The sequence below is a fragment of the Dreissena polymorpha genome, chromosome 3 (assembly GCF_020536995.1).
Source record: "Dreissena polymorpha isolate Duluth1 chromosome 3, UMN_Dpol_1.0, whole genome shotgun sequence".
NCBI classification, from domain to species: domain Eukaryota; kingdom Metazoa; phylum Mollusca; class Bivalvia; order Myida; family Dreissenidae; genus Dreissena; species Dreissena polymorpha.
In genome coordinates, this window is record NC_068357.1 from 111,814,976 (window position 1) to 111,887,064 (window position 72,089).

General features: G+C 35.0%; 2 long non-coding RNA genes across 10 annotated transcripts; both read left to right on the forward strand.

Annotated features, from left to right (window-relative positions):
- Positions 1-44,601: 44,601 nt before the first annotated feature.
- Positions 44,602-49,511, forward strand: LOC127871039 (uncharacterized). Of its 9 annotated transcripts, none has more exons than XR_008045058.1 (5): positions 44,608-46,119; positions 46,330-47,018; positions 47,193-47,259; positions 47,414-48,283; positions 48,491-49,511. It is a non-coding gene; the product is annotated as an uncharacterized LOC127871039 (long non-coding RNA). The 9 variants fall into 9 exon arrangements; XR_008045062.1 differs by having other exon boundaries at positions 46,330-46,666; positions 46,942-47,018; positions 47,193-48,283; XR_008045063.1 differs by having other exon boundaries at positions 44,602-46,119; positions 46,330-46,413; positions 46,579-48,283.
- A 29-nt stretch (positions 49,512-49,540) lies between these two features.
- LOC127871038 (uncharacterized) lies at positions 49,541-52,238 on the forward strand. Its single transcript, XR_008045054.1, has 3 exons — positions 49,541-50,654; positions 50,775-50,834; positions 50,999-52,238. It is a non-coding gene; the product is annotated as an uncharacterized LOC127871038 (long non-coding RNA).
- Positions 52,239-72,089: the final 19,851 nt, after the last annotated feature.

The window sequence follows — 72,089 nt, forward strand, 5'->3', positions numbered from 1 at the left end:
AAAATAATAATAATAATAATTATAATAATAATAATAATAATAATAATAATAATAATAATATTAACGAAAATAAGGTTCTTAATTTCGAATATAATGTCCTTTACGCTTGCCAGCCTTTTAGTAAAATGATTATGGAATGTCCTAACAAACGGAAAGTTCATCATCTCAATCTCGGACCAATCTCTGCGAGCACAAGCGTGTATGATTTCATGAGGAAACAATTGCGATAGAGCCAACAAATCGACACTCTTGCATGAATTGATTTAGCGGCATCAAGAGCGATTAAAGAGTAAGACGATGGCGTCTTCGGTAACCATACCAGACGCGTGGTTCACGGCTAAAGTTTATTTCATGCAAATATTGTTTTACTGACGATATACTTGTAAGAGTACATATGTCTTTTTTTACAGGCATAATATACAGGTCCACAGTCATTAATATTATGAATATATCCTCCTGTATAAATAATACGAATAATTTGGTTTTAAATTTTGCTGTAAGTATTTTCCTTTCGATCGATGATAAGCATTTTTTTCGTACGTTGTGTGCCTTTACTGAAACATTCCTCTTTGACTACACATACACAATTCAAAGAGATCATATATTTATGTTGTCATAGACTGTCATCATGGTCGATGTCCGCAACTTTTTGTAGCTTTTATTGGCTAGAATATTAAGTATGTCATAGAAAAGAGTCAATCCTGATATTGGATTAAAGGTCAGAGATCTTGACCTCATCCTTATGAATCTTTTCGCGTTCAAGGGCTCGTATGGTTAAATAAAGAAACACATCAGAATCAATCCCAAAAATTCTCAGTGGGGTGAATAAATTGAGTGCCATTCGAAGCGGAATACTGATAAGACTTTTTTTCTTCACTTACCATAACACATTCACCCGGTACTCATCATGGATAAATCTGGTAAAGATGTATTTTCCTAAAACTGTGATACATTTACTATAAGCGTGTATAGCATTATGCCCCACATAAAACGAGACTGAATATAATGTGTTTTTCTGTAATTTGATCAATTTATCATTCATGTACGATTCATCTTTGGTGATGAAACCGTTTCCTTTCGATATTTACCTAACTTTATGAAAACGTGTGTATGGCTCATTTTGAAACCAAAGCAAGACACAACACGACTTGTTGATATTATCTTAAGATTTTTAAATCAAATACGAGCTAGTAATTACAGAGTTATTGTCTTTGATATTTTATAAATAGGTCCTCGCCGTCTAAGTGATAAATAAATGAAGACATCTCATCTTTTGGTTTGGAAGTTACTTACCTTTATGTTAGCCCTGCCATTTTCGTTTAATGGTTCGCTCTCTTCGATGCAAGCCGTCCTGAAAATATAAACCGACAATCATGTACGTTTTGTTGCTTTACATTTTTTCAGTACGTAGTTTTGCAACGGAATCAACGGCTTATAAGTATTGATGTTGTTAAGTAAAACCGACAAAATATAAGATAACAAAATATTTTACGTTGCGTAAAAAACTTAGAAAAACGAATGCCAGCCAGCCGGACAGTGCGACATCTATATGCCATCCCTACCGGGAGCATAAAGATAATTAAACCAAAATACATGACATATTTAAGCAAACGCGCACTTCGAACAAGATCAACATTTAAATCCCAGAAACCTCTCAAAAGGCAGAAAATGTCGTGTCATAAATATTAATTTGCATGCTCAGGGAAATAAAGGTTCCTCCAATAGCGGAAACTAACTGATTACCTGGGATGCTCGAGCGGAAATAATTCTAGATTAAGGTTCCTAAGAAACTTCTGTTTTTGTCAGAATCGCAAATTAGAGGAATTAATGGAGAGATAGCCGTCTAACTAAATCTCGCGAGACGCGTTCGGTCAATTCGTTCCGAATATACACATGATAACTGGTGAAACATAGATGAGAAGCATGGTTAATGACCAAGTTTCGCTATTTGTCATACCTAAGTGGGTTGGTGTTATAAACGTATACTAAAGAACTACTTTAACGAAGACTTTACACATTTAAAAAGATCTTTCACAATTTCATAAACATGTGAATTCATGATGTATATACTTAAATGGTCTTTGTAATTTGCAAAAACTATTTCACAATCCATTAAAAATGATTTGTAGATCCCCTCTCGCTCTTTCTCTACCTAACTGTATCATTAGTCGCAAAACGCTGAAAAAATGACAAGAACATATTTAACAATATTCCACACGAATACAAAGAAATAGCTAACAAAATTAATTTCAATAAGTCATCCGTTTGAACATGTAACATGAAAAAGTTGTCAACAGCGGAAATGCAGGAACATGATTTATCGCCCAATCATTTCAAGAGGAAATGTCTTTTCATCAGGACATCACACTGAATGTGTTCAGCATAGTGCAATATTCTAGTAGTCCTTGTAAAGGTGATCGGAAACGGATTAAATATATATACTGGGTTTACTCCAAAAGCACTCAATAAGAACGTGATCTGTATATTTTATAAATGGGGAACAATAAGAACTGCATTGTGGCAATGCGCTTGTTGGTGTCAACATGTTTTGGTGTTCATCACTGTTGACAATTCCAGTTCAAAAGCGAGAATACAACTAGAACATAAATTGCATCACCAGATACCTATAACCATGGTCATCATCAAGCAAATAAGTCAGTTCAGAAATTTGGATCGGTAGAAAAAAGGATAAATAACATTCATATGTAATGTAAAAAAACAGAACCGACCGAAAAATAACAAGCAGATGGATTCAAAACCAAACGCGAATAACTTGTCTAAAATTTCTTGTATAGGTTCAAATATCACAGTTGAAGATGAGCATGTGGACGTATTCCGAAACAAATAATTGTGTATTACCATAGGTTTATATTAAGAATAGCACAATGTTATGTTGCATAAATCCATTATCAATGTTCAGTGGTTGCTATCGAGGCATTTATGCAATTCTACAAAATGCGAAACGAAGTCCTTCCACATACAAACAGTCGTTTATCCATTTTCCATTATTTTGATTCACGTGTCATAACAATATATTAAAAATGTTTAATGTGGCACAATATATAATCACTAGGCAGACGATGGCTTCTCCATTTCAGTTAACAAAATTTCCCTTCAGCTGACTCATATTCAGATGCAAACTGTTTTAAAAACTAAATCGGTGAACAATTAAGGAACACTACTAATTTGGCTAAGTGACTGAATTTGCATGACCGAACTGGTAAAATACATTTAATTCTCTTTTGAGGAACGCTTTCAATAATGGGAAACGTGGTTGAAAGATGCATTAGCAATCATCGATAAGAGCTTAAATATATTCCATTGTCACGCGAAATACCTAAAGGGACGAATGCGTCTGGAGTTCGGAAGAAACATTTCGGCAACTATATAATTGTTTGTTTTTAAAGTTTATAGAAGCATGTACTTTTCTCTAAATTGTTGTTAAAATAAAATTTATGTGAAAAAGCAATGGTGTGCCGTAGCTACAATTATTCACAATGTATCCTATATATTAATTTGTTTGTTCTTAAAGCAAATAATTTTGGATAAGAAACATTATTACCCAATTGGTGTAGTACTTACTTAAGCGAAGTCCGCTATGCACTACACAATATAACTGAATTTATATGAATATGAGTATAATAGTGTATTAAAATGACTGACAATAATAAGTATTGCGTAAATAATGACACGATGATTTTTGAAACAAGCCAACACATTTAAGGGTGATATTTTAAAAATATCATTAAATATAAACGATTAATATTAAACCAACGTATTTTGCTTAAATTTCTTCATATGACGCAGAAAAAATGACACCAGATAAAAACGCGACAGAAGCAAACATAATATTATACGCAACAAATGATTTAAAGGAAAAATTCAAATATGTGTACGATTCTCTGTGGTATTGTTGCTAACGAGATCGCTAATGGCTTCCGTTTCTTACTATCATTTGTCAGAACATAAGTGTTGTGATCAGTGTTGATAAAACGTGACTCTTGCATCACTTTAAGTGACACGTTGAACTGATCTATGGAATAATGGCACTTTCTGTGAGAATTCGACTTTTATGCACACGAAATAAAAACGACATTGCAAGTTTGGACAACCTTTCGGTTCTAAAATATTATTTCCTATTAATGGCAATAAATCCAACGACATCATAAGGAGAGACGTTCGTGTAACTGTTACTTAAGTCAAGTTTGTACCAGTTACCTGAAATAAGTTGGGGTCAACGCAGTTGAATATATAATTCAAGGAATGAAATCTTTTGATCAAGCATGATACACTTCGGACGTCATCTACAGTGAATATCAGACAACGCGATTGAAATTTGAAATAGTGCGCTAAAAATAAGAAACTCAGACGTCTTATCAATCAGAAAGTGAGTCAAAGAGAAAAAACGTTCGATGCTTAAATTAAAACTACATTTCTTTTATAAAACAAAAGTGCACCAAATATAAAACATAACGAACAACATTTTTGTGACTTAATTATATTTCGTGAAATGCTGTGTAATTAACTGATTGAAATCTTGCTACTGAAAGATTCTTTAATAGCCATACATATAATTATTCAGGTTTATTGCCAATTGAATCAAACATTTCTCAAAACATCAAACACATATCCTCAGATAGCATAACCATTATGAGAGGAAATTAAGGCACTGATATTTAATCAATGGCATGAAGAACGACCATGAAAAATGAACCATGGAATAGTTCCATACGTTCTGAAATCACAACTTAAAACTAGATACGACAATTTCATTACTGAAATAACCATCGATGTATTTTTTTAAAGAAAACATTTTAATGTCAGTTTTATTAACTCGTTTCCCCAAAATGCAGCTTTCTGTCTTCTTCACTGACCAAATATAATAGTCAAGTTATGTAATGGGCAACATATGAGAATAACAAATCATTTGGTTATGACTGTGAAATTTTGAAAGAAGATTGATTATTCTTATGCACTGCACTCCTCCTCATTTAGACATATCTACTACTTAAGTTTGAAGTTGATACCTCAAACGATTTGCCAATTAAGCTTCAAACAAAATAAAATTATAAAAACTTCATGCAGAAAATATCTTAGAAAGTAAGAAAGCTGTAAGAACTTACGGTAGCGAAGACAACGCGTTAGTAGCATTAGTATATAGAGTTACTTCTTATCGTGTTATCAAACCTGTTTTAAATATACATGTTTTACATGTTTACATTAATTTCGGGTGCTAGAAGAAATGCTAAATATTTAGAATTTTTTATTGACAAGATGCATAACTTAGCAAACATATTTTATGGCGATGTGTATAAATGTAACACCAATATTAAACTATGTGGCCTCCCCAGACTGTTTGGTAATCAGTCACTAGCAATTAATAAAATACCTCGTTCTATAATGAGGTTCTAGCTGATGCAACTGTCTTTTCTTTTGCATAATATTTGTAATTACATGTTGTTCCCTATCAAATAACGACAAATGGACACAAATATTATAGAACAGATGCATAGATGGTACGTCCAGATATACTTTTTTTGTCATACCACATTAAGAACATGAAGTTTCGTGATTGTGTCGCAGAACTACACACACGAAAATCATTTGCCTTTTCTTTGTATGGGCATACCGGGAAACACGATGCAATTATTGTTATTGTCTCTATATTAACGCCTTTTTGACGATTAATTAGATACTTACGTTTAACAAGTAAATGAATATGTCATTGGCAAATCCTTTCGCTCAGAAATATTGGCCGAACATTATAATATAAACTCCAAAGTATACCAGACGAGCAGAGGTGACCCTTAATCTTGTAAATCAGTATTTTCGTTCAATACATGTTTGGATGTTTTAGACGTCTTGGATGATAAAATAACAACACACCTGCTAGTATTGTTGCATAAACAAAGCCAGATATAACGCATGATTAGGTTTTCAAGACATCATACAAAAAGCAATTAATCAATCTGATTTTGCCATATCTTGTATTATGTCTTTATCACATTAATTTGTCCTTCATAAACATTGTTATAAACGGTAGCGACAACGAAATCGGGTTGATGGTCACATATGCAAGGGATTGCACGGGTGATCAATCCAGTGTTCAACAAATGTCTATACGAGTGGTTCGAAAATTTGTCATCAAGACACTTATTAAAATTGGATCACATAAGTCGACATTGCTGATGAAATGAATGACAAACGCAATCAGATGGCATGCTCTCCAAACGGTACATAAGTACTATCAAAAGGTCTTCAAATGGTAAATGGGTGTTTGTCATTTTGTATTGCCACAACGTTTGAAAATTTGCAAAAGTCCATTAAGTTTCCAAATTGCCACTACGTTTGAAAACTGGTACAAGTCCATTACGTTTTCACATTGCCATTACGTTTGAAAACTGGTATAAGTCCATTACGTTTCCACATTGCCACTACGTTTGATAACTGGTACGTTTGATAACTGGTCCATTACGTTTCCACATTGTCATGGCGTTTAAAAACTGGTATAAGTCCATTACGTTTCCACATTGCCACTACGTTTGCAAACTGGTATAAGTCCATTACGTTTCCACATTGCCATTACGTTTGCAAACTGGTATATGTCCATTACGTTTGCAAACTGGTATAAGTCCATTACGTTTCCTCATTGCCACTACGTTTGATAACTGGTATAAGTCCATTACGTTTTCGCGTGTTCGACCAAAACTCAAGCATTATGGTTCACAGCAAATTTTGAAATCATTTCAGTTGAATGTGTATTTATTTGGCTTTATACAAAAACAATAAAACCAGAAATAAGTCTTCACCAATCAAACTATTTTAATTGATATGCTCTCTGTATGTTGCGATATTATATAATGATTATTATAAAACTAAAATTTGGAAATCGATCAAATATATTTTACCCAGCGAACAACTTTTTATTCTAAACATATGGAATTGTTAAAATATGAAAACATGGAATAAACATCTATAACGAAGGCTCAATAAATATCGCCTTAAACAAAGCCCGTCACTTGCAACGCTCTGAGGATGTGTTTGTATGATTAGCCATTTGTTATATGTTAAGAGCTTTTAAGAAATAGTAACAAAATACCATTATATCAACAAATAACCCTTAAGGAACATATACATTTGCAGATTTATATTTGATGTATAACGGCTAAATACATTACGGTTGGCTAAATATATATTTACATTAAATAAAACATTTGTTATTTGACGATTAAAAAACGTACACACTATACTCAGTCAATCACCGATTAAACTCACAAAAAATACGTATTAATCGTTATTCCAGTTTATGAAAGATGAACCATTGATACGGTACGTGGTTCTCAAACAATACAAGAGTCAATGGTCACTTCGAAAACCTGACGTTTTACTGTTTGACATAAATCTTGGAGATAATCCTTAAATAGAGAACTTGTCCTAAGTTCGTTCATCTGTCTTTATTTGAATTAAACACTCATTTGGAATGCTGTTATAATTACGGTTCACTATACATACTTGTAATTGATTATTCTTTAGTAGAATCAAATATACTTGTTTTCAAATGTGTAATAATTATCATTTAAGTTTGAACTTATTGGCACAAAAAACATGGTAATAAATAGGTGCATAACATAAATACTCTTTATTCATTCGCATGAGTCGCGTTTGCTAAAGCATACTACTTCGGCTAGCACACTTAAGACTTTTCTACTGCTAGCCACACAGAGAATAAGGCCGTTGCCATACAAATTACTCGTGTATCTATCTTTTCAGAGCTGAAACCTAATTTATCGCACAATTGACAACACAATACGCTGGACAGTGCCTTCGGGATGAGACAGGGACATGATGGATTGCGGATCCAATTCCGATGTAAATCAGGATTCTGTTTACAAGATAATAGATGTGTCGATTAGATATCGGCGGGGGGGGGAATGAAGTCAATACCAACAAGAAATGGTACGGCACTATATATTACATATAAATGTTTGTTGCATGTTTGTTGTTTTTCTGAGAAATGTTGAAGGGCAAGAAGTTTTAAAAGAACATCTCAAAATTTGGAATCGCTCTAATTCAAGCTCACTTTTTTCAACTTCCGAAATTATAATTAAGTTTGCACAGTACATAGTATTTACATTTTTGCTCGTAAATACAGTTTTAACGATCATTTTACGATTTCCTTTAAACAATTAAATGACTGCCATGCACAAATTATATTTGAAAATGCAGTCACATATATTTGCACTAGTAAAAAATACAATAAAAAGGTAAATGTACACGTGACCGAAGTTTATTATATATATTTATATATGTAATATTTTGAAAAAAACCAGCACAATATCATACAGGATTAGAAGAATTGAAAGAAACCTTCATCGAAATTATTGGAATTATTTTATCCAGCGGTGTTAGACATGAAACGGGAATAAATGTCGTACTTATGGGCTCAGAGATGTCGAGGTCATAATTAACATAACCTTCACTATATCAAATGTGATAGAATCATTAATACGTTTTCCGAAGGACTCCGATTCTCTTAAAAATTCCTTGTTGTAAATAAAGCTAATACAAAATATCTTGACATACAGGTACGGCAATCAATATTTGGCGTAAAAGGCTAAACATGAACAGAACATGCAGGGTTTCGATATCTTACTTCTGAGTGGAGTTAGGTTTATGGGATTGCTTACACAAATATGATCTGAATAATCTTGATAAAATTAATTTTTTATTAGTTATTGCTTATTATTTTATATTTCTATATTGATGTATAATATTCTTTTTCAAAATTACATGTTAGGCTTAACGTTATTCATAACTTTTTAACGCGAATTGTCTGATGTTGAATAAATGTTCAGCAGAAGCGATTTATCAAATTATCAGATTTATAGCATTCTCATAATGAAAACCATCGCCACTAAAACTTGACAGAGTAGAAGCATGTCACATATTGGCGACCTCAATAATGATTTTGTAGAACGTGGCGTCTCATCAGGATCCAAACTGTTTGCTATTGTAATAGTATTCTTTGAAAAAAATCGAAGAAAATGCTAATTTTAGAAATTCAGCAGACGACATTTCAGCAGACGACAATTTCCCAGCATGCAAAGGGTTAAGCCTGTTTATTTTTACGTTAGCGTAAACTAGTGCACTGATAGACTCCATACTGTGATATATCGACTGAACGCTCTACCAAACAGCGTTTACATGTCATGTCGTTCCAAATACTTTCATAAAATGCGTAATTTAGAATTACACCATGATGTCAAATTGATTCCAGCAATAAACGATTGTTTAGTATTAACGTTTCGCATGTTTCTGAAGAGATTTTAATTGAAACGGCACTCATTCAAAACCTGCGTTGACACAGTAACATGTTTCCTGTTTATTATTCAAAAATGCCCTAGTTTTCATAAGTTTTATCGCCACAACTCTGATGTTTTAGTAGGAATAAATATAATGTTTGCCGGTCGACTCGTCAATCAAGACGTCACGAGAACCGGCGCTTATTTTATGAAAATAAAAACGTTTTTGGCTGTTTGTTATCAAATCGTTTGACTTGTTGAATCTGATTCTTCCCCTCCCCTCTGGTTTTGTACTTCTGTTTTAAGACGTTTGCTGTGTTATTCATGAAGTCATGGGCCCTTGCGCTCATATTTGTGAGATAAGATTTTAAAATACTTTTTTGGATTGTATTTTAATAAAAAGGTTGATACGTGTTGTTTTTTGCAATTAACAGTTTATGCCCTATGTGATCAAATACAATTATTTCAAGTATATATAAGGTGAGGATTAAAAAAGTGATTTATAATAAGCTATCGCTTGCAATATTACATGGTTGCTTCATACGACGAAACAGCCTACATCCAATGATGTATCATGCTTTGTCTCAATAGACTTTACGAACAATCAACTCAGAAATAAAATGCACTTGCTAAACATATTTACAATCATCATGGCAACGTTCATCAATATTTATTTCAATCGAAATATTTTGGTGCAATTACGACTGCATTTGGTCTTTCATGCTAGTCGAGACTTATAGACATATCGACAATTGATCTGCTTCAGTCTGCAAATCCGTTTATTCGAAAACTATCGGCTTAGTATGGCTATAAAAGTACATTTATAACGGATTAATAAAACTGACGCAACTCTTTCGTGTCGAATATTCCAGTAACATCGCACAAACCAGAGCAAGACAGAATGATGACAGAAGCTCCATGTTGCATTAAACTTCAAAGAACAAATTGTGTAATAACACCTTATTCTCTAACATACATAGAACCGACAGTATAACGCAATTCATTCTTTGCAACTCATGTTTCTTTGACGACAATATAAAAGAGACCAACTAACTCGGTTTTAACGAAAACGCGCGCCTGGCATACCCAGAACGTAATTGTATGGATTGTGTAACACAGTTTGCTTCATAAATGGCGCCAATCAAAAGAAAAGCAAGCTTGCGCTAATCTAATCAAAGCGCTGAAGGCACTGAAGATGTTCGCTATTGCATAATTTAACACGCAATTCATTTTTCAAAATCAATCGCAAGTTTGAAATGAACACACGCCATTCAACTTTATAAAGTGTGTGTCATAGCACCCGGGTCGAGTTTTATGTGCACTTTTTATCATCCTTATTATTTCATAGAAATAACTTAGACAAAGTAAAAACAACATGCTTTTTGGACGTTCTAAAAACATAGAAAGTATGATGAAAATGGTAATGAGAACTTAATATAAAGAAAATTTGCAGTCACCATCATATTAAAGGAATATTTTTTCTAATATCAAATAACTATCTTACCAATAATATAAAATCATAATGAAAGTTCCGTGTACAAACTTTTGATTTTTGACACCATATACAAATTCAAAATATACAATAATCGCCGTATCTTGTATATGGAGGAATAAAAGTATATAAACATTGTTCTTTATGCTTTACTTGTTACCCGAGCAGTTCACACGGTGTCAACAACGCTGACATAAACATAGGTATAGAGCACTAATGCGCTTTTAGGCATAGCTGTTTTTCTCAGTTTTCATCTTAGTGACTTTTACATAACGCCAACAAACACGCATGAATATTTTCGAATATTTAATAAGCTGATTCGAGATACAACTTCTGAATTTTTGCTACATCACTGCGCATGGGCTCAATTCAAAGGATGCAGCACGGTTCAGTGTAAGGAATTCCGGACTACTCTCTGTATGCTCAAACGACACAAATTGTGGCCCTGTTACAATTACGCGTTACAATCCATCTCGCAGAATTTCACTTTCGCCTCCAAAATGAGAAAACAATCATTAGCGAAATAGAATAGTGACACGATAAAAGACAATCGTTTGATTATCATACCACAATGTTTGCCGTACTTGGTCAGCACGTCTGGAAATCATTCCTTAATGTGTGGATAGGCTGCCATTATTAACAAGTTTGCTATTTTAAATTCAATTTTGAATCAAAAAGCATTGTTCTTAAATGTGGCATTTTCAATTCGCAATGAGATTTGTAATGACCCTCGTCATGCGAAAATGGATCTTATTCCATATGCGCCCACCATATAAATAGCCCACTAAGCTATCTCCCCTTCTGGTGAGGAGAAACATAACATATTAAGTGATTTTATAGCGAACAGCATCGCCTATGGCCTGACTGCGCAAAAGCATATGTTAGGTTTAACAAACGCTTGCCGAAACGCATAAGACCAATTTTCGCATGACGGCGCTATTGACGTGTGATTTAAATGTGTCGAAAGAAAACTGCGTTTAAATCAAATATCAACAAACGATATATTTCGAAAGTTAAGAAAGATACTCATAACAAGGCATATGAGGACACATATGAAGAGCTCTCCCGTAGTATATGTTTTATCTACTCACACTAATGTGTGGTTTGACAATAATGACACACATTTTATGCGGTGAATTTGCAACTTACAAGTGAAAAACACAACACAATAGTTTAATTTTTGTTTAATTGTATTTATTTATTTAGAAAAGTAAATTGCAAACTTTATTTCAAAGTCAGCGTATACGCCGACTACATTATTAAAAGATATTTATTGTTATAAAAATATGTAATTTAATATATTTAGTTGTTTTTGGTTTAAGCGATTATAAAGCATTTTCGAGGTTGCCTATAGTATGCCTGTAGTAATTGATGAACTCATATCCAACTGTCTATGTATTGAGAACTGTGAATATAAACAAGCTAAACCTTCTACTAACCTTCTACTATTGCGTTGCTAGCACCCGTAAATACAAAAGATCGCCGCTATCTGTTGAGAACCAAAAAACGTTTTCCAGAAATACCCGCTGTAGTAGCATGAACGAGGTTACGAAACAGGTCATTCGTATTATTATTATAAATGGTTTGTTATATTCGGGTTTAGCGAATATGAAACATTTTTGTTTGTTTTTGTCTATCGTATCGCTGAAGTTATTGTTGAACTTATGTTCAACGTTTTAAAAATTGAGAATATAAATAAGCGTTAACTTTTTCCCGAATCTATTAATAGCCTCAAATGACGAATTACCTGTACAACGTCATTGAGGTGTATGTGAGAGCGTAACCTATTGCGTTGTTATCGCCCGTGGACTTTCCTTTGTTTATCGTCAGGCGCATCTATAAATAGCCTCATATTATGAATGGACTGAGCAAAACTACTACGTCATGAAGACGCTGCAGAAAGTGGACTATTTTATTCATTCATAAACAATCTCCTCCGCGACACGTACAATACGATCATTGTTTATTGATTCTTTTCTATAAAATCACCGTTCGAAACTATTGCATTTAACACGATATTTACATGTTTCCATTTGTGAATGAATATAATTGGAGAACTCAAACCTCTTGCATAAATTATACAACTCTTTCTCGCGCGGATACGCGTATAATGCGGGTATTGGGCTCCTACTAGCTAAGGCGTATCGACCTGAAATTTAGACTAACCACCTTAGACGGTCGCTAAGCGACCATATAAAAACAATTATTTGTGATTTTTTTTCTAACAAACCATGCCAACAACAATCAAACATGCTAAATACATAACCACATTACCATAACATATGTTGTATTTCCCACAGGCGTATATATTATACTATTTATCACATATAATTTAAAACGTAATTAAACGTTTAGTAAGCTATAACATGGTCTGCGAAAGAGCATCTGCTCTTATGCTGAATAAATGTATTCAATACATAAATAATTGCATACGTACATAAATATATATCGCTCCAATGAAATTAAAGAAGGGAACTTAATTAACAACAATGGCTCCCAGTGGAGGAGTAAGAAAATACTCTATGCAGATGGAATATCGCCGTTAATATACCAAAACTCAAACACAGTTTTCTTAAACCGGGGGTGGTGGGGCGTGATGTTTTTATGTTTCTGGCAAAAATGAATCCCAATAGTATGAATTATTTTACGGATATGCAACATTATTAACGTCAATTTTACATTAGAATTATCCATCTATTGATCAGAACACCATATACTACTTTCAGAAGCAAATTACCGTCTATGATGGCTGGTATTGTAAATACAATAATTTTGTGAAGAATATGAACTGCAAGAAAAAAACAAATGGGGCTCACAAGTTGGGATCATTCTTTTGTTGAGCGCATACAATTCTACAAAGAAAAACTAGGTGACATCATATGGACACGTTAGTTTTTCTGTTCCACAATCAGTTTACGTTTTAGTTATACAACTAAATGATGTGTATAAAATCATGTTAAAAATTTCAGTTCATTAAAAACAAGACCGGAGTTGAGTTTAAAAGCCTCATAGATCATGAAATCGTAATAAAAACGACATAAAAATCGGATTGAAGATCGGAAAGACAATTCCGAAAAAAATCTTATCACGGCAATTATCAGAGTTACTCCAAAACAAGGGAGTAAGCAATTAAGCGCATTTCATGATTACACAAATAATGGATTTTAAATAAATGTGAAAGCAAAATATTTAAACATTGCGTCAAACGCAATTCAGTTTACACGCGTTACAAAAGCAAATGATAACAAGAGGGCCATGATGGCCCTGAATCGCTCACCTGACTCCTTAAGATCAGATGAAAACTATGACCTCTATTGTCTACACAATGTTTTTCTATGATTTGACCTAGTGACCTAGTTCCTGACTCTAGATGACCCAAATACAATCCCAATCCAGATTTCATCAAGATAAACATTCTGACCACAGTTCATAAATATTGGATGAAAACTGTGACCTCTATTGTCAACACAAGGTTTTTCTATTTATTTGACCTAGATTTTTACCCCAGATGACCCAAATACAATCCCACCCAGATTTCATCAAGAATTCTGACCAAATTTCATAAAGGTTGGATGAAAACTGTGATCTCTAATGTCTACACAAGGTTTTCCTATTATTTGACCTAGTGACCTAGTTTTGACCCCAGATGACCCAAATAAAATCCCAACCCAGATTTCATCAAGATAAACATTCTGACCAAATTTCATCAAGATTGGATGCAAACTGTGACCTCTACTGTCTACACAAACAAATTGTTGACGGACGGACGCACGGACACACGCAGGCACGCACAACGGACGCCGGACATCACACGATCACATAAGCTCACTGTGTCACTTCATGACAGGTGACCTAAAAATATGTGTCGGAGATAAACATGAACAGTTGTGGTTAAAATCCCATAGAAACAAAGGCTGTTTGTAAAACATGCATGCCCCCCTATATGGGCTATAAGTTGTAGTAGCAGCCATTGTGTGAATACGTTTTTTGTCACTGTGAATGGTGGTGGTGGTGGTGGTGGTGGTGGTGTAGTAGTAGTAGTAGTAGTAGTAGTAGTAGTAGTAGTAGTAGTAGTAGTAGTAGTAGAAGTAGTAGTAGTAGTAGTAGTAGTAGTAGTAGTAGTAGTAGTAGTAGTAGTAGTAGTAGTAATAGTAGTTGTAGTAGTAGTAGTAGTAGTAGTAGTAGTAGTAGTAGTAGTAGTAGTAGTGTAGTAGTAGTAGTAGTAGTAGTAGTAGTAGAAGTAGTAGTAGTAGTAGTAGTAGTAGTAGTAGTAGTAGTAGTAGTAGTGGTAGTAGTAGTAGTAGTAGTAGTAGTGGTAAAAGTAGTAGTAGTAGTGGCAGTAGTAGTAGAAGTAGTAATGTAGACGTGGTGGTGGTGGTGGTGGTAGTAGTACTAGTAGTAGTAGTACTAGTAGTAGTAGTAGTAGTAGTAGTAGTAGTAGTAGTAGTAGTAGTAGTAGTAGTAGTGGTAGTAGTAGTAGAAGTAGTAGTAGTAGTAGTAGAAGTAGTAGTAGTAGCAGTAGTAGTAGTAGTAGTAGTAGTAGTAGTAGTAGTAGCAGTAGCAGTAGCAGTAGCAGTAGCAGCATTACAAGACCAATACTTAAGAATGATCAAATGGGAAAAGGTAACAGTAGTAAATATGGGGCTCATTTACAGGTCAGATTTGGAATCTCTGCTGTAAAATGAGATTTTGAATGAATTAAAGGGAGGCAAATCTGTAATAAAAAGAACATGCATAAACCGTAGTTGTTTCCCTTGTTTGAACCATGCTAAATCCTTACAAGTTTGGAAAGAATTGGATGAAAAATTTGGACTTTATTGCATAAACACCATTTTCTCAATTCAAGGGGAGGTAATTCTGTACTTCATGGACCAATAATGCTCATTTTTTGCAGGGTTTGTGTCCTCATTGATATAAAGACACTGTGTAAATTTGGAAAGGATCGGACAAAAAATGTGGAAGATTTTTGAAAGTTTTCACAAAATAGGCAAAAACGAATAAACATGCAAAGTTCAATGAGCTCCTGCGGCCATGTTTTTTGACGAATCAAATTTCTTTGAACAAATTTTTCAGGGGAGCCCTCAAAGGTCATCCCTGTGAAATTTTGTGAAAATCTGATGAGCGGTTTCTGACAAGAAGATACCACAGCCACTTTTTTCTTGTGTGCATTTTTGGTGCGGGATGCGGCGCTATATGATATGCCCGGAAAATGTTCTGACGGTTTAATAAGGGGGGTGGGGTTTTAAAAAAGACCCCCCCGCTAATTTTGCCGGGCGTTTTATTTGTCTGACAATAAGGCATTTGATCGCTACATGGATGGACATAAAATTTACATTACAATTTTTTGTATAAATAGCAGATGAATGCTTTACTGAGTCTAAGAACGTTCGTTCGCAAACATGTCGTTGTATCAGAGACTTCAATCGTTTAAAAACAGGCCTTCCCATTTCGGCGTGTCAAAGGAAGACCTGGCTAGCCAAGGGTTCATCTACGACACTTGTGTAATCTCCGAAAATATTGAGTGTGTTCGATGCGTGTTTTGCCATGTGCACATTTCCATTTGGAACATGGATAAAGAAGATGTAAAACTGAGGCATCGACAGCTGTGCCCTGTTTGCCCTTTTGTGTTCGATTGGGTCATGAACACAGAAGAAGAAGTGAAACTTAGTCAGCGACGGTTTAGCCGTGCTTGTCCTTTTGACAATGAATCATTCGGTCGGTACTTACAAAATGAGTTTTCCAAGCTATATCAAAAAGCAAACAATGGAATTGCGAAAACAGAAAGCAATAACCAACGATGTTCAACGAAATCGGTTGATATCCTTCAAACCAAAGATAACCAAAATGATGACGAATACGATAATTACAGTGATTTCGATGACCTGCTTACGGCGAAAATTGAAAAGACTTGTACTCGTACCCGCCCCAATTCCTATAAAAAACAAACTGAAAAGCAACGTAAAAAGGCTGAACAAAGGCGTTTGCAAAGGCAACTTTCAAAACGAAGAACAAAAATACGCAATGCAAATCGAGATCAAAAACAAACATATTGCCAGGAAAAAAACGACGATGCTAATTACACAACTCAAACAGTTTCCAATGATCGAGATGTAAAAATACATGATCGAAAAATGTGTTGGGTTTGCAGAAGCCGTGATATCGATGATATGATAGAAGATCAGTTTTTGCAATCTTACGAACGTTTTTTGGAGGAAAAATATAAAGAAGAATTCGACAATTGTTTTGCGGACGAAATCGGTGGCGTCGATGATGAAGAACAAAATAAAATTGAACATCTACCTTATGTTCAATCGCCATATGACTATTTGATTGACAAAAAGCTGGATGAAGAGGCCCACCATATTTATTTTTTTGATTACGAGGCATTCGCGCAATACATCGAAACGCGGGACGAAGAGGCCGACCATATTTATTTTTCTGACGATGATGCATCCGATGCGGCATTCGAGTGATACATGATATTAACACATAGATGTGTGACTCAATAATTAACATTTTATGCATGTTTGTTTTGTTGTGTTCGATTGTATATGTTAATAAAAAACCTTGAAACAATTGTGCGTGTTGTTTGTTATTTGAGTATGTTCTGAACAAATCACGAAAACACAAGCTATGATACAATACGTTTTATTGAATATTCTTCATGGACATTTTATTGGAATATCTTGTCATCGCATTCGCGCTAAACATTTCAAAAACGTGCTCTGTTTCAAGAATATCTTTGGCAATATCTTTTGACTTTTCAGCACCTCGAAAATCAATTGCACCACATATCCAGTTTTCGGCATGAATGAAACCATACAATAAATCGAATCTACACAGGTTCGCTTTCGTAGCAAGAACGTTCAAGGTTTCTTTTGTCACATCTTTGATCAGAAACGACCAAACTGAAAAGGTTTTCCTTGAAGTACAAGAGTCCATCAGCGCATGTTGAATCTTGATTTTGCTTATGTTTGTTTTGCTGCAAACGAATTCAACAATTTCATCAAATAGACACATTATCAACTTCGTTGGTTGTAGAGAAGCTTTGAGTCTTGCGTACGTTTCGAATCGATGTGCAAAATGTTCTCTTGTATTTATTTCTACATGCTGGAAATCTGTCCACAGACACATAGGAATGCTATTTGTGGTGTAATCCATGTGAATGACTGGAAGACAAATAACTTCAATTTGTTTGTAGAAAATACTTATATAGGAACTTTCCAAAATGACAATGCATCAAAAACTCGTCATGTATATGTTTGTGCATATAGTCGCCCTGTTTTTTCCCTTAGTTTTACAAACAAATGCGTTAGGACGTCCTAAACCAAATTTTTATGAACCGTCTTGTTTCAAGCATGTACAGAATACACCGATTGACGTTACGAATGGTTTATTTTATGTGTTGATAAACGTAACCTATGAGTATTTGTCATTATACGACGATGTCAAAGAAAATTTACAATTTTTCAACAAATGGATGAAAAACCCAGAGTTTAGTTTAGAAGGTCATGAGCAACAATGCAAATCCATAGGTCTATCTAGATGTCCGAACAAGAAAAAAGCGTTTTCGAAACCGGTATACAGTGTAGTTGATGGTTTTGTAGCGGGATCAATGTTTATCACTTACGACTTACCCAGTCTTTTAGTTAGATTGCAAATTGAGCCGAAAACGTACTCTATCAGTGAGTTTGTGGCATCTGTGTTTAATGAGATTTACACACACGCTTGGATACCTTTGTTTCCGTACAATTTTTCATTGACCTATGATGGAAGTGAAATTTGTGCAAATGGGATGCACGGTCATGCCATCATCAGATTCAATACTGAACTGTGTACAACGTTAGGGACATGGTGCGATGTGAATTTAGAAGGTGCTAGTCCCGAGAAACAGGATCATGCGTTAACACGAATCAAAAATGCGTTATTGAAGAGAAAAATGAATGATTTGTCAGTCGCCAAGTATATCAAAGAATATGATCTAGGTTTGGAAATAATCCCTTCTAAGTCCAAAGAATTGCGAGACACAATTACACAAATAGAGCAAGAAATGAGTGAGATCCGCTTAAAAATCGATGATAAGTTCGACTTTGACTATGATCAATCTGACGAGGATTACTCTGACGAGGATAACTTTGATGAGGATTACTCTGACGATAATTTGGATGAAAAGCAAAGCGCTGAAAATGTTCCAATTATCGATTTTTCTGACTTTTTTTTCAAAAACACTAAAGTTCTGTCAGTAACAAACAAACCTATCGTTGACCCTATCGTAAGCCAAAAAATTCACGATATTCAAAATGCCAATACTTTCGTTAGCCAAACATTTTACGATATTCAAACTTCTACCAACAAGCCAAAAAACAAAATAAGTCCGCCAGTTAAAAAAAATACTGTTGTTAACCAAACTTCTCACAAAATTCAAAATGCTCTTAACAAGCCAAAACTCAACGTTAGTCTGCCAGTTAAAAACGATAACATCGTTAACCAACAATTTCAAAATATGCAAGATGCTATCAACAAGCATAAAATGGGAATTAAGCACAACAAGCAGACCGTTGCAGAAGTATCTACGTATGGATTGCAAAATTGTTACTGCCTAACATGTAATCGTTCTACTACAATCGGCAAAGTACATAACAATCGTTGCTATTTCATCAACTTGGATTCATCATTCAAGATTTCCTCTAATACGCATTTTTCTCCGTTTCGTGAATACACACTCTTGATTATCAACGAACGTAACCATGCTTTGTCAATGCTAAGTCGAATAGTGAAACAAGTGAGTAACGAAGTTATTATCGCGAAAAAGGCTTCATCATATCGACTTACTGTCTTCAGCACCAAAGATGGCACAACTGTTGATAAGATTTGTATGTCGTTATTCAGAAATACGTATCAAATTGAGAATTGTACCGAGAGCACGAATGCTGTGCTTATAGCGAGAAATGGTCATTTCATTCGCGTACCACAAATACAATTGGCTAATTTCACGTACTGCGATATTGGTGCTGTGAAAGCGGAAAATGGCAAATGTTTTCGGATTGATGCAAATTGTTCGCACTCAAGTATAGCGAGTGTTTACGATTTGGATAATACGGTTGTTTCATATTTGGTTAGCATTACTCAGAACACGGCACACAATATGAGTGAGGCAAAGTTTCAAATAAAAAATATAGATGACAGTTCTGTCACAAGCGAACACTTCATTGTGTACAACAAAAGGACGAACAGTGGACAAGAATGCACGTATGTCGATATGCGATCAAAGACCATTTCAATCGAAAAATGCAAACACAGTCCCACGATTTGCGAGGTTTTGTTGGGTAAAAGTACATTGAATGACGAACCGGGACTAAGAAAATTAACGTTTTGGGAAACTGTCGCTGTTTGTGTTGGTGGATTCATTGTGCTTGTGATAGCTGCTATTTGCTTCATAATTGTACTACACAGCATAGCTCGGCATAACGAAACTGTTGTAAAGAGTTAACATATATCAAAGCGTTTGTATCCGCTATTGTCATAACTCACAATGACTTCGTATGACAACATGTATACCATTGAACGCGAGAGCATTGGTAACACTCAAGAATTTTCCATCCACGTTTTTAAATGCATCAGCGTTTTGATCAATGAACAAGAACTGCTCGAAAGCATTTTTGAAACCATACTAGACGATATTGGAGACGAAAACGTGTTCATATTCGACTTGACAATCGAGTTTTGTTTCACAAAAGTTAGTAAAACTCTACATATCAGTCAGCTAAATTCGCAAAACTGTTCGTGTTTTGACATTACTTGTGCTATGCAGGAACACGGAATCAATTTCACGGTACCAGCTGATCTTCACGTCTCAGTAACAAAAAGCGTATAAACACATTTTTATTCACAATCTCGAAATATCGAAATTTGTATGGATTACAAAGTTAAACCATGTAACGGTATGCGTTGCACTTTATGTTCTCAAATAAAGAGTGAAAATAGTTTTCAGTTCAATTGTGGTTTTGTATACATTGTTGAAGATGGAGAGAACTTGACTTGTAAATCAAAAGATGTTATATATGTTCTGAAGTGCAAAACTTGCGGCGGTGAGTATATTGGCGAGACCGTTAATTTGAGAAAACGCATTCACACACACAACTCTCATATTCGAACAGAACAGCACTATTGTCGAGCTACTGATCATTTGATAGAATGTGGGAAACACTTGTGCGATGTAAAAGAACGTTACACTGTATTCGTTTTGGAGACAGAGCGAGACAAGCATGTGCGTAAAGCAAAAGAGGCGTACTACATTCGTTTATTCCAGCCAATGATGAACAAGTAAGGCGTGCATTATTTTTCAAGCGTATATATATAGCTGCAGTTAACAAAATAAGCACACTCGCAATCACTTTCTACGATGGCACAAGCAATGTTGACCTCGAGCTATGCTATAAAAACGAACAACCGAGAACGAATACAGCAGTTTGCGAACACTGTACTCAATCACGGCGTGAAAAGGAATTTGGTTTCTGAAGTCGAGTCAGGTGTCTTCTTGTCGCCTAACGATTATTTGAAGATAAAAGAACTTTCAGAGAAACTAAAACAGATTGATGCCAAACTAGCGCAGTACAAAAGCCTCAAAGTAAGAACGCAGAATCTGATAAAGGGCATCAAGAAAACAAAAAACCTGCAGGACGATGTTGTGAAGACTGTGAGCTCTAACGTTTTCGATCGAATTCCAATTGATGTGATTAACAAAATACTCGGTTCTGGGGAAGACGAAAACATGTTTGCGCTAATAGAGCGAATAAAATCTTCCAATGTTGAGGAAAAACGCAAATATGCCGATATCGACATCTCCGATACAGAAATCTCAGATACGCTAAACGATGATGAAAAGGAAATTATGAACGGTCTGGCTGTTAAAAGAATGCGCAAATCTGGTGAAACGAAAGCTGCAAAGAAACCGAAAAAGGAAAAGACTATACTCAGTGATCTAGAATTGAGCGATGATGACGAATGACTACGTTGTTGCAATATTGTATGATTATGTTGACTTGTGTGTGTTACATTTTTTGTATATGTTGTAAATAAATTGTATCAATGAACTGTAAACATTTGTTGCCTTATCAATGGATATTGACGAGGTTTTGATTGTTGACGAAGACGAACAGTTAGCACAAAACACCTACTTGCTTTCACCCATGTACTCTAGACATCACCACGAATGCTCGCTATGCATTTTTCAATACATAACAGAATATGAAGAACCAATACGAATATTCGAAAGCAAGCTAGTAGAAATGAACTCAAAACTCGGGTGTGGAATTCAAACGTGTGTCACAATGGTTCTCAATGAGTTCAAAGACGATGAACGCATGTCGTTGTTCAAAAAATTGACAACTAGCGAAATTACAAGCCATTTTGATTCAGTATTTGGCGATCCTATTTGTGGATACAACCGACTTAAAGCTTACAATTTTTTCTCTCTGTTTGACGAAAGTACGGTTAACAATTCCACATACATAAAGTTTATTTACGATACATACAAACATTCGAGAAACACGTCACTATGTCCTTATTCGCTTCTAGGCGTTTATGTTTTTCTTGTCATGATCAACACTATAGGAGGTGATGCCCAGCTTAAGAAAAAACACGACTTTTTGTGGATGTTTAACTGTCTATGCAATCACAAATTACGGTTTGGAAAATTGAGATAAAAATCTATTTAAGGATAGTTTTTTCTATAGAAACGCTAAACCCGCACACAACCAACAACCATGTCAACCATAAACATTAAAGATATTAATCGTGTCACTGACACCGAAGCCACTAATCGCTTGTTCACTAAACTGAAGTACGATATTGGTATTGAAATCTCTTCAAAGCTCATTCAGTCGCTTAAACAAAGCAAAGACAGGGTTGTATTTTATGTGGGCAAAGAACAAAGATCATACCCAGCAGCAATTGTGAAAATGTTCACTAACGTTAAGACAAATCATGTCAAGATTCAGCCGAAGTACAGTGTTCAAGAATTGATGAACGTGTTTGAAATTCTCATGAACCTGTCTGAGTACCAATGTAACGGTCTCACGCTAGATTACTCGGATTGGCAGTCAATCTCTAGTCTGGTAAACATGATCGAACTCGCTGAGCACCTAGGCATGACAGAAGTGGTGATGTTTCTTAAACGCATTCCACAACTTCTTACATTTCACAACAAAACCGCGTATGATAACGAATTGTTAAGACGAGAAAACGAGTCTAAGGAAAACCAAAAACCAATGTCTGTCAACGAACCTAGCGAAAACGATGAAAAGCGGTCGAGAACTAGAAAGAGAAGCTTTACAAAAGTGTTCAGTCGTAGTTTGAGCCGAAAGCGCAGAGAAGAAAATGTTATGAACTAAATGTCGTATTTTGTTTGTTGTATGTTGAAAATAAAGAGCAAAAACAGTAAACACGCGTGTTTGTTTTCTTCACGCAGCAAGATAAAACCCAAAACGTCAATATACTTGCATCTTCTCTACCAAACTAACAACCAAAACATAAAATGCATTTCAACATTTTATTTGACGATACTATTCAAACAAATACACACACAAGCATGCACTAAAAGTCATAACACTAATCAGTCCAATGAATCCGCTTCCAATCAAATATTTCAGATCTACAAACAGCGCATTTGTTCCCATATATATGCATGTGCCAGCAACAGTGTACGCAGAAAAGGTGCATGCATGGTGTTACGGCAAAGGTTTTCTCTTCATTGCAGCAAATTATACAAGTACGCGAGTCTTTCACTGCTTGTTCTTTTTCCAGGTGAAGTTGAGCCATACGTTTTTTGCAGTCTTTGCAATCACAGCAACTAATTGCTTGAAAGCGTTCACGAAGTTCTTTCATAACCTGTATGCATTCTTTTCGTATTTTTCTAACAGAAAACCACCATCGTAAGTCTTGAATACAGATCATCGCAAGCATTGTAACACCGATCATGGCTTCTTGTTGTTGTCAAGTTTAGTCTTTTTGCGATCCCAAAAATCGGGGTTTCGTTCTTCGATGATGAATCGAATAAGCAAAATGCCAAGAAATAGAGTCGCGAACATCAACAAATGAAATGAAGCTTACTTTTTATGCTGCGCTTTTATATGCAAATTTTGTAACGATCTATTTCACAAACCGTTTCACTTTGTCTGTAAACGTTGCCACATTGGTCACATTTTAGAACATGGAGAACGTTCAATGCATATGCTTCAATGCTCGTTCGAAAACACCAGAGCAGAAACGTATACAGAAAAGAAAATGGAAAATCAAATCTCAATCTGCTGCGAATAAGTTGTGGGACATCATATCAAAGCATATGAGCATAATATCCACAGAGGAGCCTAGGGTGAAATTGTTTCGCATGTCAAAATCTGAAACATTTGAACCATATGCATTTTTTTCTCCTGACTATGAACCTCAACCCGAGTTCGATTATCAGATCAAAATCACATGCTTTGGACTAACAGTTCATTTGAATGTGTATGTAAGATTGGGTGAAGATGACGACGAGGACGACTTGATGCTTGTTATGGACAGACCAGACGATACAAAACTATATTTCAACATTTTTGACCGCGATGGTGTGGTTGAGAAGAAACACGGTTTGCTTAAAACCAATGGTTCTGATATGTGCAAAGAAATCATCGATATGATTGGTCTCAAAGACATTATCGATGAGTATGAATTATTCGAAAATTTGGCTTCGAACATATCGACATCTATAGAAAGTGAAGTTGAATGTGAATGCGATACTGAATAAAACAACTTAACACAAATTTGTCTGTTTTCTACTTTTTATTCAACAAACTCGCTTACAATACTGTACAAACGATGTCCATTTACCAGGTTGATTTGCAACCCAGTCAGTAAGTCTATATTTACGGAACACGTTCTGTAGTTTATTCAGGTGGTAGAAGCCTTCAGCGTTGTAATTCGATATTTCACGTACGACGGCCGCAAACAAAACAAATGCTGTCACAAACACATCCCAGCTCAAACCATTGTTCAGCTTTTGTTCAAGCAACTCGGCGAAATAGTCTTCATCAAAACAAGCTATGGTCAGTTCATCTTTTGTAAGAACATGCATCGTAACAGTGCTATTTACAAGCAAAATCACACATTCAACAATGTCACAAAGAGTGTCATTTGAGTCCTCAAACTGCTTGCATTCCAAGTAATTTGCTACCATCGCAGCCACAAACTCACAGCTGAACATTTTTTACGTTATGACAACTACTGACTTTGCGTGAATGGTTTTATACTCGAGTTAGGCGCTTGTTATTTGAACTGTTGTAGTAGTTTGTAAACGTCTAGATTGAAATCCTTGCAACACATACGCAATAACTATAACTATAACCAAAGAAACAACCACAAATGTTAGTGCAATAAATAAGACCCAAAAGCTGTTTATTTTGGAATCATCGTCACTCGGTGAATCCAGTCCCATACCAGGAATTCTAATCTGACACAGAGTTCGTTTTGTTGTACAATCTTCATACGAAATAGATTTTTCATTCACGTCGATATACAAGCACGTATTGTTCTCATCATATGACACTCGCGAATAGACTATCGCGTAATCGTTTAATTCGAGCGTTTCGTTCAGACTGTCAATTTTGAACATCAAATTTTGAGATATTGCATTCACCTTCGGGTCGTGCGTTCTGTTAATCAGATAGTCAAAAGCGTTTTGCAACTCTTCTTCTGTTTGCAGCACTGCTGGTAAGCACTGGCCATCTTCATTCACCACGAAACAAGTTTTAGGTGATGTGATCGACGCTGCTGCGTTTTCGTCAAATGAACATGTCTTGTACGCACGCGGATTGAAAGGTGACACAGTCACAAACTCTCCTCGATCCGCTTTTAACAAGGCTACGTTAGCCGTTTCGCATGAAATGCCCAAATATTTTCGTTTGAACAAATGAACGCATTGAGCAGGCCTATCTTTGTTGTTGAACAGCGCTATCTTGATAGAACCTTGAATGTTGTTCAAAATAAATTCGTTGCTTACTTGAGTGAAAACCGTTTTTAGATGAATGTTTTTTTGTCCAAAAATGACCACATCGTATGCATTATAGTCGGTACTGTTTACAGTTTTACGTACATTGACGTGCGTTGAAAACTGGTTTCCAACTTTGAACTGTTGCTCAATACTGATAAAGTAGCAAGATTCATCATATATTTTACCAATACTTTTAGTCGGATCACACACATTGCAATAACAGTTTTGTAAACCGTAAGAAGAAACGCTTTGAACTGTTGTGTCTGCGCGGACAACAATGAAAAAACACAAAATGATAAACGCCCGCATGCTTGGCTCAGAACATCAAGAATGACAAGATCCGTTTGTTTAAGTGTGTTTTATATTTATTTTAGTTCTTATGATCTTTTTATTACGTACGACATAAATCCTATTATTCCAAAAACGATTGCAAACACGACTAGAATGCAAAACACAACGTCGACAGATCCTTTTTCGCCATGTTCGTTAGCCTTTGTGGTTGTTGAGCCATTGGTGGTGATATTACCACTCGTTATGTTATGGATTTCACTGTAGTTCTGTTGTGTGCTAGTTTTGTTTGCAACTTTCGATGTGGTTGTTGAAGAAACGCTTTGAACTGTTGTGTCTGCGCGGACAACAATGAAAAAACACAAAATGATAAACGACCGCATGCTTGGCTTAGAACATCAAGAATGACAAGATCCGTTTATATGAGTGTGTTTTATATTTATTTGAGTTCCTTTGTTTTTTTTATAACGTTATACACAAATCCTATTAGTCCAAGAACGATTGCAAACACGGCTAGAATGCAAAACACAACTTCGATTATAACAAGGACAGATCCTGTTTCGCTATTTTCGTTTGCCTTTGTGGTTGTTGAGCCATTATTTGTGATATTACCACTCGTTATGTTATGGATTTCACTGTAGTTTTGTTGTGTGCTAGTTTCGTTTGCAACTATCGATGTGCCAAGATCGCTATTTTCTTCAACCTTTGAGGTTGTTGAACCATCGCTAAGGGCATTGACAACTGATGTGTTATGTTTTTTACTTAATGTTTTAGTGGTATTTTCGTGTGCAACTCTCGGTGATGCTTGCGTGCTTTTTTTGTTAACCTTTGTGGTTGTCGAACCATTGTTGGGGATAAAAGCAAGCGTTGAGTTTTCCATTTCGCTGTTTGTGTGTGTGTCAATTTCGTTTGAAACTGTCGATGTAACGAAATTATTATCGCTACTGCGTTTTTCGATGTCTGCAACATGATTAGATATATTGTCTGGTACCAAGAATCGCCATAGAGAATCAGTAGCTAGCATCCTACCTATATTCGGGGTCAAAATCAAAAAGAGTTTGCCTTTGATTTGGAAACAAAACCTGTCCCTGTGATTATCAATTGTCAAATAATTGTCTTTCACGCCCAAATTTTGATTTATGACTTTTCGTATGGCCTCGAGAATATCATATTGCGTTGTGTACATTCTCTCAGGAATATATACAATTTTGCGTAATTTGTCTAGCGCATCATCATAGGAAACGATCGAGAATGCACCATTGTATATACCCAGATCGCGCTCTGGCGATTTCTTGAAGCAGTTATCGTTACAGCTACATAGAGACACAAACAAGACAAATAGTATGAAGCGCAACATAGCTGGTTTTTATTTCATTCATCTAACAAAACACATGTTCTAGCTATATAACAAAAAAATTGCACACAACAGACTACAAAACAAAATCTGCAGGAATGTACAAAACGAGGCCGTTTGTCAGCAATTCCTTCGACACACAAAATGCGACAAAGTTCGGTGGGATGTGAATGTTGGGAATGCATGTTCTAACCGCTTGAGAGAGCATATCTTCGTGTTCTTCGTTTTGACACTGATTGATGAAATAAACTTTACATGGGTCTTCTTCGGGCAACATATCGCTTACGGGCATCGGGTTTTCTTGTACCTCTTGTTCTGGGGTGAACGTTTCCACGATTTCTTCTTTCACGACTGCCAAATCGACCGGCATACTGATTATCTCGTTTTGCTCCGAACACGCCTTCTTATCAGAACAAGGCAAGTCATTCCATGTTTGTTCTTGTGTTTTGCAAAGCATCTTTTTGGGGAGACTGGACTGATCCTTTGAATGTTCAGCAAATTTGCGTTTACGATTAGGAATAGCATTGGTTAGTCTTCCCTTTCCCCCATCAATCAGCTCCGTTTCAATTTGAAGACTCTTCCAATGCTTTATGTACAAAGGATGCATCACAAACAAAACCTCTAACGCCTGACACAAATTTGTATTTGGATATCCATATTTTGGTTGCAGTGAGTATACGTTAGCATTCATCTCTCTCATTTCGATGCCAGTTTGCAACGCTTCGTATATTTCACCACAGCTTCTCACAATTTTCAGACCTATTGTGAGCTCTTTCTGTGTACTGACAAGCTGAAAGTTTTTACTCGGTAGCACTCCTTTTTTCACCAATATTTCCACGATATCATTTTCCGAACAATCGAGTAATGTCATGACTGCTCGAAAGTAGGTGTTCAGCTTCAATCGTATCTGTGTCCTTTCCAAAGATAGGCAAGTGGATTTCACCGAATAGACTTTGCTAAACTCCTCGATTCCGTGCAACTCCAACACTGGTATTATGCATATCGGCAGTCTGTAGTTTAACGTGGGATTCGACTGCATGTATCTACCCTTCTTTATGCGCTCGGTTAGAGTTGCGAAATGTTCTGGTACTAATGTTTTCAATATTTTGAAGTAGCACATATCAATCTTTTCATCGGCAACAGAAAACATCAAGTCAACATATCGTTCAAACGCAGCTAGTGTCGGTTCATCGAGAAACACATGGTCCAGCGTTGGCTTGTAGTTCAAGTAGTCATACGGACTGTTCGTTATCGACGTAAAACGCAGTCCCTCGACATCTGTGAAAGGACATGTAACGCTAAACATGTACTTCTTCTGGTGACCATTCGCATTGAAATTTCTTTTCTCGCGAATGAATTTTTCGCACAATGTTTGGACGAACATGTTGTCGCTTCGGTTGTCAGATTGTAAATGAGACACATTGAATAAGTTGCATGGCTTTATATACAACCCGTCATGTTACAAAGTTAGTGTTATAAGCTTGAAAAAGTAGGTTTTGAAAACAGATATGGCTCGTTGCATCGAACGGAAAGGCGAAAGCAAATTGCATGCACTCATCAAATCAAACCAACCCGAGTTGTTAGCAACACACATAAATCAAAACTTTGATTTTGATTCATCGTGTTACATTGTTATCAACGAAAAACATGTTTTGCCTGTTGATTTCACACAACAAGATTTAGAACAAGTTGTCATTCATAGATCAAAATCTGAATTCATACAGTTTGTGAAGCTCAGGTTCAGCGATTCTAAAAGCAATGGGTTTGATTTTCTGCTTTGCGAACAAACCGATTACGAAGATAACTACGGCAATGAGGTTCATCAGTGTCACCTTTATTTTTCAAGAACATGTACCAAAGATATGGCAGCTACGAGCTATTACTTGACACAAGCCTTAAGTATGATTGGAGTACTAACATTTTCAAAGAATACGCATGACAAACTGGCTTCGTGTCTAATCAAACGTTATGGTCAAACACTCGTACCCAAATGCACTACTGATTTTTGGAACAAACAACTTGACTCATTTCGCATGAGAAGCATTCTTGAGGTCTCGCAGCAAGATGACTCAGCGACACTTCGTGAGGAAATTGAGCGTTTGATGCAATCAAAGTACAACTTCGTTTCTTGTGAATACAATACGGCCAACAAAAACCTAAATATTCTGTATACTGAAACAAGTAACAACAGCTTTGGGTTAGTGGTTGTCAAAGAGTCGCTGCAAATAAAAGGCGCTACATGACTGGTAGATCAAATCATTCTTGATCTAACCTTCAAAGCGATAACATGTCTGTGCCAGCAACTACATTCCGGGTTCCAAAAACTGAGGACTGGGATATGGAGATTAGGCTGTCTGAGATAAAAAGTATGTTGTTAAGAATTTCATATGTTAGTGTTGGAGGTTTGATTGTAAACGTTGAATGCTGTAACTAACTTTTGCTTGTTCTGTTTCAGAAACCGTCACTCCAAAAACTGAGGACTGGGATGCCGAAATTGCGGTGGCGAAACGTCCTCCATTCTTTCTCAGCGTGGGCAAAATAACACAGCGACGTATAAACCGAATGCACCGATGCTGGACCTGTCACTGCGTGCCTGTCAATTGTACATGTTCAAAGTATTGAATAAAATTGTTGAAACGTTCACAGGTGTTTGTTTGTTTTGTAGAAAAATGTTATATAGCAGTAATTTGACTTAGTACACTTCACACAAAACAATGCTAGCCGTCGAACTCAAAGATTTAGGTTTTTTTCGACACATGTTACGTTTAAACCTCGAACAGTGGAACAAAGCTGTCGAAATGTACATCATGGATCTCTATCCAGATGCTAAGTTTACATTTTCGCAGCGAGATCAATGTTGGAAAGCGACAGATACGGAAATTGTGTACTATGTCGATATTGAGGTTATTCTGATCAATCCGAAATATGATTTGTGCTGGACACACCAAGATCCCACAAAACGACTTCAAACCATAAATGGGATTTTGTTGAGCTCAAAAGCCAAGAGAACAAAACTCGTAACGTTTGACCAAGAGTATTTTTGAGACAAAAAATGTATAAAGATGTTGAAATAACCAATTGCATGTGTAATATAATATCATATCATATCATGGATGATACCGACGCTGTGTGCATGTATCGAACAAGTATTTACATGGACAACTATATCGATAGACTGAAAACTTTTGAGCATTGGTCTCCCCAAATACAACCAAACAAATACCAGCTTGCTTCTTGCGGGTTGTACTACTTGGGACAACACGACCGTTGCAAATGTTTTCGTTGTGGCATTGTGTTGTATCATTGGAAATCTACAGACGATGCGTTCTTGGAACACCATAAACATTCACCGAATTGCCAGTTTTTGCGAATGGTGGGTCCAGGAACAAGACTATTGATAGACACATGAGTAGGTTTTGTATGATCGTGTTGTAAATAAATATCATGAACCGTTCAATTCGTTTTGTTCTTATTCTTGTAGTAACATATACTTATTCATGCAACTACCAAACGCAAAGTTGAAAAACTACTATTGTGTGCACGAATGTTTGATTTCTCTATTGCGTTAGTTATTGATATAACCCAGTGTCGTATGTTTTCTCATATCTATATTACCCAACTCTACTAAAATCAAATACAAACAACTATGTATATGTAGTTTCAAACGATTTTATTCTGCAACAATCAATATTTCAAACATTCAATCTTTCGCAACAACAACGTACAACAGTTTACATAGTCCACTAGATCAGCCCACATAGTCCACTCGATCAGTCCATCACAAATGCAAAAGCCTCGCTCCTCTGTTTTGACCGTAGCCCTGAATTTCGCCACACCATTCGCAGCGATCGTCGATCCGCGTACATGACACACAGCTGAGGGCCTCGCATCTACGGCAAAAGTTCACCATCGAAAAAAAGTTTTTGCACCTATGACACACAATCACTAACGTAGTGTCATAAACAGTTGGCAGCATTTCGCCCATGCTCTTAATCCATTTGTCACAAGCTGCTTTGTTGTTTCCAGCTAACGACTCATTCTCACGATGCTTATTCTGCCTCTCTAACCATGCCTGGAAACCTCCACTTTTCTCCACACCTGACATCCATTGCTCGCAAGCTTTTCTGTCACTCATTATGCGTGTTGTTCGTTCGGTTTCAAAAATCGAAATGATTCAAACACAAGCAATTCGCCCTTTTATAGTATGCCGTTATTCAACTCAACAGCATAAAACTCGAAATGCATGTCCCTTCCCCAGAACATGAAATTTCACAAAGTCGACAACAGCCCCAATTGTATGTAAACAAAGTGTTTTATGTTTTCATCGACGAGTATTTTTATCAACAAGCCGAATTTTGCGGAATATGCGGTGTCATTAGTTCTAGAAAAGATAGTTTTAATTCATGCTTGACAAAAAGTTTGTAGTTTACTTTGCTTTTTGGAGAAATACAACGTTCAAAGATATGAGTTTCATCCGAACCTTCCGAAAAATGGGTGTTGTTCTATGTACAGTATCGATACATCTATGTGAGGCATGTTAAGGCTTTCTTTCTTGGATTGAGAGTTCAAGAAACGATGAATTCTGTCAAAACATGGATGATATGACAAGCAAGTACCACGAAAATGGTTTTGTTTTTTTGTGAAAGACAAAACCGTGTATTGTTGAAATGTCAACACATCTCAAATGTAAACAAAGAAAAATGAAGTACATGATAAATCATATTGTGTAGATTTTGGTACCAAAAGTTATATGCTCTTTACAAAATGTGTTTTGCAATTCAGATTATTGTGAAAACTTCTGATTTATACAAAGTCAGTCAGTTTAGAACTTGATTTGTGTTGTTTTGTTTTCTTAGCTGCATCAGACTTTTTTGACTTGAATGTTATTTGTACACATCAAAATCTGCCATACAAAGTTGATTTCTAGAATGAATGAACAATCAGTATTTATTTGTAACTGTGTGTTGTTAACACTGTGATTGAATAATGTCACATTTGTCATAAGTTGAACAATTTCTCACCAGAACTTACATTTCAATATGATACTTTATGTGAAAGTAAACATGTGCACTAATTTGTCAGAATATTTGTCATTAAACTTCAAGGGTCAGTTTTTTTCATTTTTGAATCATATCAAACATATTCAACAATTTTTGAATCTATACCGCAAGTACCATTTCTGTCAAAAACTGCAAATAGAATCTGTTAACACACAAAACTACAAATTCTGCTTCTTTTACCAACATGTGAATGTTCAAGGTCACAACAATATTTGATTCAATTTCAACAAGCAAAACCCAATGGTTGCCTGTTTGAGTTATTTTTTTTAAGAAGTTCCTATGGTATGGATTTGTAAGTATCTAGAAGCAAAAATGGCATAACATTTGTGGGTTTTGCAAGTTAAAAAAAGTTAGTAACACAAAAAATGAAAATTTTGCATGTTGGTCAGTACAGTAACTGTATTGGACACAGATATTTTATCATGTTGTATTGACTGTGTAAAACATTTGTCATATGTTGAATAATTTCTTACCAGAATTTACATTTGAGTATGACAGTTTATGTGAAGAAAACATGTGCACTGATTTGTTTTCATATTTCTATGTAGGCTCACTTTTCATATTTTATCCATAGAATGCATAATTGCCCATTTCAAAGTCTTCTTCACAAAAATATTTGATGTCTAAAACTGCAAAAAAATCTATATACACACCAAAATGCAAATTCTGCTTTTTGCCAACATGTGAATGTTTGGTCACAACAATCTTTCTTTCAAGTCAACACAAATGTGTGTATCAACAAGCAAACCCATTTGTAAGTCTGTCCCGAGTCAGTTTTTATTATCATTGCCTATAGTGTATGTATTTGCAAATTTTTCAAGCAAGCACGCATAACAATTTCAGATGAAAGTGGATGAAAAAAAAGTATATAAATGCTTTTTAGAAAAATATGGTTTTTTGTCAGCACATTCATGTCTGTCCACAAAACTTATTGTGTGTGTTTGTTGTGCCGTGATACTGTGATTCACAAAGCGCATCTAACAGTGTCTGCTTGAGCTAGCAAGCACAACCACAAGCCATGTTTTGGTTCAGATTTGTTTTATTGAGGTCCATAAGAGAATATTTGAACATTTTGATACATGGCTCTCATAACTGGTCTCATTCAAATGCTTAGAAAAAAAGTATATAAATGCTTTTTAGAAAAATATGGTTTTTTGTCAGCACATTCATGTCTGTCCACAAAACTTATTGTGTGTGTTATGTGTGAAGTGATGTTCAGTTCATATTCTCAGAGTGGTTCAATGAAGAACGCCTTCTTTCGCAGAAGGAAATCTAGGTTCAAGTCCTAGCTCTGATATGATTTGAGAAATCACTGAATGCAATTTACAGTGTCTGCTTGAGCTAGCAAGCACAACCACAAGTCAATTTTTTGTGCAGATTTGTTTTAGTCGTCTATATGATTAAGAATACAATAATTTTGATACTCGGCTCTCATAACTGGTCTCATTCAAATGCTTAGAAAAAAAGTATATAAATGCTTTTTAGAAAAATATGGTTTTTTGTCAGCACATTCATGTCTGTCCACAAAACTTATTGTGTGTGTTATGTGTGAAGTGATGTTCAGTTCATATTCTCAGAGTGGTTCAATGAAGAACGCCTTCTTTCGCAGAAGGAAATCTAGGTTCAAGTCCTAGCTCTGATATGATTTGAGAAATCACTGAATGCAATTTACAGTGTCTGCTTGAGCTAGCAAGCACAACCACAAGTCAATTTTTTGTGCAGATTTGTTTTAGTCGTCTATATGATTAAGAATACAATAATTTTGATACTCGGCTTACATAACTGGTCTGGTACAAAAAGAGATTGCCATTCCGAGCGCATATTACAGTGTGTGTGTGACCTTGCAAGCACAACCACAAGCCAATTTTTTGTTCAGATTTGTTTTATTTGTCTATATGAATAAGAAGATGAGAATTTTCATACTCGGCTTACATAACTGGTCTGGTACAAAAAGAGATTGCCATTCCGAGCGCATATTACAGTGTGTGTGTGACCTTGCAAGCACAACCACAAGCCAATTTTTTGTTCAGATTTGTTTTATTTGTCTATATGAATAAGAAGATGAGAATTTTCATACTCGGCTTACATAACTGGTTTGGTTCAAAAAGAGATTGCCATTCCGAGAGCCTATTACTGCTAGCAAGCACAACCTTCTACTTGTCTGATTGTGTGAAATGGCAGTTTTCAGTATTTTCAGATTCTTTCACTCACAACTCTATGTATAATCATATAACACAAAAACACAAATGTAAGGTTTAACATAGATTTTATTGATAAATTGCTAGCCAAACATGAAATAACCTGGTCCAAAACAACCAGTGTGACAATCATATGGTATTTTGCATTTCAAACAAACAATTTGTTCACCAGTGTTAGCACTTACAAATTCCATGTACTTTGGAAAGCAATTTAGACAACAAAACCCGTGCCCACACTTCTTGCTGAACACTCTAGGTGGATTGCTTTCAAGTTTGCATAGTCTGCAGTAGTCGATTTTGCTGCTGCTTTTTAGATGGTTTGAAATAATCAAATCAATTGCATTGGAAATGTTTGTAGCTGCAGTTGTTACGCACGATGTTAACCTCGGCTCATCAATTGGTACAGATTTAACGTACCTTAGCGCCTTATTGAGACTGTCGATTTTTATCTGAGCTTTGCCGTGCGACGATTTTAGTATCTCTTGTTTTTTTAAATACTCTTCGAAAAAGTCTTCATGCTTCTTTTCAGTTGAAATAGCGTCCTGTTTTGCGTTTCGTTTTGGTTTTTTGACAGTTTGACCGTCAGAATTAGCAATAGCTTTTCGTTTATTCGATGTCGTTGTACTAGTTGAACCTGTTGAGTCGTTGGAACATTGCTGTGATGGCTGAGCCATGAAATTAGCTGCTGCATCGTTTTCTCGCGAACGATATTCTGTTTTAATTTCTTCGTCAGTCATTGTGAGAAGTGAGTACAAAATTGGATGCTTTCGTATCATCTCACTGGGTGTTGAATGCAATGGATGAGTTTCATCATCTACACGAACACCAGCATTGGTAAGCTGTTTGGAGAGCGCCATGTCGCTTTGAAATCTCAAGGAAGAATGATTGTGTTGTGTCAAAAACTAGCTATTTATACCCGTGACCTTAATTTTCCTTTTTTAAGGCCAATATGAGCCTGAAGTCGTGTAAGCATAAAACATTCATTTCAAGCATGTAAAACAAAACACAGATTAGATGTTTAATATGATTTATTCATACTATGTATCAACCAATAATGCCATAGCGTGAGCCAACTTGATATGTGGCGTTTTCATCGTACTGATGTTTGCATTTCAAACAAATAAGTCGCCCAGAATTTTTGTTGTAGACGTATTCCAAATACTTCACTATGCACTTCATACAGCAAAACCCGTGTCCGCACGTCTTGCTTATAACTGTTGGTGGATTGTCTTCATTTTTGCATATTCGGCACGAGTCAACATCGCCACTGTTTTGTAGTTCACTTGAGATGCTTTCTATAGCAAGCGCAATGTTTGAAGATGCCTTTGACAGAAAAGAGCAAACCGTTGGCTCATCGCTTTCTTTGGATTGTACATATTGTAACGATTTTTCAATAAACGCGATCCTAGTACGAGCATCAGCGTGCAACGATTTTATTTCTTTTTGTTTCTTGAGATACTGCTCTACAAAGTCAGTCTGCTTATTGCCAGTTGAAATTGGGTCTTGTTTTGAAGTTCGCGAACCTTTAGGTTTTTTGACAGTCTGACAGTTATTATTGGCAATAGCTTTGCGTTTATTCGAATTCTTTTTACTAGTCGAACCTGACGAGTCGTTAGAATTGTTCTGTACAAGCTGCGTTAAAAAATCAACAGCTTCTTCGTCTTCTCGGGATTGAAACTGATTGCCAGCTTCTGCGTCTGTCATTTTAAGAAGAGAGTGCACATTTTGACAAGTTTGGTCGAGCTCACTTGGGGTGAGATATAACGGATGACTTTCATCATTTAAACAAAAACCAACACCAGCAAGTTGTTTTGACACCATTTCGCTTCGTTACTCAAATGAGAATGATTGCGTTTGTCAAAAGACTGGATTTATATAGTACAAGTTTGTGTTATAATATTTTTTTTATTTCGCTGCACATTTCGAAACATGTTGATACTACTAGATGTTATATTACACAATGACTCATATTAAGCATTCGATCCATTGCAATTCGATACGAAATTGTTCGTAAGCTCAACGTTATTCCACTATACAATCAAACTATATCTAACCTGCTCGACTAACAACATACACATCATATGCATTTAAACATTTTATTTTACAACAAACATCAAACATATGAAAACAGTCAAACAGTTAATCCGTGAAAAGCATTCGCACCCAGCCAGTAACGTCAGCTCGACACATAGCGCAGTCTCCATCAAACATCATCAGGCAGCAGTTTTCACAAAAAGTGTGCCCACACCTTGTCAAGGTACTGTTTTTTTCCTCATCGTAGCATATGGTACACGTTTTCAATGCTCGAATAGCCTCTTCTTTTTCTTCTTGAAGTTTTGTTCTAAGCGAATTCAAAGCCTGCTCTTTCTCAAATTGGAGCTGCGATATTATCCTATCGGTTTCGAGTTCATGTTGCTCTTTTAGCGCGCGTTCGCGTTTAGACCACTCATCCTCGAAGAAACGCTCTTGATCATCAACCAAATGTTCGCTCGCTTCTCGCTGATAAGATGAAGCCTTTTGAATACACGATACCATTTTCTTGCAGACATCGCGACCTTCTTTAGACATAGCGAAGTCGCTGCTGTTAACGAACGCTGTAACCTGACTTCCAAGTCTGTTCAGTTGATAGCCGAACGACTTTAGATCAATTGACGCCGATTGTTCTGGTCGAGTGTATGGCTTTGTAGCATGTCGCTTGCCCTTGCCAGTCGTTTCGCTACTACCACTAGCAGCGTCTGTGTCCTCGAACTTTGGCAGTCGGTTTGCGTATTTCGGCATGATTTCGAGTCAATGTTCTCTCTTGGAGTCTCAAATCAAGAATGATGACCATACCTGTCCGGGTCGCCTTAAATACCCGACGGGCTGGTGCGTTTTTACTATATAGACAAAGCATAGTGCTTACATACAAAAGTCTTTGAGTACAATGAATAGCAAATTTCTAACGCGTGGTCGATGTAGGCATTCATACTTAAGAAAAGCGCTGGACAAAGTTGCATGTTTGAAAGATTTTGATCAAACGTACGTTAGCGAATTAGGTCAGTACTTCAGAAAGACATTTCCCACATTACGCGATGAATGTCGGTTGTACATAAAGCACGAAGTAACAATTCAGAACAGGCGACCCGATTTCGTTATTCATATACCAAATGTTGCCCTGATACTACTCGAATACAAAACATCGAATGTTACAACAAAAGTACGCAGAGAATATTTAACTCAAGTACTCGATACGTTTCACAAGTTTCGACAAAGCTTATGCACTTGTGAAAATTCAAGCCTTATACGCTTAATGAGTATTTTGCTCATTCGCAATTCTTCATCTCGACAAAACAAAATTGTGTGTGTGAAAAATGAGTCAATACCTAACAGCTGTTATTTGATATGAACTTTTATGAATATTTTTGCGAAATGTACTATGATCAATTTTTAAACGCAACAGTGCAGTGGAGTATTTTTCAAATCACAATATCTCGCTAGTACAACTTTTGCTGTAATAATTTCACAACGCTAAAATTTCCAATCCAATACTTCATCAAATATCTACCAGCATCGCACGAGAAATTACACCCAGTACAGCGAGGTCATCAAGTGCAAATAATATCGAACGTCATTTCACAGTAAAGTACACAGATAGATGAGTATTTGCGAGAAAGTTTAAATGTAAATTTATCAAAAACCACTGCAGATATTGGGATCAAATTTTGACTATGATATTCAACTTAGAGAGCCTTACATCGATTATTCCGAACGTTTTATTCTTTTGTTGATGCTTTTTTGACAAACATACTAGTTTTTGATCGAAAATAAAGCCTTTATGAAGAAATCTTTTTGCCTTTTCGTTTTGCGATACATTGTTCAAAATGTGTACCGTCAAATATGAAGTTTTTGTGAGGATTTAATAATCACACATTGAAACGCCGATTTATCAGCAGAAAACTGAACTCAACTCTGATATTGTTTTTCTACAACGCACTTAAACACATGACGTGCAGTAGATCTACGTAATTTCGCTTCATGTAAACAACCTTGGTGCAATATCGTACAACGAGGTTTAAGTGCATTTTCTTTGAAACCACTCAAAATATCAATATGAAATTTTCAGTACAGTACACAGATGGCTATATGCTACAATTACGTACTGATTAGTTTGCCCTGAAATATATGCTTCTATGTAAAATATCTGTCCGAAATCTTTTGTATGAAGAAAACTTTTTTGCTTTTTCGTTTTGCTTAACGAAATATGTACAGTTAAATTGGGAATTGTTTTCTGAAGAATTTGGTGTATAACACTTTGTATGTATGTGAAACATTTCGATTTAGCACGTAGAAAGTTAAACGCAACATTGATCGTTTTGTTTAAATCGGCATCGCGCAAAAATTCATTACATGTAGTACGTCATTTCGCTTCATGTAAACAACCTTGGGTAAATATCGTACACCGAGGTTTAAGTCAAATTTCTTCGGAACTGTTCAAGTCATCACTATCAAATTTAAAGTACAATGCCCAGCTTATTGTTAGCTACAACTTTTCTATTGTAATTTTTGTTCCAACATACATGCTTATGAGATAAAAATCACGTTGAAAACGTTCGCAACAAGAAAACTTTTTCATCCTATCGCTTTTTGAAACAAAACTGATATCATCTTATAGAAAATTTCATTCCGAATATTTTGATATGACATGCGTGTATGTTTATTGTATCGCTTGATCAAGACTAGCCGAAAACCATTTTGCCTATAATCACGAATTCACTTTTTAAAGCACGAAACATGTACTGTAGATCGAACGTCATTTCTATCCATGTAAACAACCTTGGCTTGGGTGCAATATCTTACAATGAGGTTTAAGTCAATTTTCTTTGAAACCACTCATAATATCCAGATGAAATGTTCACCACAATATTCTATCATATGATAGCTACAATTTTTGTCTCGCCTATATTGTTCTCACACGACTCATTGTGTCAGATATTCAATTTTGCAAAATTCGCTAAGAAGAAAACTTTTTCGTGTTAAGAGCATTTATCTTCATTTTGGTATGATTTTGTAGGAAATTCAATTCCACGCATTTTGATGTATTACACTTAAACGTCTGTCTAAACACACAAACAATACAGTGCAATAACGATTTCGTACTAAACGCATTTCTGTCTTTAACTTTAGATTTTTACAACGTCGTCTTTTATCCATGTAAACAAACAAAACAAGATGTTAAGTTACATCGGTTTAACTCAATTTGCTCGAAAACGTCTCATGATATTAAGATGAAATTTTTCACCATAATATTCTATCATATGATAGCTACATTTTTGTTTCGCCTATATTGTTCTCACACGACTCATTGTGTCAGATATTCTACTTTGCAAAACTCGCTAACAAGAAAACTTTTTTGCGTTAAGAGCATTCATCTTTAGTTTGGTATGATTCTGTTGGAAATTCAATTCCACGCATTTTGATGTATACACTTAACTATATCATAACACAACAATAAAACAGTCCGATAACGATTTCGTACAAACGCATTTCTGTCTAACTTAAGATTTTTACAACGTCATTGCATTTCTATGCATGTAAACAAGCGAGGGAAAAGTTTCAGTTACATCGGTTTAACTCAATTCTTTCGAGAACGCCTCATGATATTCAGATGAAATTTTCACCATAATATGTAATCCTATGATAGCTACAATTTTTGTTTCGCCTATATTGTTCTCACACGACTCATTGTGTCAGATATACTACTTTGCAAAACTCGCTAACAAGAAAACTTTTTTGCGTTAAGAGCATTCATCTTTAGTTTGGTATGATTCTGTTGGAAATTCAATTCCACGCATTTTGATGTATAACACTTAACTATATATCATAACACAACAATAAAACAGTCCGATAACGATTTCGTACAAAACGCATTTCTGTCTTTAACTTTAGATTTTTTACAACGTCATTGCATTTCTATCAATGTAAACAAGCGAGGGAAAAGTTTCAGTTACATCGGTTTAACTCAATTCTTTCGCAAACGTCTCATGATATTTAAATGATTTTTTCACCACAGTATTGTATCATATGATAGCTTCATTTTTTGTTTCGCCTATATTGTTCTCACATAACTCATTGCATAAGATATTCAACATTAAAAAATTCGCTAACAAGAAAACTTTTTCGTGTTAAGAGCATTTATCTTCATTTTGGTATTAGCTTGTAGGACATTCGATTCCACGCATTTTGATGTATTACACTTTACTGTAATTCTAAACACAACAAAAATACAGTGCGATAACGATTTCGTACTAAACGCATTTCTGTCTTTAACTTTAGATTTTTTACAACGTCATTCATATGCATGTAAACAAGCGAGGGAAAGGAGTTTAAAATGCATCGGTTTAACTCAATTCTTTCGAGAACGCCTCATGATATTCAGATGAAATTTTCACCACAATATGTAATCCTATGATAGCTACAATTTTTGTCTCGCCTATATTGTTCTCACATAACTCATTGCATAAGATATTCAACATTAAAAAATTCGCTAACAAGAAAACTTTTTCGTGTTAAGAGCATTTATCTTCATTTTGGTATTAGCTTGTAGGACATTCGATTCCACGCATTTTGATGTATTACACTTAAACGTCTGTCTAAACACACAAACAATACAGTGCAATAACGATTTCGTACTAAACGCATTTCTGTCTTTAACTTTAGATTTTTACAACGTCGTCTTTTATCCATGTAAACAAACAAAACAAGATGTTAAGTTACATCGGTTTAACTCAATTTGCTCGAAAACGTCTCATGATATTAAGATGAAATTTTCACCATAATATTCTATCATATGATAGCTACATTTTTTGTTTCGCCTATATTGTTCTCACACGACTCATTGTGTCAGATATTCTACTTTGCAAAACTCGCTAACAAGAAAACTTTTTTGCGTTAAGAGCATTCATCTTTAGTTTGGTATGATTCTGTTGGAAATTCAATTCCACGCATTTTGATGTATAACACTTAACTATATATCATAACACAACAATAAAACAGTCCGATAACGATTTCGTACAAAACGCATTTCTGTCTAACTTAAGATTTTTACAACGTCATTGCATTTCTATGCATGTAAACAAGCGAGGGAAAAGTTTCAGTTACATCGGTTTAACTCAATTCTTTCGAGAACGCCTCATGATATTCAGATGAAATTTTCACCACAATATTTAACCGCATGATAGCTACAATTTTTGTTTCACCTATATTGTTTTCACACGACTTATTGTATCAGATATTCAACTTTGCAAAATTCGCTAACAAGAAAACTTTTTTGTGTAATGAGCATTTATCGTTATTTTGGTACTAGCTTGTAGGAAATTCGATTCCACGCATTTTTATATATTACACTTTACCGTATGTTTAGACACAACAAAAATACAGTGCGATAACGATTTCGTACTAAACGCATTTCTGTCTTTAACTTTAGATTTTTTACAACGTCATTCATATGCATGTAAACAAGCGAGGGAAAAGTTTCAGTTACATCGGTTTAACTCAATTCTTTCGAGAACGCCTCATGATATTCAGATGAAATTTTCACCACAATATTTAACCGCATGATAGCTACAATTTTTGTTTCACCTATATTGTTCTCACACGACTTATTGTATCAGATATTCAACTTTGCAAAATTCGCTAACAAGAAAACTTTTTTGTGTAATGAGCATTTATCGTTATTTTGGTACTAGCTTGTAGGAAATTCGATTCCACGCATTTTTATATATTACACTTTACCGTATGTTTAGACACAACAAAAATACAGTGCGATAACGATTTCGTACTAAACGCATTTCTGTCTTTAACTTTACATTTTGACTCAACGTCGAAAACTCTCTGCGAATAGAACAGTGATTTCGTACAAAGTTTAACTTCGCGTTTCTTCCCAACCATTTGACCGATCAACATAACATTTTCGCATTAATATGAAACGTGTTAATAGCAACAAGTTTTGTGGGGATCATTTTTTGTTAACATATTCGCATATAGAAGAAATTCTTAGTTTTTCGCATGAAAATCACTTCGCTGACAAGAAAAAAAATTCCCATTTATGACAAGTACATAGCAATTGATACCATTCGATAAGGAATTCTGTTCTGCACATTTTGATGTATGATACTCCACAATAGGTCTAATTACAAGAATACTGCTGAGAGAAAACGCATTCGTGCTTATAGAAATTTTGAACTTTAAAGTATCGAGTTAAACCGAACGTCGTTAGATAGCGAATAGTTGATAAAACTGTGTTTGTATCGAAGCGGTTTATTTTAACTGTCACAATAACGCGTGAACGCATTTCGATGAAATTTTCACAATCATAACCAGCAAATAAACAGGAACAATAAGAGTTTAAATATTTTGCAAGTAGATAAGTGGATATATGTCAAAATTTCTGTTTATTGGTAAAACTTGGGTTGATATGAAGAAAAGATTTTCATTTCGCAATATGATACAGTAATATTTGCATCATGCGATGGGGAATTTATTTCTGTGCATTTTGGTGTAACATACTTGATGTTTTTGTAAAACGCTGCAGTTATACGGGCAGAAAACCATATCACAACAAACACACATTTCATGAATCGTAATTTTGACCCTTCGTTGTCAGTGCAAATCGACGACGTCATTTCAATGAAACTCATCTTTCAACTTAAAGGGGTGTTTACATATCGACGATAGAAAATTGTGTTTCTTTGACAGTGGTTTAAGTGCAATATCTATAGAACCAGTTGTCCAAATTCCATAAAATTTTCACCAGATGAACCGAAATTTCGATGCGCTCATACTGGTACTATTTGTGTATACAAAATCGAACGCGCGAGTTATGAAATTTTGATTTTAACGCAAATTTTCTCGATATTTCAAATTTTCAAGAACAATTGTACACATAACCATACTATTTGTATATCATTGTGTAGGCGCCAGTGTGCTGAACATTTTGATATATGTGGTTTGATATTTATTTTCTATATCTTCGTTGTACTAGTACAAATCACAAAACACAGTTGAAAAAATCACAGCGCGATAGTTGCTCTTTAATAAAGTTAGTGCGAAATCATATCGAGCTGCTTTCGTCAGTCGAACGTCATGAAAACATTTGAGTTCTCGGAATTGAAAATAAATATTGAATTGTTCAGGCTATGTAGAAAACTAAATGGGTATACGGGAATATTTTGTGCTGATGTTAAATGTTCAGTAATAAATATTTTGATGGATTACTCACATATTTGATATGATCTAGGATTATTTCAGAATGATAGGTTAGTAAATCTATGTTTGACTAGTTTTTTTTTATATACTCGCATTTTGTAGTTTTTACATTTACTCTAAAAATCTGCGTTGGGTACGCCTCATAACAAGATTTGAGACCTAAAGACCATGGATTTGCTTTAACTCGAAGGAAATACTGGATGGATTGTACGGACTCATGCTTATCAATTTTTATGCCCATTCAAGCTGTGAGTGTGAATATTTCGGCTTGTATGGTCATGAAAAAATATCATCACAAAGTCAATATTTGTAGGATTTTTGCATGTTAAGTATGATTTTTTGATTTCTCATCAAATACACATTCAATCGTAACTCAAATCATGAAGAATAAACATTTTCAATGTGCTTTTCTGTCATTCTTCGTTTGGTCGTTGAAGGGTTCGGACGTGTTTTTCGAAGCTCTCGACGTCGTGACCTCATTATAATTTGAACTGCGCGGGTAAAGAACGCTCAGTTGCGACTTGGATATTGACCAATACGGACGTGTTTTTAAAGCGCTCTGAAAAAAGTTTTGACTTTTTATTTTTTTTTACTATGACAGAATCTTAGTTGACTGATGGTCTTTGACAAAGACAGACTTGTTTTTGTGAGCTCTGAAAAAAATTTGACTTTGAAATATTTTTACGATTAAAAAGTTTCAGTTTACTTTTGAACGTTAACGAAGACGGACGTACTTTCGTGAGCTCTGACTATTGATGAAAAGTTTTGAGTTTTACTGACTTGTACTTTGAGAGTAAAATTGACTTCGCGTTATAGAATAGCGACTTGGTACTCAGGTTGTTGAATGACTGGATGACTGTAGTGTTAGGTTATTGTTATGAGATAACAACTTGACTTTGACTTGAGTTGTGAAATAAAATCATACTCTTGAACGTTTAGTATGGACTGACAACGAACTTTTGTGAGCGTTATATATGAAATGTTTGACTTACATTAATTTTTTTGAACGACTTGACTTCACTTTAAGTTTTGACATCGGACTGATCGGACGTGTTTTTTTAAGCCCTGACTGTTGTGAATAATTAAATTTATGTTGTGGTGTCAAGCGATTGACTGTCAGTTGAGGTTCAGATGTCGAGCTGTGCGGACGTGTTCATCGAGCTGCTGTCTACAAAAAACGTGAGTACAAATTTTTTTCGTTTTACTGTTTACAAGTTGCGTGATGATGTATGATGGTTGTAATGTGTTGGGTAGAAATTACTCAGTGCTGATACAGTGTCGATATGTTGTGATGAGCGATAATAGTGGATGATGGTGGAACAGAATATTCATTGAGCTATTTTGAGGAAGCGAACATATGATGGAAAAATGTTGCAAAAATATTAAATGACAATGTATTGAATCGCTTTTGTTGATATGTATGATATTGATTAAATTGTATTTGCATGCTGTAACATTTCTATTCCATTTCAGGGGGCTGTGGTGAGTATTGTAGTATAAATTTGTTTCAATAAATCATGATGAATGAAAACTGATTTTGATTCGTTTTGTACAGGTTTACTTGTATAGAAGTGTAATGCGTTGGGTAGAAATTAGAATCTACTCAGTACTGATATAGTGTCGATATGTTGTGATTAGCGATGATGGTGTATGATGGTGGAACAGAACATGAGCTACTTTGGGGAAACGAACATATGATTGAACAATGATTGCAAACATATTAGATGAATGATATGATATTGCTTAAATTGTATTTGCATGCTGTAACATTTCTATTTCATTTCAGGGTGCTGTGGTGAGTACTGTAGATTGTAGTGCATATGTATAGAATTCAATAAAAGATTATGACTGAAAACTGCTTTTGATTCTTATTGTACAGTTTTAGGGATTATAAGTCTATAGCAACTCTGTCGGTTGGTGTTCATGAGTGTGAGCTTAATACAGCAATGTTTGAGTAGTACAAAAATGTTTTCGCTTTTGTGGTCGCCAGCTGTCCGTGATCTGTAAAGTGAAAATACACAGAGCTATGAAGCATACAGATGTTTCGAAATTTTATCAATGATTGTATACTATGCATGTTTTGATTTAGTTCGTTTCAGATTTGACATGAGATGAAAACCTGACATGATTTGAACAGAGCTGGGAAATGAAAAGGTAAGTCTGTTTCATTCCACTATGAACACTTGTATTTTGACAAAAGAAGAGATAAAGTGAGTTACTTTATCATCATGGTTTCATTTGGTGTATAACACATGAACAGAGGTAAACCTAGCTAGCTTTTCGTGTACTCTATTTTGGATGATGAGTATGTCAGTAACTTTAATTGTACGGCTAGTAAAGTATGAACATGAATGCTTTGTTCAGATTTTCAGATGTGTGCTGGCAGTTCAAGTCTGGCAGCTGGAGTGAACAGTCGTGTTTTCTGGAGCTCCAACAATATGCTAGAAGGTAAGTAACTATGTTTGTTTTGCATTGCATGTTTTTATATGTTTCAGACTTTCAAGCAGAGATGTCATGCTGACTGGAGTTGAGCACAGGGCAGTGACAAAGTGAAAGGTAAGTACTTTTGACTGAATGTTTGTTCTATGCATGTTTTGTTTTAATACATTTCAGGAGTGCTTATCCAGTGATGATATGACAGTTGGAGTGAACAGTGGAGCCAAGCAGTCTTGTTTTTGGAGCTACTCAACAAGCCTTGAAGGTAAGTTTAGAATTTCTCAATGTTAGTGAATTGAAGTACTGTCACTTGCTTTTGGACAGTCGAACAGAACAGACGTGGTTGCGAGAGCTCTCATATCTGTTGTGTTAAACTGTTTTTATGATATGTTATGTTTGTTTGTTTGTTTGTGATGTACTATTTTTCAGATGCTGATGGCAGTGATGGGTTTTCAAGCTGACCTGAACAGAAAAGCAGTCATATGGTAAGTACAAAATAGTTGTTATATGGGATGTTTTGTGCATGCTTTTATGTTTCAGGTGTACTTGCTGACAGCGACGAAGACGAATCAAGAAGAGGAACATTGTTGAGACAGTGATTGGGACTTGCAAACAGGGTAAGTGTAACACTTGTGTTTGTTTAATTTGTAACATGCGTGCTTTGCTCTGTTTCAGATTTCACATGCAGAAATTAAACAGGATCTCAACTGCTGAAACACAATTCATCAAAAGTAAGGTAAGTTTTAATTCATTGATTTGAATTGTACAATGTGTTCTTTACTTTATTTCAGATTCGAGTCACTGGTTTACACATGGAAGAAGATTTCCACGTCTGTTACTCAACTCTACAGAAGCAAGGTAAGTCGATCAATTTTTTGTTTTAATTTGTACTGCTGTAATGTGATGGTAAACTTATGCTATTTTTTATGTGTGTCATGTACAGATGGATAATTCAAGTTTGATCTGTGTTGGTTTATGTTCAAAAACGTTTTACATGTATGTGTGTTTCCAGATGTTTTGTTTCAGTTGATGTCCAGATGGCAAGCAGAACAGACGTGTTTCTTGGATCTGCCAAACAGTGAGTACAAACGTTTTATATTTTTCAGTTGTGTACTCATAGAAGTCTGTGAAAGATGATAGCAAGGGTAGAATCTATCAGTACTTGTGTCTAAAAATGCTGATGTGTGACGGTTTACTGAAAAGGGTAAATGCTAGCCAGTACTTACACTTGAGCAACCGTGGGATGTCGAACTAACTGATGATGTACTATGATGGTGAACACTTACTATGTGTATCAAAATGCTTTTGTTGATATTTACTATAGATGATTTGATATTGGTTAACATTTGTTTGCATGCTGTTAACATTTCTATTTCATTTCAGGGAGCTGTGGTAAGTATTGTAGTATTAATTTGTCTCAATAAACGATGATGAATGAAAACTGATGTCGATTCTTTTTGTACAGTTTTAGGTATTAGCACTCTATACAAAACTCTGTCGGTCGGTGTTTGTGAATGTGAGCTTAATGTTTGAGTAGAACAAAAATGTCTTTACTTTTGTGATCGCCAGTTGTCTGTGATGTAAAGTGGAAAAAACACAGCTATGAAGCATACAATTGTTTCAATATTTTATCAATGATAGTGTGCTATGCATGTTTTGATTTAGTTCGTTTCAGATACGACATGACATGAAGAGTTGACAGTCGAACAGAGCTGAGCAAAGCAGAAAGGTAAGTGTGTTTCATTTTAGTATGAACACTTGTATTTTGTTTTTATATGGTATGTTTTGTGCATGCTATGTTTCAGGTGTACTTGTAGTCAGCGACGAAGACGATTCAAGAAGAGGAACATTGCTGAGAAAGTGAATGGGACTTGCAAACAGGGTAAGTGTTACAATTGTTTGTTTGATTTTTACCATGCATACTTTGCTTTGCTCTGTTTCAGATTTCACATGCAGAAATGGTCTCATAGCAGTGCCAACAGTGAATAAGGATTTCAGCTGCTGTGAAACAACTCAACAGAAAGTAGGTAAGCATTGAATGAATGCACTTGAGTTGTACAATTTGATGTGATGCTTTTTTCTGTTTCAGATTCAAGTTTCTGGTGTAGACAGAAAAATGTGTTTGAAGAAGGAATTCTACTACTGTGATTCAACTCTACAGAAGCAAGGTAAGTAGAAACAAAATTTTGGTTTAATTTAACTCATGTGTTTTGCACTGCATGCTATTTTTCAGGTCTCTCATGCAGTGATGCAAAAGAAGAAGATTTCAAGAAAGAATCACTGCTGCAACTCAGGCCTATAACAAGGTAAGTGTTTACTATATTGTATACAAAATGTTTCTCTGTTTTACTCTGTTTGAAGGTTTCAATTGCAGAGATGTTGCAGAGATGTTTTGACAGCTTGTGACAGAAAAGAAATTCAGCAGCTGTGTCTCGACTCTAGCCACGAGGTAAGTCAAAACAAATATACTGGTTTGTATGTTATGTTGTTATGCCCTTCTATGTTTCAGACTTACATTGCTGTGACTGTTCCACAGTGGGTCAAAAAAGAGACGAATACAGGCTTCAAGAAGAAAATTGGCTGTTGAAAACCTGCACAAAATATGAGGTAAGTAAACTATTCTTTTGGTTTGTTTTGTGCTTTGTTATGCTTAACTATTTTTCAGATTGGAATGGTGGGTCGTTACAGAGCAGACTTTTGGACAACTGAGAAGTTGAGAAACAGAGAATGATTCAAGATCAGCTAGGTAAGTCTTGATTATTGTGCATTGCTAAATGTTTTTTTTCATTCCAGTATGGCTGTGGTAAGTACACAAACTTTCTATAATTTAATATTGAACTGTTTTTATGACCTGTATTCTGCATTGTAAAATGTCTGTTTTTCATTTCAGTATCCTGTGGTAAGTACACTAACTTTCTTTAATTTTCATATTGAACTGTTTTGATGACTTGTATACTACTATGCAATGCCTAATGTTTTTTTCATTTCAGTAGCCTGTTGGTAAGTACACTAACTTTCTATAATTTCATAGTGAATTGTTTTGATGACCTGTATTCTGCATTGTAAAATGTGTTTCTTTTTCATTTCAGTATGGCTGTGGTAAGTACAATTGCCTTTCAAATTGAACTGATTTGATGACCTGTATTTTGCATTGTAAAATGTGTTTCTTTTTCATTTCAGTATGGCTGTGGTAAGTACACAAACTTTCTTTAATTTTCATATTGAACTGTTTTGATGACTTGTATTCTACTATGCAATGCTTAATGTATTTTTTTCAGTAGCCTGTTGGTAAGTACAATTGCCTTCTTTAATTTTCATATTGAACTGTTTTGATGATGTGTATACTGCTATGCAATGCTTAATGTTTTTTTCATTTCAGTATGGCTGTGGTAAGTACACAAACTTTCTTTAATTTTCATATTGAACTGTTTTGATGACCTGTATTTTGCATTGTAAAATGTGTTTCTTTTTCATTTCAGTATGGCTGTGGTAAGTACACTAACTTTCTTTAATTTTCATATTGAACTGTTTTGATGACTTGTATTCTGCTAAACAAAATGTGCTTTTTTCAATTTCAGGTCAGCAATGGTAAGTAGATTGTGTTTCTTTATGTATAATTGTGTATACAAAGTTTTTTTTTCATCATAGCATGTCTTTTATATTTATGCTTCGTGTAAGTAAAATGTTCATAAATCATTCTTATCTTCAAACTAAAAATGTATTGTGCTATGCAAAATATCTGTATGTTTTCAGTTGCCAGAGGTGAGTACCATTACAGTTGAAAAGTTAGTTTTGTTTAGTTAAAGTTTTGGTTCACAGTTCTGTTTGTTATTTGGCAAAATTTACATGTATGCATTGAGTCTTGATTTCAGCTCGATTGTGGACTGAAGAAGATTGCCAGCAGAGGGATTGGATACAAAATACAAAGTAAGTACTGAGTTTCTTACTAAAAGTTTTGAGTTGTATTCATTGTGTGTTAATATGCTATGATTGCTATGAACATGACTTTTGTATTTCAGCGAAGACAACATAGGTAAGTAAAATTGTTATCTGTTTCATGTTTACTGTTACAGTTCAATATTGTGTTTATAAATTGTAAGTTGTACAAACACATTCAAAAGTTTCTAATCATGCTTTCGATTTCATTTCAGCTTTACTGCTAGACGAGTGTTCTCTACTACTTGACGAGTCAGCTTTACTACCAGGCGAGCAGTGACAACAAGGCGCCTTTGTGGAAACAACACAACAAAAAAGTGAGTATTAGTTGAAATTGTTTTACTGTATGTTATACTTAAATGCAAAATTGTGCACATAAATTGTAAGTTGTACAATTACAATGAAAGTTTCTGATCATGCTTTCTATTTCATTTCAGCTGTACTGCTAGACGAGCAGTGACAGAAAGGCGCCTGAACATGCAACACAAAACAAAAAAGTAAGTATCAGTTAAACAGTTGGTAGAGTTGTGTGTTTTTCTTTAGCAGTTTGTGTTTACTATTTTATTTGATACATGGTATATTACACATGCATGTTTTTATCATTTCAGGCTGTTTACTTTCATCGTTTACTGTTTAACACAATTTGCTTTTCTATTTTCAGTGCCAATTTGCAAACCTTGATGTGGACACCGAGTAGTCAATACATACGTGTGGCGTATAGCTGCGACAAAACCGTGGGTCCATCGCACCGATAACTTGAACATTGGCCCGTGTATGGACATCAGTGCAACTTTGTGAATCCATGTAACTTTGTGAATCCATGTAACATTGCGAATGTGTGTCGATCGAAAAATGTGTACATTCTGCACTGAAACGAACTCGGTGTTGCAAGTGGCAAGTGTTGACAGTGTGTATGTTTATGTTTATGTTTTTACATGAAAAATAAAGGAGATTGTTCTCCTACCTTTTTTTTCCTTGTTTTATTGTGCTGGCCAGCAATATTGATGTATTGATGTATGTGTTTGTGTTTAAACTATGCAATACCAAAATCAAACAAAAAATAAACATTAACAGTCATTAACTGTGTTTGGGCGGCCGAGGGGTTTAAGACTCCACAAGTGTGAAGCGCACTGATAGCACTTGGGGGTAAACACCTCGGTATTTCGGTGCTAAAATGTTTTCACGGTGCTTATTTTGACGCACTGTTAGAACTACCAACCAGTAAATGATTGCTTGATTTATAAAACAAATATTCAGTCTCTACTTTGGCACAAGAGACTCTAAGTATCAAATACCAACAATTTAGACGCAGACAATCACATGGTGGTACACCAGTCCGAATATACTCATTGCTCTAGCCAGGATTGCAAATTACTTGTGTTGACTAGCAAGGCTCCCTAGTAACGGAGCAGTGTTACTGGCGTTTTTTGGGTCGATAGTGCTTAGGTGAGGTTTTGCTCGAATCGGGAGCGGGTCACTCGCTTGGGCGAGTTAGTTTTCGCTCGTAGTTTCCAATCTGGCTAGATCAATGTAAGGTTGTTTTGACTGCTATTTGGCAAGCAGAAAGACAACAGCGGTTAATTGACTGAGTATGGGCGACCGAGGTATGTAGGTGTCAATAGACCGACTCCACAAGTTGCGAAGCGAACCGATAGCACTTGAGGGGAAACGCCTCGGTTTTCGGTTCTAACATGTGTTATCCATGCTGTCGTTATACTCTGGCAAGGCTCCTCAATCTATCGCGAGGGACACTCATTATTGCCCGCAAGCTTTAGAACCTGACGTGGGTCGATGCGTATGCGAGTCCGAGGACGCGATGGCATTTGATAAGGCTACCAACCGGTTGATAACACGCATTGTTCAAATTGTTAGGTTTAAGTCTGCTAGGGCTGGGGTGGGAAGGCGACTTCTCTTGTACTCAGACAAGAGGAACGGTCACAAGTCCGTGAAAACGCCGAGTGACACCACTAGCTTGCAAACGTACAAAGCAAAAAACTTTCAAACTTGAATTTGAGGTAAAATGATAAAAAAAACTATATGAATGACTAACCGATATAAGATATTTTCCATATGGCAACAAACTATGCTACTCAATGTTGCGTTGAACATTAATTGCGCCTTACGAACTACTCGTGTTGAGACTTACATTGAGTGACTCGTAAACGTAAAGCAGTTACTCGCTTTTGACTGCATACACATTTTGTACAACGGTTCGTTATTGGTATAACTTGTCTTTCAGTGAGGCACATTAACATAAACGTTCAACAGTATTTAGGCTTTATATTGCGCTTGTAGAATATACGAACAAAACACACTACATAAATGACGTTTAGGGATTATTTTCACTTTCCATTTGAGATGATATGATGAAAAAGTATATACATCAGTTTAAGCGACTTTCATGACATTCACCACATGGCCATAAACTTGCGTTATTCAATGAAATGTTAAAATTTCGCTAGCAAAATAAATAAAAACTATATACGCAGTTTCATAACTTTCGATGTATGATCATGAAGTTTGAAATTGTGCAAAGCAATTTTGCGTTAAAAGTTGCATGTAGTTTTATCCCGATCTGAAACGTTTCGCTACAATACAGCCGTATTCGAAACTCAACAACTCAAATGTTTGTACAGAACAATACGAATGTTCCCATTTTGAAACGACAGTAAGTTAAACAAACATTTAGTGGTAAAGCGACATTTCTTGTACTCAAATAGGAGAAACGGTCACGAGTCAGTACACAAATCATAGCAAAACTACACTCTGCAGCTTGTATGAAACGTGTTTACAAAACCAAAGTAGTTCAAAGCAGAACGCTTTTCCTTCTTCGAGGGAGAAGAAATCTGGGTGCAAGTCCCGGCTTTGGTTATAACACGAATACTACTCGCTGCTCAATAGCAATATTCATCATCCTATCCTTATTTAAGGAATACAATCGATTTTTGCCATACGGCCACAAACTATGCTACTAAGTGTTGCGTTGAACATTAATTGCACGAAATAAACTACTTGCGTTGCAACTAGCAAGCAGTGACTCGTAAACTCAAAGCAGTTACTCGCTTTTGACTGCATACACATTTTGTACAACGGTTCGTTATTGGTATAACTTGTCTTTCAGTGAGGCACATTAACATAAACGTTCAACAGTATTTAGGCTTTATATTGCGCTTGTAGAATATACGAACAAAACACACTATATAATCTACAATCGATCGCATAGTTAGCTACTTGAGTTGATATTGACAAGCGCTGGTCAATCATCTCGTTTGTAAGCTTTCGAGTGTACACAGTAGTTTGCAGTTTTGTTTCACACATAATACAAAATATGGATGAAAAAAATCTATATACATAACAGTTTGCGATATTAACTACTTTTGCCTCTTGGCCAAATCTACACTCGATCGCATAGTTTGCTACCTAGGTTGATATTAACAAGCGCTGTTTGAAAAGCAGTATTACTTCAATGCTATGGTTTGGTTGTAAGATAAAATACTAGTATATGATGCATTGATGTAACAGATATGTAGGCACATTCGTATAGTAGAAGAAAATTCTCAGCAGCAGCTGGTCTGCAAACACTACAATGCGATTTTGCAGTTTGATACGAACGTGTTTTGTTCACGTGAAGTTGAAATGAAAATCTGTCGTGTCTGATCAATGAAATATATTTGATAAAATAACACAGTTGAAAGGCAGTAACATATCTAAGGTTGTGCTATGTTACAGCTCCACAAATAGTTATTCGTCTTGCAAGATACTGGAACAGATGTCCACATGTTATTGTATATTATCTGATTTAGGATATTTTGAGAAATTATGCAACAGAACATTTCTGCAAGATGTGAAAAAAATATCTATTTAAATGGGATTTCTGAGGTTTAGCCATCGCCGAAAGGCCAATGTTTCTTCGTTAATGCATGGCAAAAGTAAAGGCTATATTGTTTGCTAGTATGCTAGTCCGTATTGCATATTGCAAGGTGGTAAAGCGGCTCTTTTCATTTTGCTGTGAAAAGAACGGTCACAAGCCCGAATAAAACGTTGAGTGACACCTCTTGATCATGTAGCTTGTATGAAACGTGTTAACACAACCACAGTAGTTCAACGCAGAACGCTTTTCCTTCTTCGAGGGAGAAGAAATCTGGGTGCAAGTCCCGGCTTTGGTTATAACACAAATACTCGCTGCTCAGTTGCAATATTCATACTCTTACACAGTCAATATAATCTCGGGACCAAATGCCACTAGGCTCGATTTTGAGTTGCTACACTCATGATAAAAATGAACCAACACATTGACATTGAGTACGTGATTAAAATGTACCAGCAATTTTTCGCTAATCGGTATGTAGTAAAACTATTTGACAAATCTACGTTATAACTAGCACAGTTAAAATTTAACGTTTAAGCATTCGCTGATAATAGGCATGCAATAACAATCCAACGCTGAAATGACTCACACTCCTACGCAATTAATTTTATCGCGGGACCAAATACCCATAGGCTCGATTTCGAGTTGCAAAATTTTTTAAGGTTTTTACCATATATGGTCATGGCGGCCATCTTGGTTATGTGATCAAATTTTTTTTAACAATTCTTTTGTCCCATGACCTAGGGATGCTCCACATGAAATTTAGTTGAAATTGGCTCAATGGTTTAGTAGAAGAAGATGTTTACAAATTTGTATACGGACGGACGGACGGACGGACGCCGGACGCTGAGTGATCACAATAGCTCACCTCGAGCTATCGCTCAGGTGAGCTAAAAATAAAGTAGGCATGTTCGTGTCGTTTGGCATAGGCATGCATTGTTGCAAAATAGATTATAATCACACTTTTAAGGCCGATAATAATTATTCGTTGTATGATGCTTCCTAAAATGGTAATATTGACGTTCTTTCGAGAGCAGACTATCTGAATCCTTGGAATGCATGTATATATTTTGTTTCAAGTGCGGTTCATTAGCATAAAGGAAATTTCTCAAAATAAGGACACAAGTCTAAATGGACCTCGCTGTTCTTAAAGTAATCAATATTCAGTTGAATGCTTACAACGAAAGGCATATAGACAACGATGACGGTGACGAATGACGTGGAGACAAGAGCGTCTGTCAATGTCGGAAACAACTCCAGTTGATTGATTGTTCAGAACCAATTCAAATAGACAAAAACCCAGAAAGTACATTTTAGCCAATATAGCAATGTGTTAACGTTTAGAGGCTTCTAATGACTTGTCAGGAATAATACATTAGACAAACATGGTAAGATGTCTTCAAAACGTATAACTTACTTAATATTAAACCATCATATGATTCAACTACCCAAATATTATTAGCTGTTAAATGTACTTACCGAGCAAATGCGAGAATGTTTTGTCGGGTGATGTTGATATTTTAGACAGTAAAGTTTCTGTTTATAAACTTAACATTGTTTCTAAATGGTATTATGAGATTTGTGTTAAATTATCACACAGCTTTGCGGCGCCTGTAAATTGCAAGTAGTAATTCGTATTATGAATGATAAAGTATATACTTATGTAATTCTGTGTAATTTAAATATGTCAAAAGGTAATTGTAGCAGCAGTCGAAAACTACGATTTCTCATTAAAATTGAATTGAATTCATCGTCAATACAACACATTTGTGAAAACAAAATGCATGTTATTACCAGTCACATAAGTGCGAGAGATCAGGTCAGAAAGTAGTCAATAATCAGATTAATAACATTCCAGTATTGCAAAACAACAGCGTTAAAACTTGACGGAGTAGAAATAAGTGTCATACATGTAACCGTGCCATTGACTGTGCAATCCCACGTATAACAACAGTAACAACGCCGAAACAGGTTGAAATCCATTTTACAATTTCAAGAACTTTTGAGAGTGACGCCTGTTGTCACCGCCATGTTCATTTCAAAATTAAACATGTAATCATCATTATCCTTAAACTTGAAACTTATATTTGAGGTCCCGACATCTATCGACGGATTTCGGCTTTGATGTCTTATTTTCAATGCTAGATTAATTAGTGTTGTCGAATGAAACACGAAAACATTTCAGACGATTAATATATTTCGTCTGCAGAAAACCATTTGGATTGAATTAATGGGACACGGTCTTAACCCATTTATGAAAAAAAGGCCTTGGCAAACAGCGTAGACCCAGATGAGACGCCGCATGATGCGGTGTCTCATCGGGGTTTGCGCTGTTTGCTTAAATGAATTTCTGTAAGAAATATTCTAAATATAGAAATAAATATACTAGAAATCCCTAATTTTGGAAATAAATTGATCCAATTTAGAAGGATGGGAGAGTCCACTAGGCATACATGGGTTAATACCGTGTAGCACTTACATTTTTTTTCGCAAAGCTTGTTCATGCCTCAACTTATCCCTGTTTTGAAAATATGATATTTTTCGTCATAATGACATAAAGGTTAACACTTGATCAGTCGCAAAAATGGGAAATTCAGCCACTATTCAGGGTTTAATACGCCTCTGTAAAGAATATGGGACCGACAAAGCATACACACAATAATATGAATCACCGCGATACTAATGAACATCAACAGACGAGTTTGGCTTTCAATCAATATAACGTTTATTTTATTTACTAATTAATATTTCATAATTTTCGGGTTACTCCTTATCTAATAAAGTTTGAACGCGTATGGTCTGAAATTCACCCGGAACAAATGTTCAGAAGAAACAATTAATGCCACACAATTCAAATACTAGATCGACATTATTCCCATTTTGCAAAATCCATAGGCAATACAACTTTACAAAGAATATATGATTGTAAAAAAAAGTCAACCTAGATACTGATTTTGCAATTTCGTTTGTAACAACGGTCACACCTTTACAATTCTATGCAGTAATAACTCCCACTGATTGATACATGTTTGCATATTGATGAAACTATCAGAATGTTATGTAACATTGTTGTGATTATAAATTTTTATTATGCAAGTTTTGATTTTATCCCACTTTCACCGCGACATTGACGGTATAACACGTTGTGGAATATACTTGCTTGTATTCAACACTGTGGAATATACCTGTCGCGTGCACGGACTACTTTTTAAATGACGTCATGCGATATGCGCTAAAATTAGGTCGATATTGTTTGGTTCATTGATCGAATTTTAAGGTCACCCATGAAAAGAAAATGTGCATATTTTGCAGAAAAAAATATATATGATATATTCACCAAAAGAAATGTTGAAATAAAATATAAAATTACACGATTTTTGTTTTGTTATTTTTTTATTTATATTTACTTTACCACTGAATGATTTTTCATAAGAAACAAAGTCGACAAAACTTGAGCTTCAAAATTATACGACCTTCAACCTTTAAATCTAGTCATATGACATTATTTAGTGTAATGTGCATTGTTTATAACCAAAGCATATACTTTTGACATTTAACTTAAAAATTAAGAATGTACAACAAGCCATACACATATCGCACAGTTCATGAATAATCTGCTATGTTTGCTTTCCTATTTAATTCACGTTAGGCATAGAGCTGTGTAAAGTATAAGATGGTAAAAATAGCACCACACTGGAATTGGGAACGTCCCATTTGTACACGGGTATTTTCTACTCATTCATCTGTTGTGTACTTGAATGTTTTCCATTCTTTGTGTATTTATATAATAGATTATTTTTTCGTACAATAAGGGCATTTACCATAGATAAATAAAACACTGTGCAAGTTTAAACATAATTATGTTTATATGCAGAAATCTGCAAATGCAACCGAGTTTACCAACGGCTATTAGATAAACTGCTCCGGTTCATTTGAACAGCAGTAATGTAGAGTACATGACGTAGCGTGTGACGAAGAAGAAAGTTTATCGCGTTCATAAACTCATTTGAATAAAGTGATAGAATGGCATAAGGGTCTTTATTTAACTATGCTAAAATAATTATTAAAGACCCTAGATGCAAAATCGTCAATAATTGAGTTAAATGGATTATTAGATGGGATTTTAAAGGATAATTAAAGGTAAGATACAAGTTCTTACATGTTTTGATTTTTGATTGTACTTTTGTCGTTCCCTGATCTCGGGGAAATGATTTTAACATGGGCGCAATTGATGCATCGGATCACACACGGCATACCCATAACATTATATAAAAAACACGTTCTGCGCGTCCTGAAATTCGTCGTCCGAAGTCGGAAAACGTATTGCCCTGTATATTTTGTCAAATAAAGTGTCAGTCGCTGCAATTGTCTGTTTACTCGTCAAAATTGTCAAGGTCTTCGATAGCTAAAGAAACTTCAGCGTACAGTTTATTTAGTATTGACAGACCTGTACAAAGTCGCGCCAGTCAAAAATCATAAAAAGCGACATTTAAAGTAATGGTAGCCAGAACTAGGTCGTCGATGGTGTACATGTATGTTGACATCGACAGCATTTTGTCCAATCTCCTACGCAGTGGTCTCCCTTATACTAGAAGACTGTGCGAATGCCCAAGGGAAGTAACTGCTGTGAGGAGTTTGCATTTTGTCAGGAGTAATGGCCGCCATATTTGATTTTGATCATTTTCTTTCGAAAATAAAATAAATTATAGTAAAGTAAAATCTTCTTTTCGCGGTCGTAATGTGTTAAAATTCGCATACTGCGTAAAATTGAATGTAGGCATATGGTGATATTTTTACTTGTTTTACAGTTTGTGTGTGAATTTTTTAAAGACTATTTCGCGTACCAGAACAAATACATGTATATCACTACGCATGGTTACATTTGTTAGATTTTAAGCGCTTTAATGACGGAATTAAAATTATTGTTAAGGTTATTAGATCTATTTATGTTAAACGTCACGTTGAAAAAATCAAATGGGATAAATAGAATACTAGGATTAGCGTTGAATACAGAGAAGTTTATGTTGCTCGGCTCGAACACCGAAAGCGCTCGCCAAGGCTCGCGCTTCCGGCGTTCTAAGCCTCGCAACATAAACTTCTCTGTATTCAACGCTAACCTAGTATTCTCTATATCTTTCAAATGGATGATCCTTTATTCAGTATCCTCATTGTCTTCAGTAAAATGCTGTGAGACGAAAGTTGGAAAGTTAACCAAGCAACAAGTCCACGGATTCGCATTCCTCTTTTTGCTTGGAAATACATAGTGCGATTGATTTGAAATGACAACGATACAATCTTATATGTCTAAAATTTACTTATACGTTTTGAGAGTTAACATCATCACAGCAGTTTGAGCTCTCGCTAAATCCATGTCTGTTTTAGGCATCGGAAACACGGAGGAAAGACCAGCTACTTATTTGAAATTTCAATTTCTAATATTTTTGCGGCGTATACTACTTCTTCTTTTTAAGCGAGATTAAACGATTTTTTATGTGTGTTAAATTGTAATATATTTATAACATATGTTACAATAACACAAAATAGGAAAGAACAATTATACATTGAAGACGAATTTAATTAAATGCAGCAAAGACAAATTAGCGCCCCGAGCCGACTGTGACGAAGATATTTTGTACATATTTTCCAACAATAACCGAAGCATTCGTCTTTTTAGTTAGTGTTCGTGTGTCGTATGAATAGTTATCGTTGCAGGAATTCAAAATAAACCGTTAAACTAAATTTAGATTTACATCGTACATGAATGATTTACATACTGGCGAATTCGACTGTACATCCTTTTTCGATTTCAGAATTTAAGTTCTGGCTTATTTCGCATTTTTCGACACATGTTATTCTTAACTTTTATTTTAATTTATATTAAAATATATGTTTAATACATTTTTACACACTTTATATAAATTAATAAATATTTGACAAAATCGTATAATCTCGCTTTAACGTGTTGAATTATCGACGCCTATTAGCACAACCATTTGATCGTGCTTTCCTGCTTCTCACTGCAAATTCTAGAAAAGCATGAATAATCGTTGCATTATAAACTGCTTATCAATTCATCATACTTTCATTTGTTCTGACACGCCGGCTTAATGATACGGCATTCGTAGACGGCATCACGTGCAAGGGATTATGTATGCATACGGCGTATGCAAATACAATTCTTCAACCTCCGCGCGGAGATTTGACGGAATCCATCATAGCTGGATCAAATCCATGCCTTCATAACCAACCATGTGATGATAGCCTAGCTACGTGGTACAATAACTTTACAGTTGTTTTTTTTGTGTCTTTTTTTTATTTAGGTAATTATTTTTTTATTATGAACCTAAAGTTTTACACTTTTTTCAAAATGTAGAAGAAAATGATACTACTTTTTTTAAATATTATACTTAAAACCAATAAAATAAAATCCTGCAAAATATGGTAGGAATTTCTTGTGATGGCAAAGATTGTATGTCAGAGCAAGGAACAACAACTATGCATGGAGATCGACAATTCTTAATGATAGACAAACGATATATGTATTTGCAAAACATATGGTTGAGTCGGAACATCTGCCGCTTGCAGAGAAATCAACTAAGGAAGTGATATTTGTCCATAGAATAACATTTTTTAAATGGTCACAATAAAAACATATGAGTTTACATTTATTCACTGACATTGCTGATAAACGGACTCTTTCGATTACATATCTGTTCGGAAAATGCATCGTGCATGGAGACATCAACTATCAGATCGAGTATTAATTAATCCAGGTGAAGCGTCAAGATACAACATTTAGTTGTATACTATAGTCTAATACAAGTTTGATAAACATACTTTTTGTCGTGTATTATCTATGCAAAGAACATTTGCACATAATGACAATATCAAAATTAGGAATGTAATGTGATGCAATCATTATGAGGAAATAACGATAAACACCATTACACGCATATCTGTCTATTGGTCTAGAACGTATCTATCTTAATATTACATTAGGAGATAGAGTTCTCCGTGAATTATTCAGATTTCTTCGCTTGTCTAATCAACTTGTCATACAAAAGAAGTAAATTGCCGCCTTGGTCCCGAAACCAATTATTGTATATCCCGATCTAGTGTTCTTGAACTCTCATTGAAACCCTTAGATATTGTAAGACTTACTAGTTCGTATTGGAATCCGACGATAATGGGTTCAATTTGCTCGCCGAGTGAAGAACAGAAAGCGATCCCGCTCAACAATGGTCTTTAAGTTTTGATTACGGTTTACGATGAGTTGCGATCAAATACAACGTCTTAATATACTATCAAAACAAGGGACAAAATTGTCACAAAACCAGGTTTTCATTGTGAAAAAAAAATCTGATAAAGGGAGACAACTCAAACTGAACTTTTGAAATGAAAAAAACAAAATTAACCCCCTTTGTAAGTTTGTTTTAAAATAAATCTATTTTTAGTCGTGGCGACCTTGACATTGGAGATATTGACGTGATTCTTTCGTGCGACACACCGTCTCATGATGGTGAACAAATGTGCCAAATGATTTTAAAATCTCATAATGAATGACATAGTTGTAGCCCAGACAAGCTTATTTATGGCTATTTTTTACCTTTGAACTCAAAGTGTGACCTTGACCTTGGAGATATTGACGTAATTTTTTCGCGCGACACACCGTCTAATGATGGTTAACAAATGTGCCAAATGATTTTAAAATCTCACAATGAACGACAAAGTTATGGCCCGGACAAGCTTGTTCCGCCCGCCCGCCAGCCCGCCAGCCAGCCAGCCAGCCCGGCAGCCAGCCAGCCAGCCCGCCCGCATTCACCAATCTAATAACCAGTTTTTTCCTTCGGAAAACCTGGTTAACAAAAGCTGTCTGCATAGTATGACATATGCCCCCGATAAACGCTTTGATAGAAATTATGAGCATTTTTCGAAACCTAAACGCATTTATCGAAACCTAAACGCGGACCCTAAGTACAAGGTCAAGATCATAGGGGTCAAAATTTGTGCGCGTATGGAAAGGACTTGTCCATATACACATGCATACCAAATATGAATGTTACATCTGAAGGGACATAGAAGTTATGAGCATTTTTCGAAACCTAAACGCAAAGTGTGACGAACGACGGACGGACCGACTAACAGACTTACAGACGAACAGTGCGATCACTATATGCCCTCGTTCGGGGGCATAAACATCGCTTGAATAAGATAATACACATTTAAAGAACACATGCACTGAGTACTTAAATAGCAACACACTCTTTTCGGGATGAATGAACAATAAACAAAAAGCATCGCAGAACCGCTAATAACAAAAACACATTACACACATGATGACAAACTTTAATCGGCGATGTTTAATTAGACTTAAATAATGGGTGATATGTAGCAAGGATACTTTGAATGAAATCGATGATATTGTCGATCTTGATACATAAAAACATTCTTAACGTATTTTTGGTACATCAATGGACTTACGCTCAAATGTTTTGCACGTGTATTGCAAAGCCGTAAAGTTTTATTTGTGATTTAAAAAAAACAACACATCTCGAGCTGTGTTTTAAGACACAATCTTTGTTAATTTGAATGGGTTGTGATCATTTCAAAATTGCGATATAAAAAGCTATAACATAATTTTGAAAACTGAATTGCGTCTAAGATTATACAACAGCGAACAAATTCAGTGCCTTCAACGCTTTGATTACTTTATGGCTTGTATTACGTTACGTTGCGTTACCATCGCTAATAGCAATATAAACGCCTTTAAACGAATGTCCATTGCATAATTGAATACATGATTTGCAACTCCTAATATTTCCCTTGTGGATTTATATCGAGCGAGCTGGTATCTCGTATTAAATTATGCATAAGGTCTGGGTTAAACATTACTCAGTAAATGTTTAAATGCTCAATAATGCTTAAAATGCTATCGATGGCTTTGCCTGTTATTACATATTCCGTATTTTTCAAGAATTGTAGTTTTTTCCTTATGAAACTTGAAGGTGTATTTTTGATGGGTATATGCTTTACAAAAAAAATATGCATGAGTACTTAGAACGTTTTCTTTACGTGTCTATATGTGTTCCCTTTTTGTTGTTTAAATGTGTATAGTTTGTAACTGTTAAGCTTTTGCGTTGTTCATTTATGTATGACTTGCACACACACACACACACGCACACACACAAACTAAAAGCAAACACGTTCATACACACACACGCACATACACGTACACACACACGCGCACGAACCCGAGCGCACACCCTTTTACATGTACATGCACATCACACGCGCATTTCACGCGTGTCATAACGCGCGCACACACCCGCAAGCACAAACACGAAAACATACGCACCGAAAGACCCCTCATACACAATGTAATAGTTTTTATTGTTTTATTAGTATTAAATTAAAACACCAATCTTCGGTTTTATACATATACGTTTTTGTCTCTCAGATCACAATCTTAATTAACTTGCGTATTTCCAGTGTACGGAAGTGCGCTTTTTTGTCTTTATTGCTGACAAGTCGTTTATTTGATTTTTTCTCTCTTTTGTGATTATTTCTTTTTTCTTATTCATTTATATGGAATATTCATTCCTTTGTATCCCTTATTTTTGTTTCCTATTTTTATTTGTTTGTATGAACATCTTATGTCTTATTATAGAGAGCAACTGGACATATTTTAAAATAGAAACTTACTGGACAAGCACATACAAATTACCATTCACATCACCCTCCACCCACTTAAATGTTTAAATTATGTACTTTAAATGTTAAAGGATTAAACAATAAAGACAAACGAATAAAAATCTTCAAATGGTTAGACGAAAAAAAAAATAGTATATGCCTTTTACAAGAATGTCATTTGACACCTACTTTAGCACAAACCTTAAAAGATGAATGGGACGGAGAAATCTATCTCAGTGGAGAACATACTAATAAACAAGGCATTGCCTTTCTGATAAAAAATAATATAGGGGTCACAGTCGATAACTTTAAGGAAATAATAATTGGTAGACAAGCAAGTATAGATATCAAAATACACGAAACACAAATAACACTAATCAACGTCTACGGCCCTAACATAGACGATTCCACATTTTACGAAACATTACAATCCTTTATAATTAATAACCAAGATAAAAATATTATAATCGGTGGTGATTTTAATACTGTCCTGAACCCATTATTGGATAAAAAGAATGGAAACCTTTATACTCATACTAAAAATAGAAACATTTTAAATAACATAATTATAACCTACAATATGATAGATATCTGGCGTACAGTATACCCAAACGAAAGCAAATTCACCTGGCACTCAAACACAAAACCAACAATATTTTGTAGATTAGACTATTTTTTAATATCTGAATCTCTTTGCAACATTATTGACACATGTAACATAAAACCAGGATTTATGACTGACCACTCTCTAGTTGAACTTAAACTCCACAATATACAACCTGAAAGAGGCCCAGGATACTTTAAAATTAACAACAGCATTTTATTAGATGCACAATATCAAACACAAATAAAACAGGAAATATTAAATACAGTTCAAAATAATAAAGATGCAAACCCAAACACCTTATGGGAAGTAATTAAAGGAAATATACGTAACACAACAATTAGATACACATCATTTAAACAAAAAGAAACACACAAACTTGAAACTGACACCATCAAAACCATTGAAACACTTGAAAAACAATTGCATCAAACAAACACAAATGATACCACCGACATTGAAAATGAAATAACATTAAAAAAACAAATATTAGATGGAATCTATCATACACATCTCAATGGAATAATACTAAGAGCGCGTGCACAGCATGTTGAACACAATGAAAAAAATACAAAATATTTCGCAAACATTGAAAAACGTAGAAGTGAACAAAAAACTGTACACAAATTAGTAGTCAATGGCAAAGATATAACAAACAGAACTCAAATACTAGAAGAACAACGTTTATTTTTCGAAACCCTCTATAAAAGAAAAAATGTTGAAAATAACACCCTTTTTAAAAATACACATCACGCTTTAAACCAGGAGGAAAAACAACTGTGCGACGGATTGCTTAATGAATATGAATGTGGATTAGCCCTAAAAGAAATGCAGAATAACAAAAGCCCAGGATCTGATGGCATCACAATCGAATTTTATAAAATATTCTGGAATGATATAAAAACACATCTAATTAATTCACTAAACTATTCATTTAACAACGAAAACTTAACTACGCTACAAAAACAAGGTATTATATCACTTATTCCAAAACCTGGAAAAAACTTAGAATCATTATCAAACTGGCGCCCGATAAGTTTACTTAACAATGATTATAAAATTGCAACTAAAAGTATAGCAAACAGAATAAAAAAAATATTACCATCAATCATTTCAAAATCTCAATCTGGTTTCATAAAAGGACGTTACATTGGTGAAAACGTTCGTCTTATCCAAGAATGCATAAACTATTTCAACAATTCAAATAATCCTGGTCTAATATTCTTTGCAGACTTTGAAAAGGCATTCGATTCGCTTGATCATTCATTTATGTTCTCTTGCTTAGAAAATATGAACTTTGGTGAAAGTCTCATACAATGGGTCAAACTATTCTATACCGATATTAACAGTATAATCATTAACAATGGCTTCTTTTCAAACAGTTTTAATATCGAACGAGGGGTTCGACAAGGATGTCCACTCTCATCATCCCTATTTATTATTTGCATCGAGTATCTATCACATCACATCCAATCAAATATACACATAAAAGGCATATCACTAGAACCTGACGAAGAAATCAAACAATCCCTATTTGCTGACGATGCAACTTATTTTTTAAATGACAATTACGATTCTTTCCATAACCTTATAGAGTCGCTAACCCTTTACGGAATGACATCGGGTCTTAAACTAAACAAAAGTAAATGTACTGTGCTACGAGTAGGTAAATTAAAACAAAGCAATGTTCAATATAATAAAGAAATGAAATTTAATTGGACATCCGATGAAGCCACAACGTTAGGAATTACTTTCACAAATAATGAAAAGGATACAGTTCTAAAAAACATACTACCTAAATTACAGAATTTTAAAAACTGCTTAAAATCATGGCATCATCGTAAACTTACACTTATTGGAAAAAACACAGTATTGAAAACGTTTGCACTTCCTAAGTTAATATATGTATTTACAGTTCTCCCAAATCCACCAATTGATGTTATTAACGATATAAAATCAGCAATATTTAATTTCATATGGGACGGTAAGCCTGATAAAATAAAAAGAACTAATTCAATCTGTAGAAAATGGAGGTATCCAATTAACGAACATTGACTCATTCTTGAATGCAATCAAATGCAGCTGGGTTAAAAGATACCTAGATAGTACCAATACGAGTAAATGGAAATTATTCTACCAGAAAATCCTAAAAAAATATGGTGACTCCTTACTCTTTGAATGTAACATCAGCAATACTATCTTACATGAAATTGCGAACGAAAACATATTTCTGTCTGATGTTCTATCAGCGTGGAGTGATGTCACTCATAATTTAGAAACCCAAACCAGCAGTAAAACAATAATATGGAATAATAAAGACATAACGTCAAACAATAAGACGTTTTTCTATAAAGACTGGTTTGAACGAAGCATTAAATATGTCGACCAATTATATGACTACAGAATTAAGGATTTCTACTCTTTTGATAATATATGCTACATATACGGAATACCTTCAAATAATTTTCTGAAGTACTACACACTAATCAAAAGCATACCCATACTTATTAAATCTGAAATCAATACAAATAATACACCATGTACTCAAACAACATTTGTAGAAAACATACTTGGAAGAAAAAACAAAACAAATAAAATATTTTACACACTACAAATTAAAAACCCTACAGAAAACTCCAAAATCAAAAATAAATGGCAAGTCCTTTTTGGAGAAAATGAACTAAATTGGAAACACATATTTACCATGCCATATAAAGCAACAATTGAAAGCACACTGAGAAATTTTCAATATAAATACATCCATAGAATTATAGCTACAAATAAATATCTCTATAAATGCAAATTATCTAACTCAAATCTGTGTGACTTCTGCAGTGAAAACATTGAAACTATAGAACATCTTTTTTGGGAGTGCAAACACATCCAGCCTATTTGGAATCAATTAATATCTTTTCTTGAACAACATCAACTAAACATTAAACTATCTTTCTTAGATGTAAGTTTCGGAATTAACTCATTGAAATCAATAGACTGTAATAATATTGTGAATTTTATGGTAATATTGATGAAATATTTTATCTTAAACATGAAGTACAAAAAACAAGTACCAAATTTTAATTGTTTTGTCCATAGTCTTAAACTAAAAATCCAGATTGAGAAAGAAATAGCCCTCAGTAATGACACATTACAAATCTTTGAACAAAAATGGAATCGGATTAAATTCTCATAATGTTTTGTCCACTAATATACATTTCACTCTAATGTTAGTTTACCCCTCTAAAATAGTTTTGTTTATTTTTTTTTTCTCAATCGGACAAGATCATTGTGAATATACAACAAAACACACAAGTCCAGTATGCTTTCTTCCGACTTTATACAACTCATCATTGTTCATAACTATGTCTCTGTTGTTCTTTTCTTTTCTCTCTAAAAAATATATATATATTAGCATATCTTGTATAACATGTCTGAACTTTATTGCTTTGTACAATCACTGTGTTGTATGCTCATATACATGTTTACATTGTATGTATGATATTGAATAAAAAAAAAAATGATAAAAAAAAAAAAAAAAAAAAATTACTCAGTAAATATAATACGTTATTATCTTGCAAATATCTTAAAGGATATAAGTACATGTATGTATACATCGTATTAACCGAACTGATTATATGTTTACCGAAGAGTTTACGTTGCGATATGTATGTGCATGTATTGTTTTCTATCAATATGCAACATAAATAAAGAAATTATCGGGGTATTTATTTGCTATCAAATGATTTAAATAGAAGATTTAAACTAAGAACGTCTGTTGTGTTGACCTTTTTTGCATACACGTTTTTCAATTCGATCGTTTATATGCTCGACATGCGTTAAATGAAAATTAATATGTTGCTTTGTATTTAATTTTACGTTGCGTGAAGTGTAGTTTATTAGTGTGAATGCCTTCATATCAGACGTGAATGTCATTTGAAAATTTGAACTTGTCATTTATCGTGTCTGGCAAATCCCCCAAGGACTTCAGACATTTATAGGAATATGCGAGAGCGCGCAAGCTATGAGCTATGGAAGCTTTCATAGTCGACAGTTATGCGGTGTTTTATTCACATGTTCTAAAACTCGATTAATAACATATCTTTATTTTTATTCTATGGAACTTGTGCAATTAATATATCTGTACATATACAAACAAACAAAGTGACACAACCACCAAACAAAACTTCCAATTTTTGTGTTATTAATTTTATTTAATTTAAATACTTTTGAAATTAGAGGTCTGATCTTTATATTGGCTATCGAAACACAGTGATTCAGATCATTACCCCAAAACTAAAGAGAGGAAAAAATATGTATATTTTCAGAAACATTGACAATGATCTAAACCCGACTCGTATCAATTGAATCACAAGCTACACGGGAGGCGGAAAACTACAACGGGCGAGGCATGGTCAGGGGTGATAACCCCCAAAAAAGGTTAGGGTAAGGGTTAGGATTAGGGGTCGGGTTAGGGTTAGGGTTGGGATTAGGCTAACCCAAATCCTAACCCGACCCCTAACACTAACCCAAACCCTAACCCTAACCCTCTAACCCCCCCTTGCGCAATACCATACCATGCCTCGCCCGTTGTAGTTTTCCGCCTCCCCAAGCTACACACATGTAATATACGTTAACATTTTCAGCGCATAATCCAGCCTTATTCAAGTTTTATGCAGAAATCATTGTTAGATTCGCTTTAAACAGTGGCAATACGCCCGAATATGTATTGTTGTCTTAGTTAAAATGAATTGCATACATTAAGTAATAATAATTATTATAACCTAATATAAGTGTTACAAGAGCACACATCTACAAAATATAACTTAAGAGACACACATTTAATGTACATCGGAACAGCTTACAGTAACACATGCGAATGAATGGCGTGACCTATAATACGACTTCAGCTACCATGTAAGCGTATATCTGCAAATTGTATATATCATCTAAGAGATTTGGGAGTCTTGCTAGATTTTACGAATGCAAATTCCGGTATTTCACCACACGGGTCTTGCGAGCTTTATGACGACATGTTTCACGATGGCAAAATTTTTATTCACAATGGACAAGTTAAAAGTTATATTTAGTATCAAGTAAGATTATCCTTTTACAAGCATCGCACCGTTTAAATAGCAGTTACTTTCGGTCTTACGTCTAGTTGTGTTGTTATTTTGCACATCGCACCGTTTAAATAGCAGTTACTTTCGGTCTTACGTCTCGATGTGTTGTTGTTTTGCAATAATTAAATGTAATTTGTCACTAGCAGGTGACGTTTATTAAATATTCAAGTCATCTTTAATGTCAAACTAAATTGATTTTTAATTTTAAACAACACTAAAACATTTCACCACTTCAATATAAACGTTTATTCTGATAACCAATAAATTGCTACTCAGTTTTGTATCCAGTAGGGATAAATATAAATTTACACAGAACACATTCCACTCTTTTTTGATATATTTCACCTAAATAGGCTTTTTCAAAGTTTGTTTTAACAAACTTACTACATTTTCTTTCTGTTTCTCAACAAAAACAATTATAAAATGACGTCAAAAAACAAATAAACAGGAAATGACGTCATGACGTTAAAACGGCAGTGACGCTTATTAGCACCAGAAACACATAATTAGTTTATGATTAATTATCTAATTATAAGAATATTTATAGTTTCATTATCATTATTACTGTTACAGTGAATTTTACATGCATGTGTTTCTGGCGCTAATAAGCGTCACTGCCGTTTTAACGTCATGTAATGTAATAATTTGTTAAAACAAACAATAAATTGCTTGCAAATCAAATGGTTTGTTATAAACCCCGACGTAACACATTCTTTATAAAGTAACTTATCGCTCTTTGTCTCAGTAAATGATACGAGTGTCAAACTCAGATTAAAGACGCTTGCAGACCATTCAATAGTCTACAATCTTCGGCTTATCTTGTTTGATCCATATTTACTCTGAACCGAACATTTGTTTTTCACTAACGACTATGTGTTTTCTTGCCAAATAAGCTAGACTTTTATACTAACAGACAAATTGACGTATACACTTATACACAATTGATCTAAAATAGCCATGAATCGTAGTAAACCACATTCACATTAAATATTACACACAACTTGTAATAGAGTAATATTTCATTACCGTTGTAAGAATAGGTAAACGCAATACATTATCGAATAAATATTTCAAATTAGTTGAAAATCATACGAAATGTAAATACATTAAAACCTATTGTCAAGTTCAAGCATGTAATGTTTAATGTTTAAAGTAACATTACTACTCAAAATTTACGAAAATTTCGTTCAATTTTTCGTCAAGTAAACTTAACTAATTAAAAATCAGTGTTCCTTATGGCAATTTCCGAAATTTCAACGCCAGATGTGGTCTGGTAAAATAGATGTTTGTAGATACAAAATACTCGTTTTTATCCATTTTAATTTCCCGCAACGATATCTATTCATACGACACATGAACACTAACATTGTGTTCGTGTGTCGTATGAATAGATATATTTGCAGGAAATTAAAATGGAATTAATTGTGTCACAAATAAATAAAAACGAGCATTTTGTATCTACACAAATCTATGTAATCATACTACATATAGCGTTGAAATTGTTGCTATTGCAATATAGGAACACTGATTGTTAAGGTGTTAACTTTATTGTACGAAATACTTTACGAAATTTTCGTTGATTTTGAGCGTTATGGAGACTTTAAGAAATTAAGCACGTCGTCGCACATTTCTTATCAATTTTTTGGTTCGTCGCACCAGTGAAATCATCTCCTCATTCTTTGTCCAATCTGAGGAGTTGTCAGTCAAAATAAAACGCGCTATAATAAGAGAATATATGCGTCGTGTTCTGAGAAAACTGGGCTTGATGCATGTGCGTAAGATGTCGTCCCAGATTATCCTGTGCAGTCCGCACAGGCTAATCAGGGACGACACTTTCCGCTTTTATATCATTTTTGTTTCAAGGAAGTCCCTCCTTACCGAAATTCAAGTTTAGGCGGAAAGTGTCATCCCTGATTAGCCTGTGCGGACTGCACAGTCTAATCTGGAATGATACTTTACGCACATGCATTAAGCCTAGTTTTCTCACTAGTTAACTCACAGTTACCACTACCGGATTATTTCAAATCTGCTTATGATGAAGATACAACGAGCCGTTCAAATGTCAGTCGCAATTCGCTTCATTACCAATATTCCAATATAATCACCACACAAGCAAGTAATGATGATAATACTTTTAATGACATTTCACTTCAAAGAATGAGTTTCTAAAAAAAGGTCTCATATCGTTCCCAATAGCATTGCTTAGATAATTCGCGATGATTCCAAAAAACAACGTATGACTTTATTTCGTTCTACATTCCACACGAATGTCTATTTTAGACACATCCCGTTGACCAAATGATACGGTATCAACGGAGTCGTACACGACGGTTTCGTTATTTTGGCATTTCCGCAATTAATTATATATGTCTCGAGCGATTCCGTATGATATCAAACAAAACATACTGGAAACATTCAATTAATCTGTTTTCTCTCTTACAGACATACCAATAATTATTATTTAACAAACTAT